General features: G+C 41.9%; 3 protein-coding genes and 1 long non-coding RNA gene across 5 annotated transcripts in view; 2 read left to right on the top strand and 2 right to left on the bottom strand.

Annotated features, from left to right (window-relative positions):
- LOC139757271 (uncharacterized) overlaps nucleotides 1–3770 on the bottom strand; it is a 13746-nt gene extending 9976 nt beyond the window's left edge. Inside the window, exons 1-2 of the long non-coding RNA XR_011714559.1 lie at nucleotides 3661–3770; nucleotides 1267–1473 (exon numbers count right to left, since the gene is read on the bottom strand). This is a non-coding gene — a long non-coding RNA (uncharacterized lncRNA). The remainder of the gene's footprint in view (nucleotides 1–1266; nucleotides 1474–3660) is intronic.
- LOC139757326 (uncharacterized) overlaps nucleotides 1–7928 on the top strand; it is a 35976-nt gene extending 28048 nt beyond the window's left edge. The window contains exon 3 of the mRNA XM_071677750.1: nucleotides 7009–7928. Within this exon, the coding sequence (XP_071533851.1) occupies nucleotides 7009–7904 (896 nt within the window). The 3' untranslated portion in view covers nucleotides 7905–7928. The remainder of the gene's footprint in view (nucleotides 1–7008) is intronic.
- A 25300-nt stretch (nucleotides 7929–33228) lies between these two features.
- On the top strand, nucleotides 33229–64918 carry LOC139757270 (uncharacterized). 2 transcript variants are annotated; one of them, XM_071677609.1, is made up of 5 exons: nucleotides 33229–34361; nucleotides 38717–38755; nucleotides 50566–50607; nucleotides 60880–61025; nucleotides 61916–64918. In XM_071677609.1, the coding sequence occupies exons 1-5, from the start codon at nucleotides 33617–33619 to the stop codon at nucleotides 62132–62134; spliced, it is 1191 nt and encodes a 396-aa protein (XP_071533710.1). In that variant the 5' UTR covers nucleotides 33229–33616; the 3' UTR covers nucleotides 62135–64918. The 2 variants fall into 2 exon arrangements, with proteins under 2 accessions (XP_071533710.1, XP_071533711.1); XM_071677610.1 differs by lacking the exon at nucleotides 50566–50607 and having other exon boundaries at nucleotides 33230–34361.
- Nucleotides 64919–66995: 2077 nt separating this feature from the next.
- Nucleotides 66996–69535, bottom strand: LOC139757144 (uncharacterized). The gene is made up of 3 exons (XM_071677243.1): nucleotides 69109–69535; nucleotides 67870–68044; nucleotides 66996–67708 (listed from the first exon to the last, which is right to left on the bottom strand). The coding sequence occupies exons 1-3, from the start codon at nucleotides 69251–69253 to the stop codon at nucleotides 67261–67263; spliced, it is 768 nt and encodes a 255-aa protein (XP_071533344.1). The 5' UTR covers nucleotides 69254–69535; the 3' UTR covers nucleotides 66996–67260.
- Nucleotides 69536–72089: the final 2554 nt, after the last annotated feature.

Genomic DNA, 72089 nt, shown 5'->3' with positions numbered 1-72089 from the left:
TGGAATAAAACTGACTCAATGATATGTGTTCAGGATAGGAATAAGATGTGGATATAAGAAATTTACTATAAGCAGTGTTAGGGTATATGCAAATTACACTTCCTGACACAAGCACAGGCAGCAACTGGTATGATAACTCCCATCATCTAAAACTTGTCATTAACTTAACAAAATACTCAAAAATGATGAAAGACTATAATAGTGAGGAGCATGATATTTTAACAGACAAATGAACATTATTGGTTCAATGTTCACCAGTTTTCAAAAATATCCCAAACACATAACTGATCTCAAAAATATAACCAATTTCAACCAATCGAAAAGTAAAAAAAAAAACAGGCAGCTTACAAGACCCTTGTCATATAATCAAGCTAATACCATGCACTTTTTCTAAAAGCCCAGCATGAAAACTGGGGAGGTTAAGATCGGACATGTGACTTTCTGCTTGTAATGCAGGAAAAGGAGACATTATACAGATTACTAGACATAAAGATGAAGATGTAACTTAAACAGTAGCCTGAAATATACATATGTCAAAACAATGGCTAAAAATCTCCAAATACCTAAAATGATATCCACAACAATAAAATTAAACAGTACTTCATATCACAAAAAACAGAAAAGATCATATGGCTGTTGAGTACTATCTAAATGCAGGGTAGCAAGTGATGGTTGACGGAATCCTCCTGATATTTCCAAAAGGCTGTTATGGTAATAGGTAAATACTATCTATCTATCTATATCTCTGATGCCTGTTCCCTTCAGGAACTCCTTTTAAAGGGTGACCAAGGGAAAAGTCTCCATAACTTGTTAACTCCAGTGCTACTTTTTAGCTGTAGTGCCTTACCATTAACAGACCACTGGCAGAAGGCAACCCTAGCACAGTGATTTCAGAGGCTTCTTCTTAACATTCCTACTGACTACTTCTACCTAATGTTCCAACCTATTACTTATATACCTAAAGCTCCCACGTAATATTCCTACTTACAATTTCTACCTCATGCTCTTCTCTAATGTTTCTACGTATTACTTCTATCTATTCCTCCTATCATTTTGCAAAAAGGTAGGGCTAATTGCATATCAGGCAAATGATGCAACTACTACTTATTCCCGCATAAATATAAGAATCTGAAAGCAAAATGAGGGTTGCCTTAGCAAATATACATGCCATATAGGGAAAGCCAGTATGATGCGGGTAAAAGCAAACTGAAAATTTTTATACCAGGTTAAGTGGATATATGAACAGTGTTTGTGATGAAATACAACCTGTGATGGCTGTGGTTGAGATTCATCATCATCAAACAAAAATTTCTGGCAGTCTTCCCTTGGTGGTGCTTGACTGCACTTTGTTAAGGTGTGAAGATGGTCAAAGCTGCAAGTTCTAATAAGCAAAGTGGCAGCTCTCATGTAATTCAGGTTGATTTCACTTCTCATGAAGCTCAAGTTTAGGCTGCATAACATTTCTTCCTCAACCTGAAATATTTCAAATATAATTTCTTACGACTATTATATCTTATATCTAAGTATTCAGAGAGGTATTCCCATTTAAGCTTATGAAGCTTCTTTCTACCTCTTCTATAATCAAATTTCCTCATCTTACATTTATTCACACAAGTACCTAACAGTAAAAAAATATGAAATACCACTTATACAATGAAAAACTAATATGTTTAGGTGTGGAATTTTCCACTTGTAATGTCAAGTTTCAGATTTTGGAGCATTATGGATCTTTGGGTTAGAAATGCTCGATACAGTAATGCCAATATTACCAAAGAGACGATATGGACTAAAATTTACAGGTCACCAAGTCAATCTGGACTGTAAGAAATACTTCTTTATCAATGACATTATGAATGCATGGAATAAGCTTTCAGAAAATGTTGTTCAGAGTAACATCCTTGATATTTTCAAAATTAGGCTTGATGATAACTTGTTACTCTCCATTATCGAATATTCATCTAAGCAATCATCATAACTCAAGAGGTATACCATGATATCTTCTCTTCCACTGATCTCTCCCTATCCATGCTACAGTAACATACCAACATTGATTAAACATTGATTACCCTTTCACCTGCTTTGAAAGGTTAAGAATTACTGTATCATTCTTCAACAACAGGAATAATATAGGCATGTTAAGTCGAGAGGCTGGAGCTCAAGTTTATCCTTACTATTGTCTTTGTAACAAAAAGTGAAGGGATGCATGACATACTCATGTTCATTCTACCTTATGACTTTCTTTAAAAATTTCCTTCAGGCATATTAATCTTGCAAGATATTTTTTCCAACCTGTTTTCCATCCAGATTGCTGCTGGAGGGAGGAGACAGAACCTTTGCTTTAATATCCTCTTCTACTACTGCTTTTAAGGGGACTGCCCTCTCTCTTTATTTTTCTTTTCGAGCAGTATCGAGGCCAGACCATCTCACTTGAACCTTGCATCTGTGTATCTATGCAACAAACCCTATCTGTTACTGCTGCCTCATACCCTTGTTCCATTGCTTCTGAAGTTGTATTTAAAGCTTTACCATGACATTTACTGGGTGGTTTCTAGTGGTATTCATTGGTATCTAATGGTACTGTACAGGGTGACCCTGTAAGCAATTCTTCCCTTTACAGTTTCCATTCCTTGTCTATCTCTCACTTTTTCTCATACCTCACTCAATCTCTCTAGTCATTTCTTTTCCAAGCTCAATTACTTTCACCAGCCTCTTCCCAAACACAGAAAATGTTGATATATTTCTACTGTAAGTACCAGCTGGTAAGATATTCATAGATTCTGTTGATTTTTACTTTTACATTCATTTACCTCATTTTTCATTACCTCTATAGTTTTCACCAGTACCACATTACTTTTGCAGATAAGTATACAAGTCTCCAAATCACACACTATCAGTCTATATAATTTCAACTTCGTAAAAAGAATGCTTTGGCACCAGTTACATATGATTCTATTACGAAACAGAGTAGGAATAGGAGAGCTAAATTGAAACGTGTACTTTTCAGGCAACAATATCTCTTCCACACCACAAAAGTAAATTTGATTAGGTCACATAAAGTATAACTTAGTCATGTTAGTCTTTGACATATTAAGCAAAATGGCATAATCACATACTTGTAACATAAATCTAAGTATAATTAAGTTTGGTTTGGTTTGGTTTGGGTAGGTCGGATGATAAGGTTGGGTAAGATGAGGCTGGGTATGGTTGGGTAAGGTTGCTTTTGAGCTGGGTAAGGTTAGTTAGACTAGTTCAGTTATGCGTGATCTTGCTGGAATAAGTAATATAAAATTAAGTTAAGCTGAATTTAGATTATGTTGGTCTTGTAGTTTGTGTTGAACTGGTTGGTTTGCTCTGAATGTACAGTTTGGTTAGCTGAAGTTCTTCCAGAACAACTATGTTATACAGTTATGTGAAATTCCTATGTTGTTTAAGGGTACCGAAATCCAAAGCACACATCATATCATATGTTGCTCGAGGATACTAAATATCCAAAGCTGCTGTATTCCCTGTAACACCGGCAAACGATACAAAAGATTTAAGCTTCTGAACACATATCGAAATTACTGCCCAACATTAAGAAAGGTTACCTACTTTAAACAACTTATTCAAACACCCTCATTATCCTTCTCCTCACTAATAGGTAATAATTATGCACATTACCTTTCCAGGGGTTACAAGCTGCTACACTCTCCCTTTATTTTATGTTTCTTTTCTGCTGAGCTTAAGATGCTTAAAGACGTTCTCCAGCAAATAACGCTAACAAGGAAAGCAGAAAATTGGCGCACACTAAAGCCAGCGCACACGCACCTGGATATGTTATTTTTGTAAGAAAATTTCTTACAGTGTGACAATAGTCAGTTTGATAAAAATAGAATGCATATATTGAATTTCTCTATTATCAATGATGTTATAAAAGAATGCATAAGATGAAAATATCGATCAGAATATATTATTCATGGTTGCAGTGAATAGAAAAATGTCTATCAGACAAGGAGCTTGAACTGCTTTATGAGCATTAATCATGTAATCTTTAATATCTTTAACATGACTTTGTCTCTGACCAATGATTTCTGGCTTATGAGAATCAGATCCTAATACAAAGTTGCACCCGTGAATGCGATATCTTTCTTGAAGAAAAGTCTGTAATTTTCCTTTCTAAAACTACATAGAAGGATGCACTGCTATGACTATTTTTTCCACTGTTAAAGTCAGTAATGCTCTGATTATGCTTGAAGTTCAAACAAAAATTATGGTAATAGGGTTTCTGAAAGCCATATATTTCATGCCTGAAAAAGCAATGTTTGTAAATAACATAATTTTAATCATAACTTTTATATCACTCATGCAGATCTCTTGGAATCCTATATAAAAGGATAACAAATGATTCATTGAATAATTTCGAAGTCATAAACAATGGAAATATCAAGTCCCTGTTTCCTGTTGCACCTAACTGACCATGTCTGTGATAGTAACATAATGTTTTGCAAAATTTCGTTGTGTTAGCTTTATAGATTCATTAACACCATGTGTCATATATTTCATTTGAATGTTAGTTACCCTTGATTCATAGTTCTTGGATCTGCACACTAGCAAACAATAGGCTGTTTCAGCTCATGTCTCAAATATCTGATCTCATGTTGTAGTGGACGTATCATCACACAGCACCACAGATAACACAACCATCTGAATATACAAACTAGATAGAAATCCTCCATCACAAGTACTCTATCATTCAGTGACATTGTATATGTTATTGTATAATTCGCATAGACAGAACTGATATTTCAAAGAACTCTTCATCAAAGTGTGTTTCAGGGAAATATAATAAAACAGAAAGGAAAACTAAAGCTGAGCTAGATTGACCTCGGAATGTTTGGAAAAAAATAATGTTGCGTGTTCGCTAATAATTCTGATTGCTCAATTTTTCTTATACGTTGTATTGACTGTTAGCTGGAAATGTTCCTTGGCTTAACTCTAACCTTGACTGCATCGAGCTACAAATGTATGCAATATCGTGAAAGGGGGTTAGGATAGATAGTTGCGTTTAATTTGGTGACATTAGTTAGTTAAATATGGTTATTTGTAAGGAATAAATAATGATAATGATATATCATGCGTATTATGCCATGTCCTTTCACAATATTCCAAAAGAAAGTCTTACCCTGCTCTCTCTCATGTAAACAAACAGTAGCTCCAGCCATAACAACAATTAACCTGTCTACTCATTTGCCTCAAGTCTTAATATATGACCACAGCTGATTCCCACCCTACGTTCGACGACATAATAGAGTTGCATTTTACATAGATTATTAAATTTTGGTATGAGACTATGTCTCCTGTGGCACATCTTTTCCCCGAAATTTCTTAGTTTAGATTTAATGGCTTATCATAAACTTACCTGCTTTAGGCTTTACAGTCGGTGACCTAACTGGCCTGGACATTATAGACGTCAACCAAACTGACTTGTATCTTATAATTGTTGAATGAGGTGATCAGCAATTACTGTGCATAAAAAAATGTCATTGATCCACATTTCATTCTTATGATTTTCACAATGATTACAATTCAGAGTTGAACATGATGACATTGACTGATTCTGATGATATAGTTTTGGTCATGCTATTTTTGATGGGACAGGAACTGCTGAAAATGATGAATGTATCATTGCTTTCCTTCCAATATATACATGAGCCTAAATACCAATGAGATGTATTTTCATTTGGTGGCATTTTGTTAATGGATGGTAAATTTCATCATTATGTTTTTTCCCTCTCCAGGATATACTGGATTCATCCTGGCAACAGCCACTGAAGACTCAAGCGTCTGCTTATGTTAGATTTATGGAATTTTGTAATTAGAAATGTGAAACGACCAAGTATGCCTACAGTAGAATATGGGTAATCTGAAATAAGGTGAGATATTGGAAGATACTGATATGAAGATGGGAATGAAATTAGAGTTTTACTGCCTGCAAAAATTTATCCATATGAATATATTAACTAATATCGGTTCATTTTAATTTACCCAAATATTATTGTTTTTGGCTCAACATGAACTAAACATCTGATGAATGATTAGATTTTTTTTCCAGTTATCAGGACTTTACAAAGATGTGAAATTGGTAAAGATTTTATAGAATATAGTCAGTGGACTCCTGTGAAGTGACAGTTCATTAAGTTTAATTTCTAATTGCCAAAATGTTTTGATGAAATATCATGTAGAGAGGATTTGTTTGTGATGTATTAGGTGTGTAAAACTTTTACAAGGCATGTAAGTCACTTGTATTTTTAGCTACCCTATGTTTCTAAGGAATGAGTCTCAAATGTTTGGAGATGCATTGGTTAATAATGAAAAGTTGAAGGATTAACTGGGCATTGTCACTCATTTGGATGCATTAGCTATTTTTACATAGTATCAGTAAGTACCAAGAATGACACATTTTAAGGTTCAACTCATTTGCAGATAAAGAACAAAAACCACACTATTACAAGGCCATAAGAGAAGCAGAATCATTGGATATTTGATTTTCAAGACATGGATAGGATCTGAAAGGAAAAATGAGACACTATTTTGTTTGATTGTTGTGTTCGTGAACTTCTCATGTTTGCATACTCTGCAGGCACCGCCTTGCATCCAGAGATGTGTTTCTGTAAAGTGAAAACAGTTAATGTAAGAACACTTGAATGATGCTTAATCTTTTCTGGGATCACTCTTGGAGCAAGTTATGAAACATACTTTTGATATTCACTGTGTTTTGGGCACACTTAAGATATTTTGAGTTTAAAGATTTATTTTTTCATTTTTTGAAGAACATAGTGTACTGGTGGAAAACAGAAATACAAATATTTTTGTACATTGAGGAAAAGTTTAATAATGTTTTGCCATGTACTCTAATACCCTGCTTAGTTAGCAGTGATATGTATCATAAAATATGCAAGATTAGGTGTTAGTTATATCAGTTAGCAGTACTTGATTTAATTTTGTTTGAGGTATGTGGTGTCTCCTGAGGTAATCAGAAAATGAATATAATTGTACTAAGCCGGGCAAGAAAGTTTGAATGTTTGGAATGTGGGAAAAACTTCATGAGAAAATTCATTTTCAACAGACACCATCTTGTTCATACAGGAGAAAAAAAGTTTGAATGTGAAGAATGTAGAAAACTGTTCACCGAAAAAAGCAAGCTCTCCAGGCATATGCTAATACATACTGGTGAGAAAAAGTTTGAATGTGAAGATTGCAGGAAACTATTCACTGATAAGAGTACTTTTACCAAGCATAAAATTACTCACACAGGAGAAAGAAAGCATGAATGTGAGGGATGTGGGAAATCATTTACCTGCAAAAGTCATCTCAACTCACACATGCATATTCACACTGGTGAGAAAATGTTTGAATGTGAGGAATGTGGAAAGCTGTTTACCCATAAGAGCACCCTCACTAATCATAGTCTTACTCATACTGAGAAAAAATATGAATGTGAGGAATGTGGCCACTTATTCACTTGCAAAAGTCACCTCAACTCCCATAAGCTTATTCACACAGGTGAAAAAAGGTTTGAATGTGATGAATGTAAAAAGCTGTTCACTTTTAAAAGTGACCTCACCAAGCATAAACTGATTCATTCTGGTGAGAAAAACTATGAATGTGAGGAATGTGGAAAACTTTTCACTCATAAAAGTCATCTAATTTCCCATATGCTCATTCACACAGGTGAGAAAAAGTATGAATGTAAGAAACTATTTATTCATAACAGCCACCTTGTTGTGCATAAGCTTATTCACAGTGGTGAGAAGAACTATGAATGTAAGGACTGTGGGAAGTTGTTCACTCAAAAGAGCACCCTTAACAGACACAAGCTCATTCACACTGGTGAGAAAAAGTTAGAATGTGAAGAATGTGGGTGAATGTGGGAGTGGATCTGGCAGCGGATGGAAACATGGATGCGGAGGTGGATCATAGGGTGGGGGAGGGGGCGAAAATTCTGGGAGCCTTGAAGAATGTGTGGAAGTCGAGAACATTATCTCGGAAAGCAAAAATGGGTATGTTTGAAGGAATAGTGGTTCCAACAATGTTGTATGGTTGCGAGGTGTGGGCTATGGATAGAGTTGTGCGCAGGAGGATGGATGTGCTGGAAATGAGATGTTTGAGGACAATGTGTGGTGTGAGGTGGTTTGATCGAGTAAGTAACGTAAGGGTAAGAGAGATGTGTGGAAATAAAAAGAGCGTGGTTGAGAGAGCAGAAGAGGGTGTTTTGAAATGGTTTGGGCACATGGAGAGAATGAGTGAGGAAAGATTGACCAAGAGGATATATGTGTCGGAGGTGGAGGGAACGAGGAGAAGAGGGAGACCAAATTGGAGGTGGAAAGATGGAGTGAAAAAGATTTTGTGTGATCGGGGCCTGAACATGCAGGAGGGTGAAAGGAGGGCAAGGAATAGAGTGAATTGGAGCGATGTGGTATACCGGGGTTGACGTGCTGTCAGTGGATTGAATGGGGGCATGTGAAGCGTCTGGGGTAAACCATGGAAAGCTGTGTAGGTATGTATATTTTGCGTGTGTGGACGTATGTATATACATGTGTATGGGGGGGGTTGGGCCATTTCTTTCGTCTGTTTCCTTGCGCTACCTCGCAAACGCGGGAGACAGCGAAAAAAAAAAAAAAAAGTATCGGTAACTGAGAGCATTATGATATATTTTCCATGATTATTTCAAGTATAGATGTGTTTGAATATCTTATCTTTCAGTTTTAAAACAAAAGTATTTTGAGCTAAAAAAAATACCCCTAACTATTCAGGGGGGTATATAGGGGAAACAGCGCCTATGGCAAGCACTGAAATTGCGCCCCTGGCTTGATTAATAATTTACATACAGTGGATGTATATAAAAATATAAATAAAGTGTAATCATAAACTGTTAAGGTGTTATGCTAAACTTAAACTTATATTAACTCTTAAAGACTTCAAGTCTTATTACGTAATATTGAAACATTTTCTTGAACGAGTGAATTCTTTAAAAAGAGGAGGCACCAGTGCCCTTATTTTGGGACGCCCAAGTCCCTTATATAAAATGACCAGTTCCTAACCCAGGCACATGCCAGTGCTTTATGTATAGATCTACCAGTACCTTATGCAAGGCTCTATCATTGTTTGTTTAAAGGAGCCTATAATGTTTTACATAATGAACCTCTGCTGCTTTAAATTAGGATAATTTACACCCTCAGACCACGATTCACCATTGCCCAAAACACGGGGCCGCAAGAGCACTACGCATGAGTTTTATGCTACCCAACATACAGAACCTCTATGGATGGCACATGGGCCATGAGTATGTAGTCTACAGTGCTCCACATATGAAGTTCCCTTCACCATATTGATGATGCCACATGACCTCTGACAAGATGCCTTCAATAGTCCGCAAATGAAACCTTCGGTGTCCCGATCCTGGAGACCCAACAGCCCGGAAGAAGGAGTCCCCAGAGTCCGATATATCTCTGGTGCTCCACATAAGGAGCTTCCGGAGCCTCACACTCAGAGCTCCCAGTGGCTACAATAAGAACATCGAGTCTTCCACGAATGACCCCCCACCGTCTCAGGGTTGTAGTGAATATCGTCTATATTTTGTATTTCGTCGACTGACATTTTTGTGGTCACATTTATGGTTAGGGGTAAACCGCTGCCTTAAAAATGACAAGTTGATTCCCAGATCAGTCGACCTGGAGGTTCAGTGATGCTTTCTACGTCCAGAAAGGAAGACAGTTATAAACGTAAATGCACTATCTCCTTTACTCTCGAGGCTATAGTTACTTCTTTTATCTTCATTAATGTTTATGTCATGATTTTTCGAGTCGGCGGCGCTTCCTTATGGTAGAAACCTTTTAATTTTGTTTGCATTTGTGTTTGATGCTGTTTTTTGCAGTTTCAAGATACCTCAGACTTCATAGTTCTTCCTCTGCCTTAGGCTGCCAAGTTAGAGAAGGATTATCTCTGGAGATAAAGATGTGAATATCAATGAGTGTAACGCTCGTCTAAATTGAAACGTGGTCAGAGATGATGAAGTAATTACCAAAACAAGTTTGACAGCATCTTAAGGAAACTTTAATGGACGAGGTAATGGCGTCATTAACTATGATGATTACAATGGTAGTAAGAATAGTAGTGTCGGGCCGCCATAGCTTGGGTTCGAAGCTGAAAACCCTCCCCTCTGCATCAATAACCCTGACCAACTCGGGGCTTTACATTTCCCAACCCTACCACACAAGGTCCTGGGTGGATCCTATTGGGCACAGCAGGAATGTGCAAGGATGACCAGGCGCGTCCGGCCGCCCTAGTGGTTGTTGGACTCCTACAGGACGTACCCCCTGCCGAGCGCCGATTCTTATCGTTCCCGAAGAAGACATTCAAGATTCAGAAGCCATTTTTCACCTGGACGCCTTGACAGCTGTTTCACAACATGACAAAACCGACCAGTTTTTCTTCGGGTTTTTGCGGTGTCGTAAGGCCGAGGGCTGACCAAACCTGTGGCCGAGGGCTGACCAAATCTGTGGCCAAGGGCTGACCAGACCTGCGGCCAAGGGATGGCCAGGGCTGCGGCCGAGGGATGGTCGGGACTGCGGCCTGTGGGATGAAAAAGGTGTTGACATGTACTTCTTCATGGTGAGTTCTGGTGTTGACCCATGGTAGTGACTCTGGTGGTGGTAGTGGCAGATCTCAGTAGTCAACTGTGGTGGTAGTCGCACCATGTATTCGAGGTGCGAATGGGGAAGTTGGTGATGATAGTGGTGGTGGCGGGGGGTGGGGGGGTGCTCTTTCTTATTCAACCACAGAGGGAGTGGTAGTAGTGGTGGTGATGGGATGTGGTTGCTATTGAGATAATGGTGGCGATCGTGGAGGGTTCTGGTGGACTACTATTGGTGGTTATAGTAATGATTCCTGGTCGTTCCTCAAGGTGGTATTTCATCACAGAGCCTTGGCCGTTTGGTAGGTGAGTCTCCCTGTGGGTTAAGGTACGTTAGGTATGTCTCCGCCACCACTACCACACTAGGAGGCCGTCAATACTACCTCCACCACCACAGCGGGTAACACGTATCTGCTGGAACACCATACCTAAACCATCACCAGTAAAATGGGTTCCTTCCAGCTAAATAGCTGAACAACCAACTAACCAATGAACAACCAGCGTAAAACTAAGGAACTATTAGCCAAGCAATTAAGTATTTAGCTAACTGACCAGGCAGAGAGCCTCGGTTAGTGTATTAGATAGGAATCTTGAAAGCGTTTGACTAATAAGGATGAATCATTATGTCAACCAATCAAACGCAGCCACTGAGGTAACCAATCAACCAGGAACGATCTTGCGATCAATCAGTCACAGTCACTCAGCCAGTTATCCAGTCAACTGACAGGAACGCCAACCATGCACTCAGTGTGCCACCCAAGTGTTGAAGAAAGCGATCCATATGCCCAGTCAGCCATCTATATAGCCAGGAAGCCCTGCCTCATTGCTCTCTCTCTCTCTCTCTCTCTCTCTCTCTCTCTCTCTCTCTCTCTCTCTCTCTCTCTCTCTCTCTCTCTCTCTCTCTCTCTCTCTCTCTCAGGACTCTGCTCTTCGCGTATTCCCCCTCCTCCTCTCCCACAAGAGAAATCATACCCTCACGTTTTCTCAGGAGTCCTGCGGTACCTTGCGACCCCCTACTCTTCACTCACCAGCATCCTATTGGTGTCACCATCACTAAACCTTCCACGTCCCTTCAACTGGCTGGAACATCTTCTGCCATTGGCTGACGCTCTATATGTGGCCAGAAATGCTGGAAAGAACCTTTTCTACCATTGGATGTCGCCCGGAAAGCAGGCTAGAACTCCTTCCATTGGCTGACGTCTTCCTAAGCCATAACCCTTTCTCCTATTGGTTGAAACCCTTATAGATCGATAAAACCTCTTCTTGCATTTGTCGACGTCCCCCTTCTCTGGCTAGAACCTCTTCAGTTAGTCACTATTGCCCCCTTTCTGTTTCTAAACCCCTTCTTCCTGCCCCTACATCTAACCAGACACCTTTCTCCCACACAGGGACGTCCTCCTTGCCACCCAGTGGCGTATCTAGGGTATGGTAGGTAGCTCAAAAAACTTTTTGTTTTAAAATTGAAAGATAAGATATTCAAACACTTCTATACTTGAATAACTCATGGAAAATATATCATAATGCTCACATTTACCGATACATACCCAGTAAATACGATGCAAAGGAGCAGAAAATATTTCAAAATTGACTTCATTTAACAGTTTAAATAAATGTCATAAAGACGACTAAACGACATCTTAATACCAGATTTGTACTCAGCATGAAAAATACTTCTTATGATGAGTTTTTAAAGGAAATCAATTTTCTGAGAAGAATGCCAAAAATTGTAGGCAATAGTTACAGTGGCGTATCTAGGGTATGGTAGGTAGGGCAGGTGCCCTGGGCGCCGCTTGAAGAGGGCGCTACTCAACAGGTTTTTTTTCTGACATATGCTGCTCGAGTGACATCTTTAACGGTTTCGTTTTGTGAGATAAAAACAAAACTCGCCTGCTTTTCAACTGCAGTAATATTTTGCTACTATCAGTTGCATTACCACTTCTACGTTACAATTTTGATCAAATAAGTCATTAAGTCCTTAAGAGTTTATATAGATTAAAGTTTGGCCTAACTCTTCAACAGTTTATAATTACATTGTGTATATTTCTATATACATCCACTGTATGTGCATTTTTAATCAAGCCAGGGGCGCAATTTCAGAGCTTGCCATAGGCACTACTTTTCCCTAGATACGCCCCTGTTGTCACCATCAGTACCCTTGTCGTGTCTCCCGTCGCTTCCTGGTCAGGTAGGCTGACCACCGCGACGACAACGGAACTAATTGTTGACTTGTGTGCGAGGCAGCCCCTGGGATCCCTGCCTCACCACAACCGACCCACTCACAGCCAATCTTTTAAGGGGATTTTCATGGGATGCGACAGAAAGGTGGGGGTCCTGCTGACACGTACAGACAGACGGACGAGATGTCCTTGTTCACACGTACAGAAAGAGAAGGATCAGGGAGCTTTGTGGACACCAACAAAGATGGCTGCAATGTCTGAGTTCACACGTAAAGATAGAGAAGGATCAGAAACAGAGGACGCTCAGAGGGGGTGGCCGGAGTGGACCAATAAGAAATGGAAAAATGAAAGAGTTCTGACAAGTGGAGCAGAGTTGGGAACGAGGAGAGGGTGACAGCTAATGGCAGGTTGGAAAAGAAGCGCTGTCGAGGGATGGACAGTTTATAGAAGTAGAAGTGACAGAGAAAGCAACAGGGAGCATAAAGTGTAGCATCTCTTGCGTCACTATCACTATAGCTGTATCACCAACTACAACATTGCCTTATCAGGGGCAACAATGGTATATATAATATATATATATATATATATATATATATATATATATATATATATATATATATATATATATATATATATATATATAAACAAGACGTAGGTCAAAGCAAAATAAGATTTAGCGGATCTGACAAGGAGAGAAATGAAGTGTTGAGTGGTAAGCGTACGCGCGCATCTGGCCATCTGTTGAAGACAGGAAATCGTTGATAAACGGCAGGAAAAACGTAGGAGACAGGATAGTACCTTGAGGAACACCGCTGTTGACAGCAGAAGAAGGAGAGGTTGATCCATCCACAATTACGGAGATATACGTACATATACACATAGAAATATATACACACGTATGTATACTGATCACTTTACATATAGACAGAGAGGGATATCCGTCACTCGGTGTTCCAATCATCTTAATTGTTTTATTGTGTACCTCAGGCGGAGGTTCGCCAGGTGTTCCCTGGTCTCAGAGGGCGCACTACAAGCTCCTTGCTCTCTTACAGGCGAACAAATTTCAGTAGGAAGAGCTAATATGCATCCCAAGAAAATTACGTAGACAAAGCTCCGTTTCGAAGGAGTTTAAACGGATATATACATCTCCAGTAAGACAAAGATCTAAAAGCTTATTTGCATAAGAATGTTTGGAATTTGCATAACAAAAGAGTAACAAGAAGATTATATATGTACAAAAAAGCTCAGGTGTACAAAAGATGCCCTAAACCCAAAGGAAACTCATACATATACATTATCATTAGATAAGGGAGAGACGGAGCAGCTTAGGAAATGAATTCAACATACTTACATTAATTGCCTCTAATAAACACCAGTTCTTGTGGCTACAGAAATACATTCATATGAACAAATAATATCAGAATTGAATTAGTCGCCTCTTAAGACTGTCACTCATATTATAGTTTAAATATACAAGAAACCACCATCGGATATCATAGGGAAGTTAACTATGAAGAAAACAAATCACTTAACTACACATCTCACACAACACACACGTCAACATACTGAACCTCAATACATTAACAGTCACACATACCCCCACCCTCACCAGTAATGGCACCCAGAGAACAGGGTGTAATTGACAAGAGCCCGTGCTAGAATTGACCAGGCAAATCGTTACACACACACACACACACACACACACACACACACACACACACACACACACACACACACAGCCTACTGACCTTACTATTCCCCGTATAATCATAATGTTTGGTTATAATAGGATATCGTTTCATAAGGTATTCTGTCAGCAGGCTGTACTGAAAATCCTTAACTATCGTAGCGTATTAGTGAACCATCTTTCTCACACAACTAAATGTGTCGTTGGATGATCATTGTCCCAATGGGAAAGATTATTGTGTACTGTCTTACTGCTGGATCACAGCCTGAATCGAGTCCCTCGATGCCTGTGAAGAAGCATGAACGACTTCCTCGTGCCATCTGGTTTGCCAAATGAGACTAAAAAAAAAAGCTGTTGACACGAATCACACACATCTTGACCTATGACATCGGATTCCCAAAATCCTGGGGTATCTTCCACTGTCTCGTCCATTATATCTTAAACTAACGTAGATTAATCATTCCAGTCAATTTAGACCAAACGTATGATATACTTCCTTCACCTTAGAATAATTGAATTAAATGCAGACATCACCATGAGCAAAAAAAGTGTCCAAAAACCCATAAAAAGGCGGCATTAATAGACCACTGCCAATTAATTGTGATTTCATGATCAACAAGTAATGCACCGTAACAACTGATAAATTGTGAAAACAATAATAAGCAACAGCAACTGATAGCATCAAGAACACAACATAACTACGGTCGATAATGACTATACCGGCAGTGTGTAACGATAAAATATGACCATAATTACCACGGCAGCATTATTAGACATCAATGAATGTTAACGAAGGTTGTCTTCATGATTGTTATGAGTGAACTACAACAGATTCTTGCTCGAAACCGAGACTAAAGCAAGAAAAGGACTCTAAACTTTGGTCTTGGTTTCAAGCAACAAAATAAGTTTTCAGTTTTCGATTCCTCAGGCAAGATCTTTATGTGCCGGGTAGCTTCGAGGAAAATGCTTTTCTTGTTAATGGTATTAGAAGAAATCTTGAACTCAGGAGAGAATGAACCAATACGTGATGAAGCATTGAGATGTAGAGGAGCGCCATGCAAGAAGACCAACAACAAAGAGAAGCAGTGGCACTTTAAACATACATGGGCCCTAAGGTGAGCCGTGAGCAAGTCAATTTGGCGGGAAACTGCAGGTGACGACCGTCAAAACCACGCGGGTAAAAAGTTTGTTCATATGTGGCAGAAGATATCGTTCTTGCTGGAACCTGTGTACTGCGGCCATCCTCGGCTCACCTTCATTGTTCCGAGGCAGATGAGCTGTAAAACTCCTGCCACAACTTCGCCATCTTGGCGACCTTTCCCAAGCGCCGGCGCGAGAGAATGTCTCCATGTTTCGCCTTGTTCTTTGGCGGGAAGGTGGTCTCTGAGGCATTAGGCCAGGTTTTCCCATGCCAAGCCGCATTATGATGAAACCAGTTGCTTCTCGCTGGAGTTTCCGCTCTTAAGGATCACGTCACCAAGGACGTTGGGGCAATAGGGACAGGAAAACTCTCCTAAAAAATAGTGTGGAAGATTAATTTTTCTTTTAAGTTCACGGTCGCCATTTTGTCACCGGCTTGTGGTGAGAGGAATGCTTCTGGTATTCCTCCTTGACTCGGTGGTCCGTCGGTTATCCCACGACAGCTCCGCATGTCCGTTTCTCTACGGTCCAGCCATTCCCTGAACGTGTCTTCTTCCTCCCATGTCCAGGAACCATCCGGTCTTCTTGGTCCAGCCACCAGTCTGCTCTTTGCCTCCAACCGGCCGACGCGTCGTACCGTCACGGGTCCAGGGTTCTCCTGGCCCAGCGGTCCACCACAATCTGCCCACAGACCCCCCTCTACCTGGTCCTGGGGCAGCAGGTGCTAGATGGTACCTCCGCCGCAGCTGCTGCTTCTGCTGTTGCTCATAGAAAGATTGAGGTCACCTACTGGACGAAGACCATCGACAGCCTTGCCCCAGGGGGTCTCTGGCTTACGTCCTTCTCTTATGACTTCTGCTTACACAGTTCACGTGGGATCCCAGCCAACCCGGTATGTTGAGGGCCAAGGGCGGCAGGTCCTGAGCAGGGGGATGGTGGTGATGGTGGCGGGGTAGGAGGGAGGATGCGTGTCCCTTGTAGGCCGAGGAGGGTCGGCACAGCGCCCCGGGCATTTTATGGCTCCATTACGGCCACCAGCGGCCCCGCCTGGGTCCTCACACGTATACCTACACATTCGTACACATACACAGCACTTCCATCCCTTCCCCAACACACACACACACACACACACACACACATACACCCTTGGAAGCCCTGGATCTCCTGCTCAGTTGACTCCTATGCACAAAAGTTAAAACAAAAACCAGGATTAAAAGACTTCGAGAGAAAATTGAAATTAATCTTCATTTCTGCCGTAACAGTGGCGAGGTTATAGTGCACCCTTGACCATCCTATGGGAGGTGACTCAAAAGGGGATGCCAGGAACACCTTAGATGAGACTATGGGGTGGAATTTCAAGATGATCTCCCTTATGTAAGGGGTACGATGGAATTAGTTGATTTCCTTCCCAAATATATGAGATATCAAACTCATTTATCACAAATCGGATATGCTATATTGCGGAGGGGAAGACAAAGTTTGATAACTCAGTTCTTGCTAAGGTAATTTCAATGACACTAAAAAGTAAGCTCAGCTAGTTTATATCGTCAAAGAAGCAAGTTTATCTAACCAAATCAATTCGTCCATCTCACTTGAATATCTAGATCCTCTCGCTAGAAGGACTAGTTCACGTCAGTAGTACTGCTAGTTGATCTCACTAGGGCAACTAGTTTTCTTCAGTAATGCATCAATTTTCTCAAACTAAAGGACCTGGTTCAGACTGTTAATCATCTCACTGATTAGTCTCACCGATTCAGAGAAGGAAGGTTTGAATTACTGATACACGGATAAGAAGAATCATGGGAAACTTCGAAGCTCCTCACCTTCCCATGAATGACGTGCTCGATGGGAAATGCTATGAACCATTGGGTACAAAGAACCTCTCTGGTAGGGATAGCAAGTGAAGGAGTTCCGAACTACTGTTTCGTGCAGTAAGTGAATCATGGTAAGCCAAAGAGCTAACACTTACTAACTCATGGAAAAAATTACTCCATGAAGAATCTGAAAACAGTCTTTTTGATACCATAAACTACCGGTAATTTCTAATCATTGTGCACCGGAAGTCATGAATTATAGAGAACCTAAAACTTCTGTCTCATGGATGAAATAAACCAATGGGAAGTTCGAACCGTTGTCACATGAATGATTAAATCCGTGACGAGTTTTGTATCACTATCTCGATACCATGGATCATAGAAAGTCTCGAGCTATAATCTCACGAATGCCTCGAACCATGGTGAGTCTCGAACCAATGTCCTGAATATAAACGACTGAAAAAGTATAAGAAAATCCCGTAGAGTTGTCTTGTGATGACACGCTTGAGCAATGTATCATCAACCTATTTCCACCGGTCCTAAGATAGCAAAGCTTCCATAGCGTCATTATGATATCTAAGTTTATATCAAAATCATATCAACATTACCATCTTGGATACACGATAGCATGATATCACACAAGAATGGGAAGCTATACAAGACAAATGTAGAGATTTATAATTCTGTTCCATTTTATCACTTATATTTTCATGACGATAGTGATAAAAGCATTATCCTGAAGGAAATAAACTTTCCTACTTTTTTAACAAATAGATAACACACAAATAGATAAATGATACGTAAATTGTCGCTCGATTAGCACTTTTATGACTCATTTCCACCAGGGTGTAATTGAAATTATACAATCGTTGTCTGGGTAATACTGTGTGTGTGTGTGTGTGTGTGTGTGTGTGTGTGTGTGTGTGTGTGCTGCCACACTAACATGCATCCAAGCGCATCACCCTGTAATTACAGTAATAAAACCCTAGTGTAGTACGCTTAATGATTTCACTGGTCTACCGTGCACTAGGAAAGGGAAACCTTCATTCTATGGTCTGTCTGTCCTGAGTCGTCATCTGGGGCCTGTCTGTAGAGAGTCGTCACCTAAGGTCTCTTTGATGAGGGTAGGGTCGTCATTCTGTGGCCCGTCTGTTGGGGGTCGTCATTCTGGGGCAAGTCTGTTAGGGCTCTTCATTCACTGACCTGTTTGTTGGGGGTCCTCATTCTTTGGTTTCTCTGGTGGGATTTGCGTCTGGGAGCTTGTCTCCCAGGGTCCTCGTTCTGGGGCCCGTCAGTTGACAGACCTCATTCTAGGGCATGTCGGTTAGGGGTCTTCATACTGGTGGGGCCTGTCTGCTGGGAGTCCAAATCTTGGAGGCTATTTGATGAAAGATCCACTCTCTGGTGTCGTCTGGAACAGAAAAGTTCACATTAGAACCTCATTGTCAGGAGGGTTTTAGATGAGCGCCTCACAATGAGCAGACTCCTGGAGCAGTATGACGAGCCAAATGGGAAATATTTACCAATATCATTCAAGAGCTGTGATGGTCTTCAATGGGATTTTACGAGGGATGATAGCCAATATTTCATTGGTAATTTAAAGCATTGTGTGTGAAACAAATTCACATAATTACAGGCTCAATATACGATCTAGAAAGGGGAAGAGGGAACTTAAGCCAATGGAACAGACATGGAAAACTATATCCATACAAGTTAACTAGGTCCCTCTGTACATAACTTACTAGACACGTAGGAAAATATATAACTTAAATCTAGATTAATAAAAAATTGGAAACAACTTTACAGCGTATTTATCACTAAACCTGAAGATAACTGTTCGAAGCATGAAGCACAAATTGCTAAAAGAGGATAAGGTTACAAGAAATGAATGACCTCTGTGTCCATAAAACAATTTGTGTCAATCAAGCACTGTTAGTTCCCTCTATTACAATTTTCGTATAAATCATTCAATTTCTGTTAAAAAATTTAAACACGAGCTAAAATATACATTGACACAGCAACTTACATACAAAACTATATACAAAAATATATTTTGAAACCAATTAATGCCGTTCATATTTACATTTGCTCTGCCTGAATACCACCTGAAATAGTTATTTTACCCGCTACAGATTATCACTCGAAGGGGAAGGTGAATAATTTCCTCAGAATATATTATACTCCGCTATAAAATCCGGCTATAAATGGTCTTGGTCCCGTTCATCAGTGGATGATCTAACCACGCGCACTTTCTAAAACTTACATCCTTCGTACATGACTAATTCCTGGCTGGCTTCCTGAGCGCTGCGAGAGCTCCACAGAAGTCCTGGAGCAGGAAGGTAAAGGAAATATAAAGGAGAAAATGAAACTAAGGGACCATAGCTGTAGAGAAAATAATAAGATTTCAATCTGAAGAAAAGAAAAATATAAGTTTTTCGAAGACTATATTTCGTTTCATTAACCTTATTATACGAAAGAAAGAAAACAGGAAAAAAGACTAATATAGACAAAAAGAAAGGGAGACAACACGAAGGAGAAATTGATGATGGATGAATGATAATAAACACGATGAAAGACCTGAAGATTTCCCGCCAATAAGCTAAACATGAGGGAAGGAAGGTTTAGATAGAGATGGTCACTTTGATGGAGAGGTCAAGCTGGAGAGCCAAGCCAACTTGCTGGCAAGATAGAATAGCATTTGAAACATAGATATTCTTTTCATTGAAAACCTGAACCTCCTCCAGTCAAGATCGTCTATCCAGGATTGACTCATTTTACTCGTGAGATAAACAATTTTGTTCAAAAGGGAAGTGAATGTGTGCAATCCTCCCATCATTAAGAGCAATACTATTTCCCTCTCGTATCACTGCATACTTCGATGTCTGAGTACTGTCATATAGTGAGTTTCACTGCTCTCTGGTCACTGGGCCATATATGTAATCATGCAGTTCAAGGAACCATAAAAGAACTTTGAATATTTTACTTTTGACTTTATTTTCACTATCATGTTCATCCCTTGTTCCTTGACCGTAACAGCACAACTCTAGACCATAGCACTTTAATATCTTGAGAAGGGACCTTATTGTCACAGGCTGAAACTGGAATCCTTTCCATACGAGAAGAATTCAAAATGTCGAATGAAAGAAACTGTGAAGTCAAGATTACATCTGCCGTGTTGTGTATTTGAGTTTTCGCATCTACATGCAAATGAATCGTCCTGCTAAGTGCAGAATCCAGTTTCCGCTGGTTAGCAGACGCGCAGCTTTAGGAAAACCTACGCTTGAGCTAGACGGGCCACGGCTCCATGCTATGCGTTACAACGTTACTTCTCTGTGTATCGAACCCTCGACCATCTTTGCCGTCGACGACTGTTTGCTATGTGCACTACAGAGTGATGCTTCCTCAGGGATGTGCGCCTGTGACTGGTGTATGAGCACTTAACTACCCCGCAATCTCGTATTATCGAAGGTTTCTGGCCGTGAGCAGCGAGCGGGAGAGAGCAATACAACAAGGCTGCCATACATACGGGAGGTGATCGGCAGTGACGGCAGTAAGGGACAGGTAAAGATATTAATTCCTACACAAGATACCGTGTTGGTCTAGCGAACTGAGACTTTTCTCATGTACCTGTTGAAGTCTCAAGGATTGTGTGGTGTGTACACTCGCCTGAAGGTTACACTCTATGTACATAAATGACAAACATCTATCTGGTATGTTCATTGCTTTCACACAATGTTTATCATAGCATTCTCTCTTACTGTACATCCCTGTCTGAACAAAATGTACAGTCTGTGCATCATGATACATCATAACTTCTGTACAAGACTGTGCTCTATGTTCCCGTCTCGTAGACTTCCTCAAGGAGAACATACATGTACGCGAGAGAGTTTTCGAACTATGCCTCCACCCCTCCCAACAATGAAGGCTCTGCATGCCCACAGTGGCCATAGCTTATGCCTTGACTGTCTTGTTATGGGTTTCAGCAGTGAACAAATGTCCGTTGGCTAAAAAGTACACGTTTGGTAGAAAGGAAAACTATAAATAGATGTTTGCCAGTGAGGAAAAGTTCAAAATACACGTTCAGTAGAGTTAGAAACTTCTTGACAGACTTTTGTTAGAATGAACAACTATAGATAGATGTATGGCAGAGTCAAAAGCATGGAAATAAAGATTTGATAAAACCAAAAATGAAATAGATGTTTGGCAGAAATTGCACATAAACACGGACATGTGGTTGAGTTGAAACTGTGAAAATGAATATTTGGTGGAAAGGAAAACTTCAGAACTTTTGACTACGACAGTGGCACAGAGTAGAATATTCTCGTTCCCTTAGGTCGAAGACCAATTTTCGTATTGTGTCGTAACCAGCGTAAGGGAGTTGCTGACAGTTGATGGATGGGGTAGGGAGAGGGTGGGTTTGTCCCAGCTATCAACGGGGACAATGTACAGTCAATTCCAACACATTCCCACCCGCCGCATATCTGGGACTTAATTAGGCAAACGGGAATAGAGCGAGGCGATCAGGGCGTGATGCTGTGTTGACGAGTCCCATGGGTGTCTTGTGTGATGGGCGGTCTGAGGCTGCTGCCCTGTGTGGTGGGGCGTGGTGGGGCTTCTGCCCTGTGTGTTGGGGCTGGGTGAGGCTGCTGCCCTGTGTGTTGGGGCGTGGTGGGGCTCCTGCCCTGTGTGTTGGGGCGTGGTGGGGCTCCTGCCCTGTGTGTTGGGGCGTGGTGAGGCTGCTGCCCTGTGTGCTGGGGCGTGGTGGGGCTCCTGCCCTGTGTGGTGGGGCGTGGTGGGGCTCCTGCCCTGTGTGGTGGGGCGTGGTGGGCGTGGTGGGGCGTGGTGGGGCTTCTGATTTGTGTGTTGGGGCGTGGTGGGGCATTGTGACAGTGTGATGGGCGGAACATTGGAGATCTAAGACTGAAAAGTCATCCAGAAGGAATTTAGACATCTCTTCAATCACCGTTTACTAACTTTAGATATTGATTATCTTTCGACTACTAATTGCACAATCGAATCGGCTTTTAAGTTACATTCACACATGCGCGCGCGCACCCCTCACTGGATGTAGTTATGGCTTAAAGAACAACCCCTCGTATGTATTCTAGAGGGTCGTGGGTTCGAATAGCATAGATTCCCGGTCTGGGACTCGAACTTGGGTCCGGCACATTGAAGGGTCGGAACGCTGAACACCGCACAACGGCAGCTCGTGTGTGTGTGTGTGTGTGTGTGTGTGTGTGTCACTGATCTACTTCTATGTGTAACAGTTTCCTTGATCATTACTGTCTAGTTCTAGTTCGGTCTAGTTATACAGCGTAATGATGATCATCCCATATTTAATGGGTACTTCAATCGTCAACGAAAGGTGAAGCCCAATTTACTGTGTAAATAGTCAGGCATAATAAAGCTAAACTTGAATGCTTTACTCACCATAAACATATAATAATATTTACAACCACTCCATCAAAATGATTATAAGTAACAGTTACTAACCTCTCATGTGGATGTCAGATATAACATGACCATAATTTTGCCTTTACTCCAACACTATTCCATTTTTATCTATTCTGCCTTATATTCGACAGCGGGTACTCACCATTTGTCGAAGCTCCACAGAGGCAGGACAGCACTCACACACAACACTGTTAGCAAAGACAGGGACACTAGCCTTAACAGAGGCAACACATCAAATCGAGAGTGAATTACGAACTGAACGGCGTTTCATTTTCGACTGACAAACAAGTGAAACCCGGTCATTTCCTCAACAGATCCGTTGCATCATTGACAGCAATTATTAAATCAACGTTGATCATTCCTTCAGTAACCGACAATTTATTCTAATTCTTCAGTATCAAAAACACACTTTATTATGATAATGTAGTTTGTATGTCATGATTACATAACTGTCTCTAAGTGATCGTGCTGGCTCAAACGGTCTAGTGAGTCGAGCGGTGCGAAACAGCGAATCAAGCAAAAGTATTCAAGATTGGCTGACCTCCTACAGAGAACAATGTTACTGCTTTTCTCTCGTCTTCTCATTTCTGGGTAAAGATGATATCTGGCTCGGTTCATTTACAAGGTCCTCTGACTAGGTTCTTTTACAAGCGTCTTTTACAAGGGTCTTTATCTTGGCGTTTTATTTTGGTATGCGCTTTTCAGTCACCGTGAACTGTTTCATTGTAATGAGTCATGAGAAATAAGACCTTGGCTTCGAGGATCTCTGTACCCACTCATGACACTACTGCTATCCCTTTGGTACCTAGTATATGTTGCCTGTACCCCCCCCTTAGCCACCAAAGGGACCTTCCCTTACCGCTTAGACTCCCTCCACATCCTCCCTTAACCCATTGCGCCACGCTAACTTGCTCCTTCTGTCGCCTGGTACCTGGGATGAGTTTTCTTCCGGCTGCTGACGTTGGTGAAGAATTTTATGGCTATATTCGGCTTATCAGGAGATCGGTCGAGCCGAAGCTGGGCAGAGCGGCCGGTGTGTGCTGCTGGGCCCACACGCTCACATACGCACAAAGTTAGAGACACGCATATATATATATATATATATATATATATATATATATATATATTTTTCTTTCTTTCTTTTAAACTATTCGCCATTTCCCGCGTTAGCGAGGTAGCGCTAAGAACAGAGGACTGGGCCTTTTTTGGAATATCCTCAACTGGCCCCCTCTGTTCCTTCTTTTGGAAAATTAAAAAAAAAAAAAAAAAAAAACGAGAGGGGAGGATTTCCAGCCCCCCGCTCCATATATATATATATATATATATATATATATATATATATATATATATCCCCGAAACCTTCTTAGAGTGAAGTCCTCACCAACAGTGCGCTCCTTTCTGTCTGCTGCTGAAGATTGCTTCTCACTCGTGTGAAGAGTCACTTCCGGCGAGGTTGTGTCATCATCAGATGACGAAAAGGAAATTTTCAGTCCAAGGGAGCATATTTACTTGCTGCTGATTGTAGCGCAGCTTTGATACCGCTAGAGCACCGGAAAAGGAGTCCTAGGGCTATATATATATATATATATATATATATATATATATATATATATATATATATATATATATATATATATAATTCAGCGAAATAACTATAGCCTACAATTCCTTCGTCGTCAACAAAATAATGGTTATTGCAAGCAGTCAACAAGTAAGATTACACAGCTTTTCATCAAGATCATAACAGTAACTAGTCTGAGAAATCAACAAATTTATTCATAAACAAATATTTTCCACGAAAGACAAAGCCACGTGAGAAATTCCTGAGAAACAAGCACAAGACATGGGTACCGCCAGCCATTTGTCTTGTCCTAAGCCGTACGTAACCAGTGGGACCTGATACACTGGTGTGGCAGAAGACCTGCCCTCAAGCACTCAGGATCCGAGTAAATATTGACCGTCTCTTTCCCTCCCTGCCACCCCAGCCCGTCTGTCTCTCCCCTGGTACACTACCACAATAACTCCCCTTGTTTCCCAATACACCATATGGTCTCGCCATTATAAACTCGGCCAATTTTCCCATATGTAACAAACTGTCGCGAAAACAAGAGCTCCATTTTCTATATTTGACATTCACTTGTCTCATAAACCTTTACAAATGACCCTTTCCACGAAGGTCAAGAGGCAATGACACGGTATAACGACCTGTATGCATATAAGGTCAATTATCATTATCAACTGTCTTTGTTATCTTTACCTATCTTGTTGCACCTGCTAATTGATAACATAATTCAACATTATCTATCTTTTGTTGATTTGTCTTTTAGTTTTGTCGATTACTGAGGAAATGAATGTTTGCATTAATGTCAGCATCATGAGAAAGGTGTAAGTAATTGTAATAGATTCATCACATTAATCTAAAACCAGTTTAGACTCTGCATAAGCTGTCTTTCAGGTTGATTATATACATTCTATCAGTTGCATGATACCGTACTTCTGTCATTGGCGGTCGAAAACTGTCCCAGCAGGACAGGGCTAGGACACTATTGGCTGGGACTGTCCCAAGAACTATTAGGTAAAGCTTAGGACACCAATGAAGGGGTTATCCCAGCAGCAACCTAGCATGGGATACCAGTGGCCGGGATTGTCCCATCAGCTTGACTCCCAACATGAAAAGTATGCCACAAACAGCCTTTACCTCGTCCCACATTCACTCCTCCTTTGTGCCAATACCCCCTACACTATCTATCCCTGCTCCCCGGCTGACGCTACCTCACCGGGCGGTGCCCTGACAGAGCTAACGGAGGCATCAAACTCGTGCCGCTGGTAATAACGGGAGGCGCTGCAGGAGGTGTGAAGCCCATGGGCTCAACGGGACGTCGTCGGCTTCTTCTGTTCACGAGAACCATAGCTCTCCGAACTCCCGTCTTTGGTCTTCGTTCGCTCGAAGAACCTTCCCAAATGCCCTCCTTTCCGGTTGTGATAGGTATTTCAGCTTCATCTATTAAGAACTCTGTCGTTTTCTTATGATATGTTGATGATGAGGTGCCTGTCGGGTTCTCGCAAGGACGAACATGTCTCTCGAGAACCCAGGAAGATCCATAGTGGCTACAGCTCCATGAACGAACCTCTAGGTTGGGAAGATAAGAGATAAGAGACGTGTTTCCCCAAGAGCTACAATATCTCTTTAATGAGACTGGCTCAAGGTGTGATTACATACGGTTTTCGGGGATACTTCAGCGTGGCGGAGGTGCCAAGCTCACCTTACGATTACTTTCATTTATTTTTTTAATATCTGGACTCTTGGGGTTAATGGGAACAGATAACTTGAATATTTCCTCCCATGTAACACCGCCTTATTCTTCTTGATCTTCAACCGTAATATCATGGTTCACGGGAAGGTAAAGGTCTGATGTTCGTTCTAAGAACCAATGCGTTGTGGATCTAAAGCACCTGTTGTGCAGTGAGACCACACACGTCCTTCCCAAGTACGTGAACCCGTTGGTAGCCCGTTATGTTTTAGTTACACGAGTCAATTTTTCAGAAGTTTTCCATTACACGTCCAAGAGCTTTCATAGATTCCTATATATATATATATATAGTTCAGTCACTAAGTCATTCTGTCTTGAAGTGCGTACGATCGTTAAAATTGTATCTAGGGACACACGTTCAGCCAGCTGCCGTCCTACTCTTTGTCCAAGATGGATATTATCTTTGTCTTGATGAAACTTCTAATGTATACATAAACAAACAGTACTGGCTATGATTACAACGCTCACACACACACACACACACACACACACACACACACACACACACGAGGATTGAGGGAGAGAGTAAAAGACCTTCATGCGTCTTAAGCTTATCTTACCAGTATCGAAGTCAAGCACTGAGCGTTTTTAAAAGACTAAGGATTGCACTGAGCCCATGAATGATGCTACAGTAGAAACAACAACATTCTTGACAATCAGCCTTTCCTGCATACCGTTGCCCTGGGTAGTCATCACTACATTCTTCATACAAAGGACCAGATACATATAGTTCCGAGTCAATGTTCCGAGTATCCCGTGATTATCCTATCAACATATCCTTCAGGTCAGCGGGACATGGGAAGGACAAGTGGCCGAGCGAGGCCGTCAGGATAGAGAGCGGAGCTCCTTCTTTTCCTCCTGAACGAGTAGCACAAGTAAGGGTGACTGGTGGTGGCCTTGTACATACTCTCCTACCACTCCTCTCCCTTTCCCTCAAGAGCCCAACTCCTCCATCCACGTCATCAAGCCACCAATAACATGAATGATCTAATGCTAATTCTTCCCGGCAGTATACCCATAAAACTTTATACACACTCTAGTTGTACCTGTCATATTCTATCCGCCATGAAGGGGGCCGGGTTTTTTTTTTACACGACCATCTCTGGCCGTCAGCTGCTCCGACGTCCTGACGCTTTCGCTGATCCAAGTTCGCAATCACCTCATTCACAGAGTTGCTTATTAAGATATTCATGTCATGAATTACCTAGTGGTGAAACATACTTAACAAGCGCGCCAACTGTGCCTGTAAAATCGTCGTCTATTGACCTCCAATTTGTGAGGGTAAAAGCCATAACCTGATGTTCCTCTCGCTTACTGGAACCCAGGAAGCAACATCTCTTGGGTTTGTTTACACTGGTGTTCACAAGGTGACCATTCGTATTATTCTGACGACTTCTCAGTCAAATGCAAGTCAGAATTTGTGTCTTATCAATTCTCTTAATTATTCTTCATAGTCATATGATTTGCATACATAATGGAGGTTGTGCAAATGGGCCTTCCTGAAATGTTCATCAAAACGAAGATTCACATCATCGACTCATTTTCAAGCCAATAATTCTTATGTAAACTGTACCTTCATCGACACCTTCCACCACTTCATTCCATCATTTAACTTGTAACAACGTAAACACACTTGTAGGAAGTGGCAGTACACTCGCACTCACAAGCGAACTCGTATGTGAATTTTCAAGGATGTTAAAAACATATCATATAACGAGTCGCTCGGAGGCCAAAGTGTTACCAGTCTATTGTGTAAGATGGAACAGGAGTGAAAGACTGATTTTTTTGCTTTAAAGCGAAACCCATTTTCTGGTAGATGGCAAGTTTGGTAAGTTCAAAATGCGAGTATAAGACTCTAAGGGACAGCAACATCAAAATTTATCCAACACTAAGTTTCTAGTTTTTCCACGTTAACGCTTAGAAAAATGGATCTTTTTTTTTTTCTTTTATAGAAAAGTTAACATTATTAATTGTAGGAGTGGTTGCAAATAAACAAAAAACATAATCATAGTTCAGAATGCGAAACACTAACGCAACTGTCAACATGATGTGGCGTCCGGCGTAACTGTACATCAATGACATGACAAATGCCACCCACCTCTCCCTACCCCACAATTGGCTCGCATTACAGAAGTTAATAACAAGATCACAGAAGCATGAAGAAAATATTCTGGAAGGAGGTAAAGCTTACGCGCGGTCAGATGGAGGCTAGAATCTCAAAGACTTGTGTTGGTTAAAAACGAAATGGGTCTGCGAGGCAGAAATGGGGGAGCTCGTGGAAATGGAAAATGGGGTACGACGTAAGTGGGGAAGCAGATGGGGAGCGAGTAGGAGAGGGTTTGTAAGGTTTATGGAAGGGGAGACCCACGAACCAGCTGGGGGCAGCCTGGCCATACTTTATGATACCAAACCTGTTTTGGTCTGACCAACAGCGAACCACTAAAGGTATGTAAGGGGGAAATGCCGAGCCAGAGTGAGAGAGTAAGCAACAGACAATTGGTCAAGTGAGATGAGGTGGTGATATTAGCAAGTAAATATTATCAGAAAAGAAAAAATGTACAGCAATATACTGTAATACATATGACACCATCATACACCCTTATCATTCGTTGCTGTTTTCTATGATTTACAATGAATTTGGCTGAAGAACTTTGTGAATCTAGGTAAGACATACAAGTTAGATATGCACTTGATATTAAAAAGATGTAAGCATCCCACATTTGTCAAGGTTCATAGGTAATCAAGTCCTAAAAAATTTAATGTCAAGATCAAAATCAAATTCAATCAGAGACACGTAGCCATGTGCACCATACATTGATCGTCATGCGAATATCCAGTAACTTTTTTTTCACTTCATCTTTTCGTGGCCCCTGGTTTATGGGCGCCCACTATCCTACCACACTACCACACTCAGCACCCTTTACACCTCCAATCGCACTACCACACTCTGCCACCTCCACGCCTACCATCACACTACCATACTTGGCCTCCTCCAGGTCATAACACCAGGCCCTCATCATACTCCCTCCCGACAATTCGCTAGTTTGCCATGTTATCGTACTGTCTCGTCACAAGGGAGGCAGACATTCACGGTTGATTAGAGTAAACACGTTAGTATCCAAAGATTCATCCTGGTACGATTTATGGCAATACCGATTTCCATTGAAGGTAGAAGTATTGGCATATCTTTTGTTCAATCTCCAGGACCAGAGAATATATAAAGAAGTTTAACTTGTATTACTTTCATTCGTCGCTTGTAAACAGACAGGATCCTGTATGTGGCGTTTTACACGACTTGTTTTGCAACTAGTGACCATTAGCTATGGACCGGTCAGTAAACTACGGTCACAGATATCATAAAGAACTTGAATCTGTATAGAACAGTATCATTTTTCTCTTTCAAGACTGCAAAACCCTTTTTTTTTATCTTTTGCAATACACAACACAAATTGAGCTGAATTGTAATGTTTATGCAAGTTACACCGAAGAACCACACAAAAGACTGTGCAAGTTCGCAATTTGTGCACATTAGGTCATTATGCAAATGCCCTCTAACCTTTCACGTACTTCCATACAATTTCATTTCTATTAAAGTTAAAAGTAGTTATCACATACGAAGAACTGTAATTTGTGGGACACATCATCACACATGAAGAAGGATCGTCCTTAATCTCTCGTATTATTGGTTCTAATTCAAATGATTTGTTTAGAATTGTCATTACACAAAGGAGCTTTAAACTCCTTGGATGCTGATGCAACATCAGTCAACACTGCAATTCTATTGTCGGGGTATGACTGTGTTTAACCCATTGCGCACGACGATACGATCCTTGAATACGACTGTACGATCCTTGTACACAAGAGTACGAGCCTTGAGCACGACGTTACGATCCTTGAACACGACGGTACGATCCTCGAGCACGAAGGTACGATCCTTGAGCACAGTGGTGTGAGCCACGAGCATGACGGTACGATCCTTTGGGTATGATGACTTGGCCTCTGACCTGACCCGTAAGGGTAAGGTGAGAGGCCAAGTCATCATAACTTAGGGTCAAACCGTCGTGCTCAACGGTCGTACCGCCGTGCTATATATATATATATATATATATATATATATATATATATATATATATATATATATATATATATATATATATGAGAGCAAATGTGTGAACAAAATTCTATGTACATCTGTATCTACAACTGGAATTTGCATAGACAAACACGTCCTCCCTCCTTCCATAACCACACACACACACACACACACACACACACACACACACACACATCAGGACAAGCACTCATTAGCACTCACACTTACACTTAACCAACCACGTACAAGTAATGGCTGAGTAAATTACCCAAATATATAATAGATAAACCCATTAAAAGTCTGACCAGTCTAATAAAAGCTCCATTACGACAATAGAACCGTGATCACTTGAGTAATAGCGACCACTGAGATGGACGTTAACTTAAATAGTCATTATTTCCACTCATAATTACCTCCATCTTCAGGGTGGTTTCTATTCTCTTTTCTTTCTTTACTTCTTACTTCTTCATTGCTGTAGCCTTCATTTTTCCATTACTTTACGCTTCAACCATTCCAAAACGGTGATGGCACTACTACTATTACTACTACTGCTAGTAGCAGTAATAGTAATATTAATAGTAGTAATGTACACATCACTGTACTATACCCGCTGGAAGACACTGTTGGGTTGGCTGTCAATCGTTTGTCTGTCACTAAACTCGAACGTGAGTCCGTTAGATTTGTAGACTGCGCCTTAACCACTGCACCACGGAGGTTCGTAGATGCATGTAGATGGTTGTGTCATTCAGTTACATAGAACAGTTCTGAATGAATGGAACACCGGAAAAATCATATGTCTTTTATTCTTGGGTTTTGCCGGGAATTCCTACTTTGCCGTCCGGCTGCTGCGAAAGCCTCTTATACAGACGAGTCTAACAACACACTCACAAAGCACTTAGCTCATGCACTACACTCTCATGCGGGTGCTTGATACCCAATAAAGGCACGGTAGGAGTAAACAGAAGCCGCTGATGGTGATGTAAAACAATCACATAGTAAGTGAATACAGTGCGGGTGATACATCTGAAGGAAATTGCAAAAAAGAAATGTAAAATGAGAGTTTGAATGAAATTGAGAATTCGTGGAGAGAGAGAGAGATAAATAGATAGATAGATAGATAGATAGAGATAGAGAGAGAGAGAGAGAGAGAGAGAGAGAGAGAGAGAGAGAGAGAGAGAGAGAGAGAGAGAGAGAGAGAGAGAGAGAGAGAGAGAGAGAGAGGAGGCCAAGTGACGGGGGAGACATGCTGTCAATAGACCTTTGGTTTATGGCTGCTTGGAACTCTTGTCGACTTACATGACAGGTTCTGAAGCTGTTGGTAGGTGATGTGGGGTCTAACTCTATACCCATTTACGTCTTATGTTGTTGTAGGTCTTCTGACCTAACACCTCCTTGTATGTACAGTGGAATCTAAATGAATACTTTCTTCTGTATACGTTCAAATGTGTAAATATTTATGTTAAAATTTTCTTAGGCCATGATTCCCATGGCTTTAGATTCATGTAAAGAAACTTTCTTGTCCAACAACCACTGAGTTATTACACCAACTCTTATCCTTAAAGTCCCTAAGGTTGGAATCTTAAGAGTAACTTTCTTTCATCTAGAAATTTCTTGGAGAAGTACCTCAGAAGGCTCAAAGGTCCTTACGTTTAGATATCCACTGAGAGTTCCCAGGACCAAAGGTTCTCAAGCCCAGAGTGTCTCTGGGTATAGAGCTCTCTAACTCTAGATGTCTCTGCAATTATTCTTTCTGTTCTCCAGATTCTCTTGGAGTATATTCGTGGAGTCTTTAAAATTCTCAGGAATTAGCAGCGTTTACTGAGTTTATGATTTCATAAGTCCGGAACTCAGAATTATTGGAGTTCCTTTGGTCTAGAATTCATTGTGGCCAGAATTCTCTCGGGTTAGAGCTTACTGGATCCTGATTGCTCTGATGTAGAACATTCTTGGTTCAGACTGCCATAGATTTAGTGATCTGTGGGTCTAAACTTGAAGTCGGACTCGCCGGAACTTTGAACTTCCCGAGTCCAAAAACTGCCCAGTTCAGAGCTTGGTTTCAGGCTAGCTCTCTCAGAGCTCCCTGACACTAGACCTATCAAGGCCTAAAGCATCCTGAGTCTAAAGACTGAGAGTTACATAAGGCTATGCTTCTGTTGGTCTAGGACTCTCGTAGGGCATACTTTTCCAGGCCACGAACTTCCCCTCTGGTCCGCCTCACGCTATAGTTAATGGAAGACAGAAAAACATGGAGCACTCGCCACTTGCAGGCCCAGGCTCCAGTCTTCACTTAGCTTGGAGAAAAATACCACATTGATTCTAGCGATAAAACTCTCTTCTTCCCTCTCCTCCCAAGTTGGAAAGGCAGCCAAAAAACGTGTGTATCTCGGAACTTTAAGAAATCCCAAGAATGAACTGGGCCACACTTCTCGGATCGGTGGGAGGAAATGTAAGGCAGGTGCGATAGTAGCTCGGTTTTATCATTTTAATCTCTTCGGTCGATCTTCAAGAGGAATAATTAATGGCATCTGTGAGAGATATTGTAATTTCTAAATCAAATATATGGGATGATGTAGGGTTAATTCCTTTTTCTCATTTGTAGTCCAAACAGCATTCTCATAAGATTATTATTCCCAGTAAAATTCAAATATCTGACTGTTATCGAAGCCCTTTTGTTACAAGATTTAACATAAGGATTTCTTGCAAGACGACCTACCACGTTATCCAGGCTCCTGGTGATGACGCTAGAAGAACGTCAGCTATTGGACAAGACGGCCCCAGTTAGGGTCGTCCTATTGGCCAGGGATAGTGAGAGGGCGGAGCTCCAGTGGTTTTGGGCGTGGCGAGGGCGGGGCTAGCGAGAGAAGCCCTCCAGATCGACTCGGTGACATTAACCGATGGTGGCTGATGCAGTATAGCACGTCCGTCAGTCTGAAAGCTTTCTCTCTCTCCGTCTGTCCCGTTCGCATCGTGCTGACAAACATCCTGGGCCGCGTCTGACTCAGCTTCTGGAACAGCGCTATTATTCTGGAGTGTGAATATCCACGAAGTTCACAGATGCAAAGTGATGTGTGAAGTGTGTGGAACATAGTGAAGACATCGAGCGTGTCCCTGAAAGGTGGTCGTCCACCAGTGTTTTAGGGAGACTGTGTTGTGTGTAGCGGGCGTGGGGAGGCGTGACACAGGTGGCTCTGGCTGGTAGCGGAGGAGTTCTGGTCTCGCGGGCAGGAGGTGCTAGCCAGTGATGGGCATCAGGCCGCTCTAGAGTACCATGGTGTTGGTGGTCGGCGCCTCAGAAGTCGCCATGTTCCCCGCAGCGAACAGGCCGCATCCGCCGCCGCACTCTGTGATGACCCAGCAGAGCCATGCTGGCTACTTTGGTTACTACCCTTCGCAGCAGGCAGCTCACCACCACCACCACCACCACCATCCTCACCACCACCATCAGTACGCCCCGCCAGACCTCAACTGCAATCTCCAGCCCTTCATGACGGGCCAGTTCGGAGATGGCCTCCAAGGGGCCGCATGGCACAACCCTGCTATGTACATGTCTGCGCCACACCCCTCGGCCGCCCACTGTCAACAAAGGTCTCCCACTGGGTATGAGGACTGGGTAGCGCCGCTACATCATAATGGAGCTCCAGGGGGCGCGTCCCCCCTGCCACAGCCCCCTGCGTTGTCGTCGTCGAACCCTGGGGGCGTCCAGCAGCCCCCACACACCCCATCTCCATGCGCCCCAAGTAACACCACACAGCAAGGACCCGCTTCCCCGACTTTCGCTCATTATCAAAAGTTGGCCCCCGTGCCCGGGCCCCCGGAGTTCGGCAGCGACGGGGGCGTCTCAGGGGGCGGCGGTGGGGCCCAATCGCCGCACGAGGGTATTCTACCCTTGGGGGAGGGCGCGGCTGACGCTGGCTCCCCGCCCACGACACACGCCCAGCCACCACGCCCACAACAAATCCGATCACCGTTCGAGTGGATGAAGAAGCCTTCGTACCAGGCGCAGCCCAGCTCAGGTGAGCGTCGCATGTAGGATACTGTTACTGTCCTACATCAGGTCTCCTCTAATCTGTCCCTACCAAGTATTGTTCTCCAGCAGATAACCTCGTCTTAGACCATCAGGCTTTCTATTATCTGTACTCCCAAAGGTGGGTGCCCTCCGAGGGAGGGATTACAGAAAACTTAATATAAGGAGGAGAAAGAGAGAGACCGCCAACAGAGGAACGAGAAAAACAAACTAGTGACTAAGAACAGTAATAAGCGCGAATGGCAATCAATTAAATAATATACACAGACCAAAGAGCGAGTAGACGATTATCAAGAGAGAAGCGACCGAGAGAAAACCAAGACGTCGCTGCTGAAGGCGTCATGATGATCTGTTTTGTATCACTTGAGTATCTGATCACGTCTTACCTGTAGGCTGACGGAGACGACAGTTTCAAACCCTGTCATGCAACAGAATCGCTGAGGTTCACCGTGTAACACTACAGATAACTGATTGTATTAGTCATTATCATCAGCCACACGATGGGATATTTTCTTGAAGAAATTTTCACTTATCTATCTCAGTGTAGAGCAAATCCTGATGTGTGTCACGGTTCTGAGAAGGCCTCTTGGTGTGCGGGATGTCCCAGTGTTCTTGATGGTTGGGATGTCCCAGTGTTCTTGATGGCTGGAGTGTCACAGTAATTTTGATATCTGGGAAAACCCAGTGATCTCCTTCTGGTGACGCCGATGATAACCTTCCATAGAGTAAATCTCTTTATTATAGATAACAAGAAAAGCCTCGGCTTTGTCAGGTTAAATCCATCTTGCTCGACCGAAAAAAGAAATAGTTTCATTCATATTTCCGTATTGCAGAGTGATTAGATCATTACCTGTACGTTATTCTAATACATATTAATTACTCATTACCTAACTGTGTTTATCAGTAAGGAAGACATGGATGGGAATGGATACAATCGCATGTCGCTTCGGTAGACATAAAAACGATTTTGTTATCAACGTCAACAAGCCACCATTACGGTTTGTAATGCGTACTTAACTATACCACTAGTGAGTTTTATGTCCACGCAAGGAAATAAAAAGTGTATAATATCCTATGATTTACTTTCCCATTATACCTGAGTGTCTGCCGCATCTTGGGTGTATGATATATAACCGGCAGCTAGAGAGAACGGGCTGAGTGCTACTGAGAGTGCGTATAAACGCTGAGACATGTCTGAGTTAAACTTTATTATTCTTGTATAAGGAAACATGAAGGCAAGAGTACTTGATGCTGAACCTTCTTCCGGCACAAAGGAATCAGCGGAACTAAGAATACGAAGCCAGGATCTTAGATCTCAGCATATCTGCTAATCTATCATACAAGTTATCTCATTCTATTCACACTTTTATCATACTTATCACTACGAGAGACTTAAATGGTTCTATATCTTGGGAAACCCATAGAAATCTAATCATAAGTCACGACTTAGTCGCTAGTAAAAGCTTTCTGTACCTCACCCATTCACAACGGCGGGGAAGGTGATCTATGTTTGCGACGGATCCCAGAACTGACTTACATTTTGTTGTTGTAAATATGTTGTAAATAACTGTTATCATAAGGCGCTTGGAAATGACCCAGGAAGAAGGGTACGTCAGAGACCAGGGGTAGGTAGCTATAGTACATAAAAGATTACTTTTCTTATACAAAAGCGGGAAGTTTGTAGAGATGTTAGTCTTGGATGATACCGTCCAGACAGTAAATCGCTGAGCATATAACGTAACAAAGGAGTATGCTGATTGGCTGGATGCATTAGCGTAATTCTTAACGACTCCAGTTATTTAGCCGGTTATTCCCCAACGTCTACTGTCTTCGTGTGGCTTTTTATTTTGCCGGATGGTTCGCGATGTCGTCTTCAGCGGTCGTTACGTTTCGCTGCGGTGGGTCAGGTGATTGGAGACGGTCGGAAGTGTAGGAGCACGACTCGGAAATGGAAACTGCATTCTGAAATTGTAGTTTATAACGTTGACAGTACCACTGAGATTTCTTCATAACATGGGAGTTGAGATAGCGGCGACAGCTCGACTTGCCGGTATGAGTAAGCGACGAAGACTTGGGTAATTCCTTTATGCAAATACTCAAATGTACACAACTGTAGAGGTGTTCATTTTTGTGCACATCTTTCCCAGATTTCGCTCTAGTGAATAGGACTTATTAGGCAGGTCTACTGATGTTCTATATTTTCATCAACTTTTAGCAAGTTGTTTTGGTGAAATTTCGCATATATATATATATATATATATATATATATATATATATATATATATATATATATATATATATAAGACGCCTAACACGTCCTAATTTCTTCATTTTCGTAACATATTCTGTGCATTTAGAAATCAGTTTAACCAAACCAAATAATGGATAGAGGCCCCACTACCTCTCTCTGTTGAAGAAAACTTTTAAGAAAAGAAACCAGAGACCGAAGCTTAAAGTGGCGGGGAGAAGGTTAATGTTACCCAGAATGCTGGAAGCTTTAAATGAAAGTAAGACACTGCGAAAACATCTTACATACGAGAAGCCAAATTTCCATTTATTACGCGAAAAACAAGTTCTGTAGCCTGTGAGGCTGGAGTTGGTTAAGTGCCGCGCTTATTGCAACGCTGGAGAAGTAGACAAACTGATTTTTGAGAGGAGAAAATAAACGCCATATATTCGACGTTACTGGTTTTTTGAATAGGACAGTACGACCCTTGTGTACGACAGCACGACCTTTGGGTATGATGATCTGGCCATTAACCTTACTCTGAAAGGTCAGATGAAAGGCCAGGAAATAATACCCCTATTATATATATATATATATATATATATATATATATATATATATATATATATATATATATATATATATATATACTTATACTTTTTTTTGGATATTCTTTACTTAACCAATAATTCAAAATTTTACCTTATTGAAAACTGGCAAAACTCTGGAGTCCTCAATCTGAATATCTTGGTCCTCCCTCCCCATCTGCTATGTGATTACTATGTATTTGTGATTACTATTTGCATGTTTGCGGGGAGAGAGTTTTACAGTTGTGTTGCCTCATTTCTTTACCTTCTGTAAAAGTGCCATGATTTTACTCTTATGTGAGTACAAACATACAACCCCCCCTCCCCAAGGCAAAGTCGGGTACTAGCCATTTATCAAGCAGCTCCGAGAGAAGGATGAAAAGGTGGGTTGGCTGAGAGCCGACTACCGTACCTAGAATTCGAGCTGGGGCAGGCCCGTGCGTGAATCTCGGTCAGGAACCCTGTATGTGATATCATATTTGTTTCACTGGAAGGAGGAGCTATTAAACTTTCTCCAATATATAACTTTTATAACTTCTGTATGTTGTTCCCATTCGCACGGTTTCATCATACAGATTATTCCAATTCATCCATCCACCTATAGAAGTACACCTTTACATCTCTTCTATCAGGTCACTTCCTAAATTTCGTGTTATGGCCTTTGGTTGGTCTGCTCTTACACGTGCCGAATTACTGTCTACTGATGACATCATAAAACAAGCTTGAAAATTTAAAGGTTGTGGTCCCGTCACTCATTACTCTTCCTTCTTCTACTCCCCGTAACTCAGCTCTCTTACTTCTGGTACCGTCTTATTGACCTCCTCCGGATCTTATCTTAGTTCGGCGACCAAACCTGATAAACAAATTCAAGTTTTGGTGTCATGTAGGATGTGATCAGCTAGTTAGATATCCATAGGCTTGAATGCTCCTCATTTTTTATCAACTCACAGTTTGTCTCTTTACTGTTCTCCTGATATGGAACTCTGGCGACAGGTTAAGAACAATGTAATCTTCCAAGTCCCTCTCATGGAGATTCCTGCGGCTTACCTCCTGTGTGTGTGTGTGTGTGTGTGTGTGTGTGTGTGTGTGTGTGTGTGTGTGTGTGTGTGTATGAGTGTGTGTGTGTGTACTATTATGGTCATTCTTCCATAAACACTCGTCTTTACCTCTAATTTTTCCGCATATCCTTATCATTAGTGGTCTCAGTTTTGGTGCTTGCGTTCATGCACACCTGACTGGGTGGATTTATATTCTTGTCCTCACTCTGCCAGAACATATATGTGCCTACGTGTGTTTGAGGAAGAATCATTTAATTATCTCTATGAGTTTCATTTTCCCGGTGTCATGTACCTTTATGAGTGTCTTGTTGTGAGTGTGTGTGTGTGTGTGTGTGTGTGTGTGTGTGTGTGTGTGTGTGTGTGTGTGTGTGTGTGTGTGTGGTGCCGTTCTGGAGAATGTTAATTACGAGTTTCTTCATTCGATGTTAGTGAGGAACCATAGCGTCACTCACATTCCAATTTCTCTTTCTAGATGGCGCCTACCTGGACATGGATGGAATAGCGATGAAAGGTCAGTAAGTACTACATACGTAGTGGTTAGTGGTAGTAGCAGCAGCAGCAGCATTAGTAGTAGTAGTAGCAGTAGTAATAGTAGTAGGTAGTACTATTAGTAGTAGTAGTAGGTAGTACTAGTAGTAGTAGTAGTAGGAAACATTCTGGAGTCGCTTGCTAAAGGCATCTAGATTCCAGTCATTTTCCAGTACACGTCACAGGTCGTCGTCCTGAGGCTTCTGGTACGACCTCGTCCCACCATAAATACACGTCAGGACCCTGTCTCTCCTCCACCCAGCCATAACAACCTCCGCTAACTACCTACTGCCAGTAAATGCTCGTAACGTTCGACAAATTGCCTGTTAAGTTTGACCAAGGGAGCGGACGTGCTCTGTTACCACAGCGCCGACGACCCTTTTTAGCTGTTGTGTCTCGACAGCCTCCCTGATGCTATAGCTATAGAATTCTATCTAAGTGTATGAAGACAGCCAAGACCTCAGTCTTGGTCTAAGATCTGGGGACAATATGCTTCCCTCAGGATCAAGACCCTGCCAGTCTCCTCCACCTTGCTCAGAATAAAACTTATTTTTGTCATCGATTCGGCTGAGTTAGCATGCAAGTTGGGCGATTTACCAATGGCCTGGGTGTACAGCTCCCAGTGGGGCTGTTCCAAGAGCTGGGGGCAGAGCGGCCGTGTGTGTGTGTGTGCGTGTGTGTGTGTGTGTGTGTGTGTGTGTGTGTGTGTGTGTGTGTTTAACATGTATTTTTTTTAGTGGAGGTGGGTGTATTCACAGGCCTATCAATCAATGCTTATATTTCTCATGTACAAATCTACCCTCAGCTTTCAAAATAGCGATCAATACAAACATACTACAGTTCAGTTACGTCTACATCAGTATCTAGGTGTATACATACGTCTATGAATACATACATACACAATTGTATGCATACAGATACATACCTGTCATGTATGAGATCTAAATTTGATTATGTATGATTACACATTTGACCTGGAGTATACTTATTCCTTAAACTGACTTGTGGGTTTTGCGTGAGAGTCTGTGTGTGTATGCGTGTACTTGAGGCGTTCATGTGTAGAGTATGGCGAGTATGTATGGGTCTTGGCGTCCGGCAGGGAGTTATACATCCTATTCCATTCTTCTCAAAGTACGAGGCCATTATTTTGCTTCAACATCAGAACTGAAACTTTATGCTTATAGCCATAACGCACTGCCAGATGTCCTCATGTTATGGAAGATGGAGTGTGGTAGTATTTCTTAGCTATGATCTTGCTTATCAAAGTTCCTTGCAACGAACATCATGGAAAATATGTATTGTTTTTCTAAGATGAAGTTTTATCATTCAAGTGTCGATTGCTGTGATGCTGTGTGCTTCTCTATGCTGCTTGCATCAGTCGCATACAGGAAAATTTACAAGGAACAGGTATACAAGGAGGAGTACTTAGTATAAAGAAAATACAAGTACGGTTGATCCTTTAATGGTGTGTGTGTGTGTGTGTGTGTGTGTGTGTGTGTGTGTGTGTGTGTGTGTGTGCGTGTGTGTGTGTGTACAGAGAGGGTGAGAATCAAGGAGATTTAGGAAAAAGAGTAAAGAAAGACATGGGGATTAGAGAGACAGATGATTAGTGACGGGAAAAAAGATAGGAAGACCTGGACAGAATATGGTTAATAGAGACAGGGGGATATCTGTGAAATTGAGGTGGTTAGAGGAGCAGAAAGATAGACATTTACGACGGTGGTGGTGGCTTAGACGGGGAGGGAGGGGACGGGAAGAGTAGACAGGAGGTGGGAATGTAGGAAGGGGCCATAAATCAAGTGTGAGGCACATTACGTGAATATAAAAATGTGTATCCAAGACATTACCTTATACGAGGCCTAAGAGACGTTCACCAAAGGGGAAACCATATATATATATATATATATATATATATATATATATATATATATATATATATATATATATATAGATATATTGGATAGAGAGAGAAAGAGAGAGAGAGAGGTGTCACCTACTACGAATACCCATGACTAGATGTAGATATAAAGGCAAGGATATATAGTGGGGAGTAATCTATTAAAGGCGATGACTGCTGAGTAATAAGTGGCGGGTAATTGATAGTGTTAGGTAGTAGGTGGCAGGCAAATCGCCGATCAGGGAGGTACTCCCGCCTGGCTATCAGGAGGATTAGTCGTGGCGACTCTATCATTTATCACGATTTATCATGATCTGTCACGTTCCCCTCCCTGGTCCAGGTTGATGTTTTTATCCTGCTTCACCTACAAGTCAGTCGCTGGCATCCTCAGACTCACACCCCATCCCATACATAACACTTTACGACACATAACTCAGACAACTTTTTACTCACGCCTCTAGATTTTCCTCACTTCACACCATCAAGATCCAGACAGCGCACCAACTTAATGTTTTTCCGGATATGAATGTGAGAGACGCCGATCGAGGGGAGCCAGGTGGTTTCCAAGGCCACCTTTGACCAACAGCATCAATCTAAAGGAGCTCACCTACTCTCCTCCAGCACTGCTCCCACACCTGGCTGTTGCTGTAATCATTTCTGCAACATTCGGGGTCTCAACCAGCATCCCTCTGTAGAACCCCATTAATCTGATTCTTCGTATGTTCCCTCTGACGCCCTCCGTCCAAACCTCCGACCATAATCCCTACAATCATCTCTGCTCCAAAGAGGGTGGTCGTGGTTTAATGTTTCTCCCTCGATTCCAGCCCGACCCAGCCTACATCTGAAACTTCAGCGGGTAGAACAGCTTTATTTGGTACCTTACTCTCCTCTGATTCTAATCTGGATGATCCCGCATCCTCCCCATCTCCTCCAACTGGAACTATGACTCAAAACGACCAAAGTCGCTTTTTCCAGATGACTATGAACCAATGTTAATCACAGTAGGTCAAGCGAACAACCACGTGGGCGAGGGGTTGTGACGACCCGCCCATTTTCAAGGTCGTATGACTACCACTTGAGTCGTTCCAGCCCTAAAGGAACGATCGCACTTCATACAATGAGAGAGAAGCAAACATCCAGTAATCATTTTAATGGAGCACCTCCATAAATATAGAGGCATGAACGTTGGTGAAAAATGTGGTGGTGATGAATTGCATGACACGCAGTCTACCACACACACACACACACACACACACACACACACACACACACACACACACACACACACACACACACACACACACTAGCCGAGACCATCAACAAGACGTACGACCCTTGGGGTCCCACAACAATTACTTTGGCGATGTTGGGACACGTTCACACTTCACACTCGCGACGCTTCGGTTATTGGCGTCTGTCATACTGACTGCTGGGGGCTGGAGACGGGAGGGGTTCTGGGGTAGGACTACGGTGCCAGTTGTGTGGGGTTAGTGGCAAAACGAGACATTGACAGACGAAGAAGGTATTAGCAGATCACGTCGGCACGGAGCGATATCAGGTCTTGTGTTATCTGTGTTTCCAATGTTCTCCAGTACATCATCGAGCGGACGACCCGGATATCGAACTGGCCAGATCCATGTGCTTAGGACGCTTGATAAAGGGTTCGGTCCTCTTACCCCAGGGGCTTATGAAGGATCAGAAGATAACAGGTGGATCTCAGCTTACCTCTGCACTGATCATTTATTGCTAGATCGTAACAGACCTATACGATTATGGAGTTAGAATCATATATATATATATATATATATATATATATATATATATATATATATATATATATATATATATATATATATATATATATATATGTTGACGCAAGTGGATAGAGACGGTTGGGAGAACATCCCTATCTTCCTTGGGCCACCAGTTGGTGTGGGATGGTCACTGGTCAGGTTGCTGGAGGAGTGAGAGGTGAGGGAGGGGTTGTGTGGGGTGATGGGGTGGGCTGGGCCTGGGATGGGCTTCGCGGCTGTTAGGGACCAACTGGTCACGGGGTTACGACGGTGTTAATGGTCGTTGCGGTGACGTAATGGCTCTGTTTGTGTCTACCAAAGGTGGTCGTCGGCTGAGGGAAAATCTGCCAAGATGGCGGTCATGGTTAGACCTATTTGTCGAGCACGCGGCGTGGCCACACAGGCCCGGGACCCGTGGGGGAAAGAAGATGAAAAAAAAGAGAGATAACGCTACGTTTGGTCGCTGGGCTCCTGCGCCCCTTCAGCCACGGCCAAAACCAAGCTTTATTGGTCAGTTGTCCCCAGGTCCGCGCGGTGGCTACTTTTAGAGGCGGTAGTGGGTGCTTCTAGTAGATCCCTGGTGTAGTCTTCCAGTAGACCCGTAGCTTAGTCTGGAGTCTTCCAGTACATCCTTAGCGGGTCTGGAGTCTTCCAGTAGATCCCAAGCGTAGTTCAGGATCTTCCAGTAGATCCCTGGCGTAATCGAGAGTCTTCCAGTAGATCTGGCGTAGTCTGGCGTCTTCCAGTAATTATCTGGCGTAGTCTGGCGTATTCCAATAAATCTAAAGTTTTGTAGGGATCTCTTGCTGGGTTTGGATTCTTCTTATGATTATCAACATTATCTGATAATGATAATGATCATGATAGAAAAACAAATGATAATAATAATAATAATAATAACAATAACAATGAGAATCATGATAATAATGATTATGATAATAACCTCCCCCAGCCAGCATGGGAGAAGGTCCTGGTTTCTTAAAAATCCTGAATCGTTTGTGACCAATATTAATGACCTGACTACCATGAGTAAGTGCCTCATCATCTGATGTGATTCATCCTCATCTGACCCCAATGACGTCAGTGTGATGAGGCATATTAGCAGAGATCAGTTGTATAGATTAGGAGCCACGCCTGCGCGCGCAGTCCACGTACTTGAGGACCAATCGATTGATTAGAAGGATTAATTCCTTCGTTTTTAGATGATTAATGATATATTGATTAATCCCCAGTGATATGTAGGTAACAGGTTATACAACAATCACAGGTTGTATGCCATCTGTTATGAGTTTGTACCGGTTCTGGTTAACAATATTGTATCTTGCAACTGAAAGGAATCAAAATGACTTTCATCTCTCCTAATTCTTATCATAGTGTCATTATTCACTGAGTATTTCAACCTGATTGCAGAATACTCTCTCTCTCTCTCTCTCTCTCTCTCTCTCTCTCTCTCTCTCTCTCTCTCTCTCTCTCTCTCTCTCTCACACACACACACACACACAAACTGGATTAGAGAAAGATTACCTTTAGATAGTTTTCGTTAATGCAATGTGACGTGGAGTGATTAACTACCAGAGACTACTTCTTATGTACTCATCACTGACCTGCGCCTACTGTGAGTAAACTCCCCCTTGATTCGGTGAATACATGATCTCACTGAGTTAATCATTCGAAATCCTAATCAGTAAGAGTCAGTGCTGGCCGGGAGTGGAACCGATGGATTGATTCGTTTTATTGATTCTCTTGAAGTCCAAATTATTTGATGATATAATCGTTCCAAACAGCGATAAAGAATCGTTTAGATTTAACCAACCGTGATTCATATAAGTTCATCTATATATATATATATATATATATATATATATATATATATATATATATATATATATATATATATATATATATATATATATATATATATACTGCAGGTGTTACCCTACGCCCTTCCCCATCTCAGGTCAGTGGGTAATTACTGGCCTAATTGCCACGGGTGGTCGTTAAAGACGTTCCCTGAGGGAAGCTGTTGGTGGGGTGTAATGTCTCCCCCAGGCTGGGGAGCCAGCATCTCTGACATTCCCTAGCATCATTGATGTCTTCTAGCACCAACGACGTCTCCCTAGCACCACTGACGTCTTTCCAGGACGACTGACATCTTTCCAGCACCTTAACCGTAATGACCTATGGTCAACTACAAGGAAATTGCAGTTCTTCGGTGAGCCAGATAATACCACATATAACTAGATATATCACATACATAACTAGATATGACTAGATATAACCAGATATATCATAGGTATAGCAAGACGATATAACCAGATAGAACAACGAAGACTTGAGTACCGTCTCTTCAGTTGCTTCGAATCCTCTAATTCAGTCGCCAAATTTCGAACGATGTTTATCTCATGGGGACTCGAGTGCTGTGGATATTTGTTTTATCTTTATAAGATTAAACAAATAAACCCTTTATAATTAGATAGATTGAATTGATCCATAACTGGAAAGACGTCAATTTCTAGTGTTGTGGATCTTTTAAAAGATAATTGAATTGCCGTGACGAAGATTCAAGAAAGGCAAAATCAGACAGGTGGGCCCGAGTGGGTATCGCTCCCGTCGGAGGGTAAGGTTTAGGACGCTTCAAAATACAAGACATATGATCGCGGGACAGTAGATGGTGCTGACAGCAACATAGGTAATAACATATGTGCAACACAAAGCAAGTTCGCAATGTGTCATACAGACACAGTGTTGCGTACAGTCGTTAGCACTGATGGCAATAAGAAAGGTCAGATATAGAATAGTGTTTATCTCTCATAAGATTCATATGCTTCGCTCAGATTGAAGCCTCGACTCCAGTGAATCTTGAGTTCAAGTTGTGGTCTTTTATATGACTTGAAACCACTAAGGGAAATATAGAGAGTATGTTAAGCGGCTTGAGGAGTGTGGTATACGAGTCCTGGGGCACAGAACCATTTTCTGGGAAGAGTGCGGGTGTAGTGTGCGGTGTGGTGTGCGGGGAAAGTGCGGTGTGAGGTGCAGGGGGAGTGCGGTGTGGTGTGAGGTGCGGGGAGAGTGCGGGTGTGGCAGGTGTGTGTCAGAGACTTCGCTTCTCACCTCCCTGGTAATGGCGGCTCCTCCCACAAAGCTCCACGCGCGGCCTTTGTTCCCGCCGCCACCGCCGCCATCTTACCGCTCCTACACTCCCGCTCTACCTGCCTCCCTTGTTTACTCGGAACATTTTGCCATTATTGTTGTTTATTTGTCGTGGTATCTGCCGCAAAAAGTGGCGTGAATCTGACATCCCTGGAGAGGTCAGTCCTGGTGGCACTTTGAAAGACGAGGTCCGTGAAGGCGATGTGATATTGCCGTCTGTCGTCGAAAAGACCCACTGTTGCAACTTATGACTGGGGTTTTGCTGGGTTTGATTGTCAAAAATAAATGGAAGAATGTATCAGACAAACCACAGTGGCAGTCACGAATCTTAGTGGCCTCTGGTCCCTGTCGCATCACCGACCTCTGTGGATTTGTTCGTATCACCGACGATTCCGGAATTAGTCGCATCCCCGATGTCTACGAGCGCTGTCGCATCCCCGACGTCTTCGGGATTTTCGCTTCCGCGACGTCGGCGGACTCTGTCGCATCCCGACGTGTCTGTCCTCTGTAACATCCCCGACATCTGTTTATCTGCTGTATCCTCGTGTCCCACAACTTCTGCCTAGCTAGGCATATCCTCAGTTCTCAGCATCAACGTAATGATAAAGATAACGGGTAAGATAACGGGTCAACCATAAAACAAATCATGTTGGGCGTGGAGGACCAGGACTCGCGCGGAGGTGTCGACCTGCCGCCTCTGTTAACCAAGCCTCACTCAGTACTGATAACTCGACAGGTGCTTCGCAATGACTCGAACCACACCTCACTAACTAGTATTTCTAACAACCTCCACGTGATACACAAGAGACACAGTAAGGAAATGTCATCCAGTTGGTTGATTTGAATATGGAAAGTTCACGGTGAGGGCAGCAGCAGTATCGGCTACCTGAGATTAGGTCACGTAGGCAATTGACCTGGGTCAGGTAGGGTTAAGCGACACATTCTTGGTAAACACGCGTACTTTACTACCCATTAACAACCAAGAGCCAAATATCTCAAGTACCTCAGTAATGGGGAAAGCAATTTTCCTTTATGATAATGATGTGTCAAACACCTTAATGTTCTTCATTCGTTCATAGCAAGGATTGAAATGTGTACATGTATGTGTGCGTCTGCAGATGTATGTCTTGGGTACACGTCAATAAAAATGCTGAGAAACTTCACAATAAGTCTCCATTAAACAACTGCAGTACACAGAGGCTGGCTTAACTGGCTAGCGCTCCCAGACTAACATGACTCTTCTGACGTTCAGTTAGACTGTTTACTAACATGAATTAGGAAGCCCCAGCGAATATTGTTTTATGTCTTCATCTTTACCGGCCAGGAATGCACTCAGAATTCATGCACAGCAAACTGGGAGACGTATGAAGTATCTTGTACCAAACACTTTCCATGAGAAGTGTGATAAAAGACTTGTGTTTCAGAGGTACCCCCAAGCCAGACCTCTTATACATTCCTTTTGCCGTGAGAATTTATGATATATATTCAGTAAATGAAGGGCTGTTTTCAATTCCGCTTTATCAACACCAATCACACGTGTATGGGTTCATGCTGGTTCATCTGTCTCACTTGATGATCCAGTCTTAAGATTCGGATGACAAATGATTGAGGTCAATAGGCAAAGGTCGGAGGATCAGTATGTGAAATTTGTCAACGTGTGGCCAGCCCCCCACACACCAGGTCACACATACATGAGAAAGTGACCCAAGGTCACGACCTACAAGCTTAACACCTCAGTATTTGCTTTTTTGCATTTTCTCCACAGGTTTACTGTCTCTCTGTGTTTCGAACCATTTATAGGTTCACTGTCTCTGTGTCTCGTACCATTTATAGGTTTGCTGTCTCTCTGTGTCTCGTATCATTTATAGGTTTACTGTCTCTCTGTGTCTCGTATCATTTATAGTTGCATAAATGGATAAGAAGAAATTCAAGCAACAAACCCATGGCTTCCTTCCGAGGATTCCCGGTATTCTGTTGTTGTTTGAATTCCTTGTTATGAACGGTTTACATGGTCTCTGGCGGACTCCTCCCCAAAAGGACGTAAAAATTGAAAAATAGTTGTATTTTCCAGTAATATATATATATATATATATATATATATATATATATATATATATATATATATATATATATATATATATATATATATATATATATATATATAACCAATGAATTATAAGTTCTTATATTTGAATCATTATATAAATTCTCTGACTCAAAGGGCAATTACAAATACGTTTGTACTACGTAGTTACAACACTAGACCATTGTTAAAGCTTGATATGCGGGTGATTTAATGAAGTCGATAGAGGGTTTGGGAATGGTCTGGCAGCCGATGTCTTGCCTATACCCGGCCACAGTCCGATGTAGAACTGACCAGCCAATACCGAGCTTCAGGTAACCCAACGTACCCTGCTTCGTTTTCCCTCACGGAGATGAAGAATATCGGGATTTGCTAAGTTACTGATACGGTTGCGCGCCGACCCGGTGCCGCCGAAATAGACGCCGCCGATACAGATACCGCTGTATCGGGTGTCGCCGATAGAAATGTCACTGATACATGCGCCGCTGAAAGGGGGCTACCCATACGGGTGTCACCGATAAAAGTCCTACAAATACGAGTGATGCCGATGAGGATGTCGCCGATATGAATTTCTCCGATATGGATGCCACCGATACAGGTGTCGCCCATATAAATGCTACAAGTTCGGTCATCTCCGATACGGACACTGCCGATACCGGTGTCGCTAATTTAGGCGTCGCCGATACAGGTTCTGCGGATACGAGTTTTGCCGAGCGTCATCACCGATGTAAATGTAATTGATGGGGTTCGGCCGATATAGATGTTACCAATAAGGATTTTGCTCAAAGGAACCACTGGTACAGATGCAGCCGACGCAAATTTCACCGATTAGGGTACATCCGATATAGATTTCGACGATAAAGTGGCCGCCGATAAGATATCTCCGACGTGGATACCGATGTTGTAGGTCTCGCCGATGCTAACGCTGCAACCAGGAACGTCGCCGATGCGGGTCCCGCCGATGGTGCTGCCGCCGATATGCTTATCGGAAAACCTACGCAATACAGAGATTTTATCGGTATTCTGGTCCTTGTTCCAGCAATACGGTAGTGTTCTTCATAACACCAAGAACAATTAACAAATGTCTGATCGACAGAGACGTAATTAAAGAGATATAGTAATTAATATTTTTGTTGATGGAATGATGAAAGAGGAATCAAAAGAATGTGTATATATAAATAAATACATAATTTCGAGTTGTGTCTTCCTCACATCAGTCTAGTGCCTTATATGTTTCCCTTCGTAAATTCATATCATCTACTAAAACTGCTGTATTAAACCACTTCTTTCTCTCCACCTTCCGCGGGTAAGGTCGGTTTCTGTACTCTATCATTGGTCATCAGTTTTGTCATTGTTCTTTTTGTACCTTCTATGCATTCTATACTCATTCTTTAATTTCGGAACCATCTGTACTGTAAGGGTCCAAGGGAAGTATTTATAGATGTAGAGAGAATTGTAGAATGACATGCAAATGATTGTATTATGTCTACGTAAGAGTATGTAGGAAGGTAACGCGACGATATCTAAGCGTGTAGGTGGAGAGGGAGGGTGTCTGAGTGTGTAGATAAGGATAGGGAGGGTATCTGAGTGTGTAGGGAGAAGAGATGGTACCTGGGTGGCAGGAGATGCTCCCGATGGATGGTGATAGGCAGGCCCGGAGCGTGGACAGCCTATGGCTTCCCTACTGACCCACACCGAACACACCAATTTGTTGTGACAACCCGCCAGCCACCGTCTCCAGACCCCCTGTGTTCCTTACCCAAACACCCCGACCTCAACTCTGTCTCAGCGAACATCTCCGTCGCATAAACTCCCATCTCGAACCTTCCCGTCCTGAACCTTCCTCCTCATAATGTAGCTCCTCAGCGCCTCTTCTTGTCCCTAACACTCGATCAGAAGTGGATGTCCAGCTCTTCAGGCATCAATTCTCTAGTAGGATCACCGGAGGAAGTCGAGGCCAGGGTCCGACACAGAGCCCCAGATCTCCCGACTACCTGTAGATACCTATCTGCCGTCTAATCCTCCTTGGGTTTGACTGAGACAATTTTTCACCTCAGATCTGTTGTGAGACAGGAGTGAGACGTCAGAGACACGCCTGGAGACACGGGGAAGCTGAGCTAATCCGTCTATGTTGGTGTAATGTGCGCGAGTCGCGACAGGCATTAGCCAGAGGCTTTGACGAGTTAAGGAAATTGTTGGTACAACGGAGAGGAGAAGGACCACCTCCGTACCGTTATTGTGGCTCGCAGCCAAGCACGGCCAAGGCTGAGGCTACTGGCAAAGCCTGGCCGGCCAAATTTTGACACCTCACAGAGAGACTCTTAGCATGCAAGAGGAGTCTCTTGGCTGGTTATCTTACTAACTCGGTCAGTGATTTCGACGTACTCAAAACTCAAGACAGAGGATGAAATATTCTACCTTTTACCCTAATCAGACAGGGAAGTATAGCTGGGTTCTGATGCTAAGCTTCATTCAGATTCTTAGCTCTTGAACACGACTGTACGACCCTCGAACACGACGGTACAATCCTTAAACACGACGTTGCTGAGCCGTAGGTATGATAGCCTGGGTTTTGCCTTGACTCTAAAGGGTCAAGTCAAAGGCTGGGTCATCATACTGAAAAGATCATACCATCATGTGTAAGGGTCATACCGTCTTGCTCAATGGGTTGGTACCAGTTTCCTTTGATGATATGAGACAAGAGGTGAAGAGTGATGAGTTAGTGCGTGCATGAGAGTTCTGTAACTAATCATTGATGTAGAAAAGTAATGAAGTAAGATAGAAATAAGAAAGAAGTAAGATAACAGTAAGAAAGAAGTAAGATAGGAGTAAGAAAGATATGTGACGGAAGTGAACTGTTGTCCCAACAGGTACGATGAAGGAGGAGACTGAGAGAGGCACTTGGAGAGCTGGTAAGTACCCGAGCTCACCTCCCTGTGTAGTACCATCACGGAATGGGGACCCAATGACTTGGTCAGATTCAACAACATCAAAACTACATCCTCTCCTGTATCATCTAAATCTAATTCGTTTCCTACTGTTCAATATCAAACCATTCATTTCCATCCTACAGCAACATACCCATGCTAAGCATATGCTAATCCTCCTTTATGTTCCGGAAACCCAACAATATTAACGTCGCAAAATCTGCCTCCCAGAAGCTGGGTTACCTCCTTGTTCTACAAGTACCATTTCAACCTCTGTTCTCGTGGGCTGTCTGCATGCATGTCTGAGCCCTTCTGACATAGACCCGTGACACGCGAGAGAGTAAAAATCACAATCATGAATCCATATAGAAAACAAACACAATCTGTCATAGTACACTTTCATCCAACGAACCAACATAGCTGACGTGAAATCTGAACTAACCAATCAGCCAACGTTAGCACGTGGCTAGACACCCAGGGTTTGGCGAGTACAATCCTACCATTTAGTACACTGGGTACTTGAGCCCTTACCAAGATACCATCACACAGAAAGATACCAGGACACGCGCTGCTTGCCCAGGAGAGAGGTAGAAACAAAGTCAATGGTATCTAAGCTGGTACCTTGAGGGACGCCTTTCGGAGGGAGGTAGATGGGTAGATTAGCAGATGGAAGCAGGGAGATTGGGTGGATGGCTGATTAGGATAATGATAAGGAAGGAGAGGCAGAATTAAGTAAAGAGATTACAGGTGTGTAAGGAGACTACAAGTGTGTAGAGGTGCCACAAATGTGTAGAAAGATCACATGTGTGTAAACAGGCCAAACATGTGTAAGGAAGCCACAACTGGATAGAAACCATCAGGTGGGAAGGGAGACCATTTTGGTGTGTAAGGAAACCGCAGGTGTGTAAAGAAGCCACAGGTGTGTAAAGTGACCGCAGGTGTGTGGAGAGAAACCATTGGGTATATCTGCCCATGGTTGTTGGCTTAGCTGGTTGTTGGGATTGTGGTTGTAGTTATGGCTGTTGAAGTCTTCGTATGGTTGTTTAGGAGAGGCAGGCTGTGGTTGAGGATGTTGTATTTTAAGGCCTTAAAGAAGAATTCGTCTTAACTTGTAGCCGTAGTTGTGATTGTAGACGTTGGTTTCACCAAGACTGTCATTGTTGGATTGTTTAAAGTTGTAGCTCTGACTGTTGAAATTGCTACGTCATCTAGTTGTGATGGAGACGTTGTAGGAAGCTTATGGATCTGATGGCTTCTAATCATTACAACATTTGGGGTGCTTTTAAGGTCTATTTGTATGAGAGAGTTATAAAACCTTTCAGCGGATGAGGTTATTGGGACGTTTCTGATTGTAGGGTTTGAAGCGATGTTTATATGTCAGGTTTGAGTAATACAGAGAATATTACGGTAAACTTGAATATTATTTAGCATTCCATCATTAATGTCAACATGTTCACTATGATAGTAGTGTTACGTTTTTACTGAAACAACTGTGCTCGATAATGAGAGGAAGATTACGTGTATATGACAGCAGATTTATTTCTCTATGATAGTGAATGTACATATAATGAAAGCAATTGGGATCTTCTTTGATAGCAGGTGTTTTTTCTAGTGATGGCAGATGTGCTTCTGTGCAATCAGGAACAAATATGAATGAGTAAAGAATTGGTACACTGTCTTTCAGTCTATACAACTACGAGGGGAAAACTGTAAGTAAATATGTGAACATTTATTGATGTTTTTGTGGTTATCCAGAAAACATATCAAATGAAGTTTTGAACGTTTAAGCAGAATTAGCGAATGGTGAAAGATTATACATGGTTTTATTCAATTTCCGACCACAATCTAGTCTTAGTTACAATATTTTTTGCTTAAAAAATGAGAATCCATCCTTGCTCTGCTACTTACTGGAGCGCAGCCTTGAAGCCGCAGAAAACTCTAATGATTGAGTCCTTAGGGGTTATATAATAATGATATTCATTAGATAATTCCTACGCTTCTTTACGCATGAAAAAAATCACCCATTTTTTGCTGTTGCGAAAACAGTTAAGAGTGAAAAGAAAGGAAATATATCAGGAAATTTGTAGGACTATTCAAAATTGCCTCGTTCATCTTTCATGAAATACCTGCTCTCACATTCCTCGCCTAATAGCTACACAGACTGGAATATTACGAACGTCGCGTTGGGAAATACTCGTCCAAATTATTGGCATGTAAAATACCCATTCAAAAATATTTGCATGTACAATACTTGCTCAACATATTTGCATGGAAATTTGGCATAGTTGCTCGTCTTCTATGCATAAATTTACTAATATTTGGATTATGTTTTTTCGTGTGTTGCTTTACGAAACAATAAGTACAAAGACTTGTGACTCTATAATATTTCTCACGTTTATGAACCTCTTGTATTACCTGATTTATCACACCCTCCCCCTTGGGACTGGTCGATGAATGGGGACCTGGCTCAGGCTGGGGTGAGTGTTACCAGTATGTACAATACAACACACACCTAGGCGTGAGGATATGGTACATATATACAAGGTTAAGAGACGCGGGCAAAACGTGTATAAAACTCCCTCCACGTAACACACAAACAGTAATCATAAAAAGTAACGAAATATTCACATCCAAACTTAGAAACACCACAGACTGTAGGATCATACCAGAGTTCTTTCACCTGTGTTTCATCGCTGGAAACAATCAAAAGAACAACTGTAAAGTCCCACTCTAGACGTAACAATTCTGAGTGACCCAAATATCAAATATTCAATGTTTACGAGTACTTGAGATTTTGCTTAAAGGTGAAGCTTGAGGGAATCACTCATGGCACGAAGATCTAGAGTTACGAAGAATGGGTCGTGTGAGTTATATAAAAAATATTCTAGAATTATCAATAGTTTGGATGCTCGTGTTACTTTGACGATGCGCTACATAAGGGATCAGGGTTAGGTGGGCTATATTGGGTAGGGAAGGTCCTCGACAAAGCTGTATTCCTATCCATTCACTGGCGATGGTTCAGCCGAGAAGTGACTTCGCTTGTGGTGTTACTACTTGCATGTGGTCTCCAAACACAGACACGTAGATTGATAGAGTATTTATGAACATTAATTCCTCTTCATATCAATACGTTTCTTATCAGTTCCTCTATGTTGATGCCAGTGCATATGCGTATATCTACAATACAATAGTCTACACATCTATGCACGTTAGAGAAGAATGCAACTCTCTGGGTGAGCTTTGATGCTAGAGTTTCCTGTATGGAGATACCTAGACCGACTCGATCTAAAGATGCCTGAATAATAGGCTGAGGTTTGCTGATGATGACCTTTGGTCGCAGATATATTAGTGATTGCTGATGATGGCCTTTGGTGCTTGAAATTTTACAGTCTACTGGTGATGACCTCTGGTGCCTGAACATTAATGTTTGCTGATGATGACCTTTGTTGCCGTTCTTATCGTTCTTTATCATAGACTATGATTATTTCAGTCTTAGTTCCAAACTGTATTTTGATTTATGAAAACAAATCAGTTTGTCTTGAAATCAATAGCATGGAAATGTGTCAATATACATGTATCTTATGGACGTTGATCTGGAGTTTCTTTTTCTGTAAATCATATGGAATAGACATGACCTATAAGGCTATACATATAGAACATATTTCTTTTTCAGTTTAGGAAATGAGGCATTTTTTCCAGCCAAGTGTTGAAACTGAAAATGGAATGAGTATGATCCCACAGAGTGGTCCTGGAAACTCCAACCAACTCCTAACAACACGAGTCTTCAGGCTGCACGATGTTTACAGTCTACCAGCAATGACTATACGATCTTGTGTACCAATCGAAGTGTGCATCTATCTATGTCCTTATTCGAATAGACTGAACTATCGTTATCTGAGGAATAAAAGCAACGGAAGATTTTTCAGGCATTGATTTATGAACCTTAGATGCAACTGATCAGTTCAGGTTGAAGGTTCGAAACCGAATAAATCAACTTGACATCGGGTTAGATAACATAAATCTTCTGGATCCACCCTATTAACGACGGGAGATTCATTCTATCTCGAGCCACAATATATTTTCTCAGAGTTTCATGATCAAGAATGAATTAAAAGCGAAATGGTTGGAGGAATATTGTACAAGAGGGCGCCCGACAGCCTTCCTGTCGTGTCTGGCAATTCACATAGCTTGGCAGACCATGCACGCGAGTCTTTGGCCATTCCCGCTTGTTCTAAGCTCGTCCCCTGCTGCTAATGACATGCTTCATTAGTAATCAGATACTCGAGAATGTAATTAGAGACATCTCGGGTACGTTAAACGGGTAGACGATGGAAGCCGAAGCGTTTTGGAGTTTATTGAGGAAAAATGTGTACGCGGCAACTGTGATCAGCTAGCTTTATTGCCCTAACCTCTCCCTCCCTCTCTCCCCACTCTCACTCCTTCTCCCCCACCCTCTCCTCTCCCTCGCGCCTGTCATAAAAGCGGCGTCCGACGCCGTTCAAATTGACCAATAGCGGGAACACCTGAGCCACTTGTGACCAATCCACGCCCACCTGGCTACCGTTTAACCAATCGTCTCTTATTATGAACCCTTTTGACCAATCAGCGTCCTGGTAGCTCCCTCGTGGACCAATGGGAACATTGTGCTGAGTCTGTTACTGCCCTAGGCCGCAACATTCCTTCTTTTTTTCTCCTTTTTTTTCCGGTGAATCGAAGACACCGAGCGAGAAATGCTTTTTGCTGAATTGTTCAGCCTGGAATAAATTCCTCCATGACAATAGCTCGGCAACATAGGGACTGTAGAATACACTGAAATTAACTACCTTTTTTTTTAATTGTTGTTTCGAAGCAAGATGCAGAAGTCCCCGCCGCTCCTACGCTCGATCTAGGCTTGATAACGCCGTCTGTCCTGTTTTTATTATGGCTACCCTAACTAGCATTGATTAATTGTTAGTCTGCACGACAATGACCCCCTAACACGGTATTTCAACATGTTACATAATTGATTTTGTGGCGCAGCGTAGTACCTCACACTGAAACCGCAACAGCAGAATTGTAAAAAGAATGTATAGAACTTTGTATAAAATGAGGGAGCGATAGTCTTCACCATTACTCACTCATTTCATAAAAGCCCCAAGGAAATATACTTCACTGACTCTCTTCCTATACCCTGACTGCAGCCCGACCTATAATATATATATATATATATATATATATATATATATATATATGTCAGAGGAAAGACAGCTCCCATTCATTACAGGTCAAAGTCATTATAAGTCTTAGGCGTCATAGTCATTATATGCTAAGATGAATAACAGTTTCTGGCCACAGCATATTTGGTCAGCAGCAATTATAGGACAATCGTTAGAGACATGGATTATCAACGTAACCTAACTCTATGATGGTTTACCTTACCTTGCCTATAACTACTTACATTACTCATACTTAGATGGTTTACCTTACCTTGCGTACACCCCACGAGTGTTTCGAAGGTCCTGTACGTCCAAAGCTGGGTCTGGGATCTTGCTTACGTATACCTTACAATGTTGCTGGAGGTCTTCTGCTTCAACAGAAAGGTCAGGGACCAAGCTATTGTGTTCTGTTCCGCCAGGCTGATGGAGTCGGTCAGGAATGGGTGAGTTCCTGTGAGAAGAATCAGTTACTGTTTGCTGATGACACAGTGCTGATGGCAGATTCGAGCGAGAAACTGCAGAGGATTTCATAAGCTTAAACTTAGGTCAGGATAAATCCATATTTACTTTAAGGCAATTACCAAATCATGCAAGCGATATCATCACGTAATAGTGCAGTAAATACTGATTAATTCCTAATGTAGCTTAAAATAGAACCTTCCGTCGTTATCAAGTAAAATGTTTTATGGAAGGCAGAAGAAAATTGTTTTTATACAGATATTCAACTATTTTTGGTAAAATCGCATATTCACTTTACCTCTCTCTCTCTCTCTCTCTCTCTCTCTCTCTCTCTCTCTCTCTCTCTCTCTCTCTCTCTCTCCTTTCATTACTCTTATCATATTGCAGGGCCTAGCCCGTAAACGCAAACTAATGCGAAAAAGGGGAGATTAATTTGGGGGGTTCGAACCAATATACGCAGGATCTGGATATCGTTTGTGCCATCCCACTCCCCCCCTCATCCGGGGACCCACAGCAAGATATTTTGTTTATCATAGGATGATCTTGATTGACAGCACTCCAATGGCACAAAAAATATCAGTGAAAATACTCAACATTGCTAAAAATATACTCATGTGTGTGTATGTGTGTGTGTGTGTGTGTGTGTGTGTGTGTCTGTGAAGGACTCTTAATCACTGATAAGATATGTAGTCAGGTTTACAAAGGATATATATTAAGGACTTATCTAGGATTTATTTGGGGCTAAAAAAAGGACATCAAAATGACTTCAAGTTTCTGGACAGAACTGGGCAAAATTGATTCTTCCTTCTTGAAGTCAAAAGTTGGTGTGAATTATTTAATAGTTGACTCTGATTTTATTGGAGTATATTGTCATTCTTTTTCGCAATAGATAACAGTGCACATGGTGAAGTGGAGAATAGGTTTCGATTGGTTTAGTGGCTATCAACGCTGACCATGACTGACGCACGGACTCACTTAGATTCGAATCCTCTTCACAGGATTCGACCTACAGTCATCCCAAGTGATTATCCTTCCCTGGGGACTGATCGAAAAATGGGTTCCTGGACAAAGCTACTACTACTACTACTACTTATGATAATAATGATATAGATAATAATTGACAGTTTACTGAATTGACTACAGCCAGAGGCTGAAGATATGCAGAAAAAAATATGGCAAAACATAAACGTTTATATAGACAATATAACTTAGACACAAGGATGTTAGTCTACTGGTTATTGATATGTTCTCAGTGACAGGGATGGGGCAGCTGTTCCAGTAGTGGTCTGAAAAGCTCAGATAGACATGGTGGTGGTGTTGTGACGAACTGCGACGAGGGGTGGAGGGATCTCTGGAGGCAGGAGGTGACGGTGGTAACAATAGTGCAATAACTTCTTCCTGAACTGTAGGATAAAATCTAAACGATGGTTTGGGTGAGCTGGGAGGATGGCAGTGTTTAGCGCCTTTTGATAGGTGATGTTGAAGAGACCAAGGATGATGTTCCGTGTCTTGTATCCAGTAGCCTCTGTAGCATAGAGGATGTGGAGGAAGACCACGCGAGGGGAGGCAAAGGTGTGACTTAGAATAAAGCAAACTGTGTAGATGTTTTTCTGTTCAGGTGAAAATAAAACTCTCATACAACAAAAACGCACATGCGCACAAACGTGGACAAAAACAAGGTTACAAACACCTATACTTACAACAAACACACATGAGGACGGGTGATGAAAATGGATAGTGTACCACAACGGGTGGCTGTAGGCGAGCCAGGAGTAGGTAAACAATCTCTCCTTCCTATCTGGCAAAAGCAGACAGAACAAGTAAACGATCGCTCCTCCCTATCTACCAGGAATACAAGATAGACTAAGGCTCCTTTCTGTTCAGCAATAACCCTGGAAAGGATAAACAAAGGATCCTTCCCATCCAGCAGGCACATACGGAGAATGTAATCAAAGCGTCCATCCTATCCAGTAGGAGCGGCAGCAGTGCGGGTGGAAAGGACCGCCACACAGCTGATGGAAGTACCTCCAGGCAACCGACAATGCCTGGATTAACACCTCTTTATCTCCTTCTTATCGTCGCTATCAGCCAGTACCGCTAGGGAAATTATTTTGATAATTTCCCCCCCCCCCCCCTATGATTACGAGTGTAGAACTCATGAGCGGTTTATACAATAACATATTCTAACATCCGAAGTCTCGGGACACTGGCACGTCCATCTAACTTGTGGGGATTTCTCCCTGGGATTCATTTACCTGATCACCACATCACAGGCATACGAAGGAGTCAGTAAGAGGGGATCTACCTTATCATGGCGGCCTCGCTTTGACCCTACTGGTCATCATACCTGGTGTGGGAGTTCCAACTCCCCTTCCATCCTGCTCCCAGATTCTCTTCACTTCTCTCCTACCTCCTCCATATTCTGTATCTGTTTCCCTCCCATTATCCACACGCAGTTCCACCACTTGCTTCTCGTCCGTTACCACTTATTATATTCACTTCATTCCCTCCATCAACGATTTGATTCATCCTCTCTTCCTGTTTCTTTCTGAGTCTTTTCATTGCCTATCTTGACACACACACACACACACACACACACACACACACACACACACACACACACGCAGATCAGGCACTCATTTATCGACCAGTCCCGAGGGGAAGATTAAACCCCATATGGATCTGACCCCGGGAGGGCACATGCTAACTCACGGTCCGTAAAACTAACTGCTACACCGCGTAGTGTGTGTGTGTGTGTGTGTGTGTGTGTGTGTGTGTGTGTGAAGACATAGCACACCTGTTACAGCTTCTATGTAACGCAACCAGATAAAAGCAGATTTCTTAGTTCTCTGGAGATAAACTTCGACCTCTCGTATCAACCCATAAACTTCGAGGTCATGCGTTGCTCATTACATAATAGTTACGTTCGTCTGAGTCCGATTACGAAGATATTTAGGAATTTGTTATGAGTATCAGCGAAGGTTGGTTATAAATTATCATGAATTATAGACATAAAAAAATATACAATAGAAATATTTGTATCAAAGGTTTGCTGATGAAAATTTTCAGATCATGAAAGATTTCTTTTCGTTGTTGATTATATTTTGATAAGACTGGCTATATGTTTGAGACTGTAATTCTCAGTTTTTCTCGTTCCAAAAGAAAAAGGAGTAGAACATGATGATGAAAACGATAGAGAAGAAGAAAAAACATTTAGACATATATACATACTTATCTATCTATCTGTCTCAAATTCTGTTTCAGCCACTTTTTTATCTACGACATTTTCAGCCACACTTAACTACGACAGTCATAATCACTACCAGGACGAGAGATTATCCTCATTACGGGAGTGTTATCTTGCCCCTGTCATTACCAACGACACTTATCAGTAATTAATCCATCTTCATATGTCACAAGGTAGGAGGAGGATTGACTCCCACTGCTTTGGGAAGTTGGGCAAAGTTAGGCAGTGTTATCACAGACCAAACCACCAAGATAACAGCTGGGTTTTTCAATGAGAAGCATTACACACACACACACACACACACACACACACACACACACACACACACACACACACACTCTCTCTCTCTCTCTCTCTCTCTCTCTCTCTACTATCACTTCATTTGTCTACAAGTATGTATCTTTAACACTTTCATACACATTATATATATATTTTTTTGACAATCCTGGATGCACTGGGTGTAATGATATCTGACAGATGTATGGTGGTTGAGTTAGATTCTGGTATATACTGGTAGACCCAGATACTGGTAGAATCAAATACTGGTAGATCAAGATAATGGCAGAACCAAACACTAGTAGAGTCACAGAATGGGAGAATCAGATAATGATAAAACTATTAGTAGAACCAGATAAACGGTAAAGCCAGATACTGGCAGAAACAGATAATGGTAGAACCAGGTTATGATAATACCAGATAATGGTAGAGCCAGACTAGTTTGACCCTCCAACTGGTAAACCAACTTAGCAAACTCACACAAGAGCACACCTAAAATGAATTAATCTCAAATACTTGCAGATATAGAAAGCCCAGAGTCTTGTAACAGTAGATATTGTCATATCTTTATAACAGTAGACCAACATGACGTTATATCTCTATCCTGTTGAGGTATGTGATGACAGAGCAAGAAAATGCTATAACTAAGCAAATATGAGACTCTTATCTCATGACCTCAATAACGGGAGATCAATTTAGCACACCCATGGCTGACAACACACATGAGAACAGGAAGTCAGTCACAGGATCTTGCGTAACAATTAGCATGTTTAATCTAAAGGGTATCTAATCCCCTAGATCCTAGAGGATTGGTGGATTACGATGCAATGTGAGGATTAGGTAAATAAAGAATGTTACGAGGAAGCGTAAATGTTCGAGGCTTTCTTTATTTGGTCGTATTGATCTTCCCTCCTATGCAATATCAACTCGCCCTCTTCTAGTATTGTAAGTGTTGAATCCCTTCTCTTCTTCCCTCTTCTACGCAATATAAGCCAAACCCCTCCTTGTATTCGAGAGGTTGAATCCTGTCTAATTTTTCCCCCACTCTGTTCAATACTAACCCTTCTGTCTGTGTTGCAGGCAAGACCAGGACCAAAGACAAATATCGAGTGGTCTACAGTGACCATCAGCGACTTGAGTTGGAGAAGGAGTTCCATTACTCAAGATACATCACCATCAGGAGGAAGTCAGAGCTGGCACTGGCTCTTGGCCTCTCTGAGAGACAGGTACGTCAGAACTCAATTACTAGTTGTAATTACTGGATTATCATAGATCTACTTGCTGGGTGATAAAACCTTTAACTGCAAGACGATCAAACATCTTTCAGAGTCTCATCCCTCTTTTTTTTTTATCATTATCACAGTCTTTTTCATCAGATAATCAAAGTCCTTATCATGGAATCATCAAGATCTTCCCAACCAAATTATCATTCTCCATGAATGATACATTATTCATGAAAGTGATACATTTAGTATCACTTGAATTTACGCTCATGTTCAAAGCAACGTTTGTGTTGTAGATCGTTTACAATTAGTCTTGTGATGTTACTTTGACCTATCAGTAAGTTTGCGGATTCAAGATACCTCATGGCACCTATGATGACTTAGAATTAATCATCCTAAAACTGGTGTCATTTTTCTTCACAATGATATCAGTCTACTTGATACAGGTGTCAGTCTTCTCACTATTATCTTTAAAGTTCAGATTCACCAACATTCAACACATCTAACGTTTCACATTTAACACCGCATCTGTCCAATAGTTAGTAACACATTTTTGGTTTTCAGAATTAACCTAATTTTCTCGTAGCTGGACTAGTTGGTATCTATAACTATCCTATAATCAGCGTTTCTGTTATTTTGAATTCTGTTAATGTCAACACGTAATGTTCCTTTAGTTAAATCCGTTACATCCTTATTGTCAAATCCTCCTCCGCCATAGCTAATACACTAATCGTCCGGTTATTAACTTACTAATTGTTCTTCCGTGATTAATATCCGAGCATTCCTCACATAGTCAGCTTACCAGATCTCCCACAACTCACTCCCTAACTCGCATTGTTCTTTAACATCCCAGTTTTATTTTTCTGAAGTTAACATCTTCGTCTTTCTTTTAGGTGAAGATCTGGTTCCAGAATCGACGAGCTAAAGAAAGGAAACAAATGAAGAAACGAGACGAACTCCTACAGAAGGAGAAGTTGGAGAGCGTACAGTACCATCCTCCCGCAGTCGTCACCCAGGTGCCTCCCATGCACCCCCACGTCTCTTCCTCCCACCATATGACCGCCTCCAAACCCCTCATGATGGATGTCAAACCAGTTCTGGGGTTGGACTGACCCGAGCCTGCCTTTTATTGGAGCCAGTGACCTGCAGCTGACCTGTGATCTGCAGCTGACCTGTGATCTGAAGCTGACCTGTGACCTGAAGCTGATCTGTGAACTGCAACTGACCTGTGACCTGCAAGAACCCCCGGACAAAGTCTTCAGGTTAAAGATCCCAGTAGATGGGGTTATTGTGAGACTTGTTGCTGTGGGTCGACTTGTTACCTGATTCATCAGGCATTCCCGAGTGCTGGACCTGTAGAGGACCTGAAGCGTCCGAGTGTATGCTAGACCTGCAGTGAGCCCGAAACCTGTTTGTGCGTCCTAGACCTGTTGAAGACCTGGAAAATCCTTAGAGTTTTTGTATCTGTTGTGGATCTGTGAGTGCTTGATGAGTTTAAGCTTACCAGGTATCTTAAAGTACGTGTTGGATAAGCTATGGACTTTATATCTATAAATACGTGATGGATCCGAAGACTTAGAGTTCGCGATGGCCTTAGAATGGGCTTGATCCATGTGAATATGCGTGATAGAGCTGTCATAGACCTGAGAATATCAAGTAAGTTTCACATGAAGTGGGGACCTGATATTTCTAAGTGCGTTCTGGCCTTGTCGAGTGCGTCACACATTCAAGCGTATGATGGTACCCGGTACCAATTAATGAAGAGGCTGACAGCTTCAAGCACCTGCGAAATAGATCTGTATTACGTGCATTTGAAAGAAGCATTTCGTGATGGCTCGAATGATAGCAAAACCTGGTGGTGTCAAACGTACTTTTGAAATGTGAAAGAACTAACAAAAAAGCCAACCTGTACAGCTTGAACATATGGTGTTGCTTGAAGGACATAGTTGTTGAATGAACTCTGAAATAACAGATGGTTGTTGACTGGTGTGCAGTGAATCTGTGGATGACGTCTGTCGAAGGTTTTGTGTGGTGTCGCAGGACAAGAAGGTCGAGAGACCACAGATGTCTCTAAATAAGCAGCTCCAGGATGTTGATGTTGCCTCGTGAGTACACGTGGAATCAAATCCTCTTCTCAGGAGAGACGAAGATGTACAGAGATTCTCTCATCACTTATCAGTAGCGCGACAGCAGGTCATTGAGTGGTCCTGTCTCTCGTAGCCCACAGGACAAGGCTCCAGTTATAAGGCAGACTGGTATGACGATCTGTAAAAAAGCGTTCATTACTGTGTATCTAAGATGTTAAACAAACAATCTTACGTATTTATATATACATACGATGATAGAGAAGCGACGCCTCTACACACAAGCGTTTTCTTTTCCACATAAAGAAACCAAATGCACTTACCTAATTTGTTTTACTTAGGTATAGCAAGATATGTTGTTGTAATTTTAATATATTTGTTATAAGAACAACTTGAAACCCAGTGCAAGTTTAGAAAACGTTAAAAAAGCTGTTGAGAACCCCTACAGTTCATGTACAACTGAGGAGTTCTATGTAGAACCTCTCCAGTTCACGTACAGTCCTAGGGTTCTGTGTTTAAGCTGTTGTATTTTGCCCTCTTGAACCTGGGAAAGGGTTGTGCCTCTCATAAGAAAACACCTCGAGCCCTGATCGTCTGGTGTTGTATTAATGGTCGATAAATTCAGAACCGAGTCCAGATACTCTGCTGAATTATCTATATACAGAGAACACATAGAAGATTCTAATCTCTAGATAGAAGAAGAGGATTTATGTAAAGTCTTCTCTACCATCAACTGCAGCAGCAGCAGCAACAGAATCCTCATCCAAAGGATTAAGTTGTTAATGTGCGCAGCCAGGAAGTACTGTATTGACCTGTAAATACTGTACAGAGGGCGTGACCTTGCCTAGTTTGACTCAGGTGACATAGATTGGGTCACCCAGACTCCCAGTGACAGATGGAGGTCATCTCCAAACGTGACCTCACTGTAAGGACTAAGTAATCATTATGTGAGGTCAAAGGTTAAATCTCTCATCAGATTGATCTTAGAATGATATAATGAGTGTCATCGTTTCCATGTTTTTTATAATTTATATTTACCACATTCCTCTCTCTCTCTCTCTCTCTCTCTCTCTCTCTCTCTCTCTCTCTCTCTCTCTCTCTCTCGTCTGCGTGTTTAGTCATTGTCCAACAAGCAACTGTGTTCCAAGCACTTTACGTACAACCCCTTAGACCTCGTAAGCCCACCACAACCATTTGTACATTAGCCTAATTCTTGGTATGGAATCTCGGGATATTTACATCGAAGATGTAAGTGGACCAAAAGTCTTTAATAAGAAGATTTTTTTTAATTTTAATCTAATCTTTTAGAAAGCATTGCTTACTACTTGGCAGGTTATAACCTAATAAGTACAACGACATGACTTATGAACACGACGGTACGACCCTTGAGCACGACGGTACGATCTTTGGGTATGATGATACACGACCATTGACTTGCCAAATGAAGATCAGGACTATGGCCGGGACATTATCGCCAGGGGTCGTACCACTGTGCTCAAGGGTTGCAACGTCATACTCACGGGTTGCAAAGTCGCACCAACGTCCCTAATTTTCTTCCCGTTGTGTTCAAGCACTTAACATTATGTTGACACGTTCCATAAGCCCCGAACCTTTCCAACACGTGTTTTACAACCACTAACTATCTCTTAAAAACTTCAAGACATTACTGGAACACTTAATGCTTAGAGGGCAATGACAGAAAGCAACTAGACGGAGACTGGAAATTCAAGGTTGTAATTTTGTACGCTAAGAATCTGTACGCACGCCGATCTGCTTTTTGTGTACATGTACATCTGTTATAGTAAACATTGTAAAAAATAATGGCTATGATTTACTCCTTATTTTTGTGGCTTTTATAATCTGGCATTCATTACGATAACTTGATAGCTTCTATTTTCAAATTAATGATAACTAAACTATCTCGGTATTATCATATATGAAATGCTTGCGTTATGAACTGTGAAACTGATCGTAGCTGAAGGTTGACATTATGAAGATATATACAAACTTCAAAGCTCAGGTTGATGATGGTTTTGTTGACTGTGTGTGCTGCATTATCAAACAAAGAAGTAAAGTACAAAATGAAATACTCAAGCAGAACATAGAAGATAAAGCTACAATTATTCCACAGTAATAAGGTTCAAAATAGGCGTTTCACATAAGCAAAGTTTGTACTTCTATTACACAAAACTTGAAGATTACTTACAGTTCTAAAACGCTTCATAATATATGAACTATATAGCAACATCTTTGAAACAGTACACTTATTTCACTTTAGGTATACTAAAGAGGATAGAAAATTTTCCATAATGCAAACATGAACATAATATGCAAATGTGGCTCTGATATGTAAAGATAACAAAGTACACAATATTAATGATAACATCCCACACCTTGTACATAGAATACATGTAATATATTGGACAGATTACTTCACATGAGGTTATCCAGGACACCAGGACTCGAGAGTAACCTCCTCTAGCAATAGTAAGAGTGATCGTGACTGCAGAGGTCCTGTTTTCGGGTCACTCTTTGTTGACTCTAACATCCAGGTTATCAAGAACTAAGGGTCGTCAGCAGTATATCAGTATCTAGGGTCGAAACTGGTAGTCTAGCACTCCTACTCCATGGCATATGAGCCACCATTTATTTGTTATGAAATATTCAAGGGTTCGACGGTTTAAATGACGATCTATTTGGGTCAAAGTTCATTTTTCATAACACAAACGATTTCTAGTCAAGGACTCCTTGTTAAATGTTTCTGTGCCGCACACCACAGGTCATGATACAATGCTATACTTTGGGTTTAAAGAAATCTTAGTTTCAGACTTTAGCTAAGTCATTAAGCAATGGAATATGCTTAAAAATCAGTGTTATGTCTAAAGTGGTCCACAGACTTCCTATAACGGATTCCCTATACCACACTCGAACCTTACCTATTTTTACAACTGTCTCTCCTTAAATATTCGTTTTCTCTTAAGGAAAAATGAGGTTCATTCTCTAATTGAATGGGTAACTATAGAAAGTATGGGGTTAGTTCTATATTCTCATATTTTTCATACATTTATCCATAAATTGGAATTGATATCGCTTATCATGCGCTGATTTTCTAATCATCATAATGAATGTAAGTCGTGATGAAGACTTTGGAGGAGATAAACTAAATCTGAACAGAGAAGACGATAAAGGACGTCGATGGAAATTTCAATAATGATTTGAATTACCTATCACTCTCAAATTCCTACGGGCATACTTATTCTAAACACAAATTTAATCGCCCTGATATCAATAGAAAGCTTTACAATGAGAATTTAGGGCCTATGTCTTAAAAAAGTAACAGAGTAAAGTTGTTTCTAGTACACAGAAAAAAATCTATCAACCTTTCATTCTATATGAAGTTCGTGATAACAGACGTCAAAAAATCCAAGAACACTGTATGAATATCTTGATTTCATGTTTCATTTCTACAGTGATGTATATGCTCAGAGTTCAGCTTTATATCAAACTACAAGACGATGATAGCGACAGATCTTTTATAACTGGGATCAAGGAATTATCCAAGTGTACATTTACTTAATAACAATCAATTAACTTTGTACTCAAGTGTTAAGGTCACATAACTTGAGCGAATGATGCTAGACCCTCTTGTAATTATTCTTTAGTTTCAAGAATATGAGAAGCATTTACATATCTATACATGGACGAGCTATGTCAAGATGAAATTTCCTCAGATGAAGTACATTGTTTTTCTCACGAATTAGTTTTGATAAAGAAGGCTATCATTTGTAAAGAAAATTTCAGATTACCATTAAAGAAAAAGCTTGTTTTGAAAAAGCGTGTTTGCGGCCTTTCTGAAGCTGCAAAAACTAAATTTCATTTTCATTCCTGTTCAAAGTTGTCATGATATTTGATATCTTCTAGTGTTTTGTAACTGATGATAATAATACTATGAGTCTTTATAACCAATCTATTAATGCATTCATGTAATCCTTAAAAAGAAATCTAAACAGATGAAGTCAAGAATGAATATGAACTACCAATTTACACGACGGATGGACACACAATGAAATACAATACAAATGAAGGTTGTACAAATATATACACATCATTCATACACATTTTCTCACCATCTGAGTTCATCCTAACTGTAGGTTTCAAAATTCGACTCTTACCTGCGGGAACTCCAGATTATGCAGTACTCTCTGGATCTGTAACTTTGCCAAGCTTCTCTTCTCAGGGTCTAGGCGCTTTAACACCGGAACTAAACTGAGGCAGAATAACCTCTCCCCGTTTTCCTCGTCCTCGTTTCGAAGGGCAACCTGGTAGCTTTTGGGTAACTTTTGCTGTTGTTGTTGTTGTTGTTGTTGCTGTTGCTGCTGTTGCTGTTCGAAGTCTGTATGGTTAATCTTGAAGAGGTCGGATTCAAACAGCTGGGTTTTCATCTTCTTGGGGTTGGGTGGGGTTGGACATCGAGGTGGGGTAGGGTTGCGGATGCTGTTGGTGAGGTTGTGCTTTATATCGGCCTCTTCCTCGTCAGAAGGTTCAGCCTCTTCCTCGTCCTCCGTCGCTCCGGCATCCGAGTAGGTGTCCCTTCGGCCAGCTCTGTACGAGAGAAGAGTCAGGTGTGAAAGCGTCCTCCAGTGAGGGCTGAAGTAAGACAGCTTTCCAGTGATTTTCATCTTGTGTCAAACGTTTCAACAGTTTATTAAGAGGCTCTACCATTGGGACACGAGGGGACAAGAGTCATGATTTCAGACACTCACCTGTAGGGTCGGTGTTTGACATGAGAAGTGAGGAACATGAGCTGAGACATGAGAGGCCAACTGCCCTGGTAAACCTGCAGAGCTCCTGTCCCAGCTCTCTTTGGGTTGACATTCTTCCTCATCTCCCGGACGAACTTGTCTCGCAAGACCCGCCATCTTGCCTGGCACTCCCGGGCTGCAATAACAAAAAAGAAATATATCTTATAATCACAGCGCCTGCGTCAGTAAGCAGAGTCTTGAACTGTGGCCAAATTGGTTGTTATCCTAACTGGTTGAGGGACAAATTGACATCAACTATTCAAATCAATGAAGCTAACATTAACCACTTTGGAACAGTATCATGTTAACTTCTTGGGCCAGCTTTAACACCAGCACCAATGGTCAACATCAGCTCCAGCGGTCAGCAGTGTCACCAGTATTAGCAGTCAATACCAGCGTCAGCTCAGGAAGTCATTACCAGCATCAACCGTCTGCACCAGCGTCAGTGGCTCTCCCCAGCACTAGCGGTCATCACTAGAGCCATCGGTCAGTACCAGCACCGGCTCTATCGGTCAGGGCCGGCGTCTGCTGTCAACCGTAGCACCATACTAGTGGTCAGCACCAGTACCAGCACTTGCGGTCGTCACCCTCATCAGCTGCAGCGGTCAGCACAATCAGAAGTATGAATGTCCAGCATTAATACCAGCACCAGCGGCCAGGACCAGCTCCAGCGGCCAACGCTAGCATTACCGGTCAACACCAGCGCCAGCATCAGAGGCCAGTGAGAGAGGACGGTATCAGAGTCAGTACTAGCGAGCAGCAGCTGCCAGCACCATTAGCACCAGCGGTCAGCACTAGCTGCTGGAGCACTCTTAGCCAGCGGCAGTAGCGGTCAATACCAGCAAAAACGGTCAGCACCAGTAACTGTGGCGGCAGCAGCACCAGCAGCTAGGAGGATCACCAACGTCAAGTCCTAGCGGCAGCAGCAGCGGCCAGCAGTGGCGGCAGCAGCAGCAGCAGCAGCCTGGCCTCTCGGACCATGGCGTGCGAGGCTGCGTTTATTGACGTCGGTATTAAACCCATAGCCATCGAACACAAGTTTATGTTGCTCGTCACCTTACCGTACTATGTACTAACTTCCCTTAATATTTATTAATCTAGATAACTAAAGAAAGATACATCAGCCCACACTAACGTCACTCTAACCACGGAGGAGGGAGTCGAAACCCTGTAGCACAGGAAATATAGTGAGGAACTCACCGTGCATCCCGACACTGTCCGCCACAGATTGCCACATACTCTCTTTCTTCCTCAGGTCTCGGTAGTCGTAGCTGCTCTGGTCGTACAGCCCCGGGTACTGCTGCACTTCTATGATCAATTTTTCGTCTTGATCCAGCTGACTCATGATGAATCAACACACGTCAGTGTGAACGTATTAGTTAAAAAAAAGGAAGAAGTCGGCGACTCATCTGGTTCGCGTAGGACCGCTCGTCTCACTGCGTCTGCTCTGCGAGGGTTTGCCGGCGCCGTATGACAACTGCGGCTTTCCCGGCGTCGGTCGACGAAGACGCCGTTGACGTACGAGCAAAACAGATACTCGCAATAGAATTACGAAGTGAAAATATAGAATGAAGAAGAATAACATATCATTATGAAGGTTACGTTCTTCTATATATGTTAGCGTCAAGGAGGGAAATGTATATATGCTTGGATGGTAATCAATGATCAGCATCTGGCTGGCGAAGTTACTCTTTTTCCACCCGAGCTCTCTCTCTCTCTCTCTCTCTCTCTCTCTCTCTCTCTCTCTCTCTCTCTCTCTCTCTCTCTCTCTCTCTGTTTTTTCTTTTACTCCCTCTCTTTCTCTTACTTTGGGAGAAAGGATAGGAGTAAGGGGCAAAGACCATTGCTCAATCAAGCTCTTTTAGTGAAAAAATGTAATTGAGTTGTTTGCTATCTGGCACATTTGATCATAATGTAAATATGTCCTTTATTAGGAAGTATCCCCAGAATAACTCTGTCCACTCACCGTGTAAGGGGAGGAAGGTCAGACACGTCAGGTCACATTAGTAGACCTCAGTCCACCTTCTCTCCACGAGGAATAGTGAGCTCCCGCCTCACTGCTGTCTGTGTGCATTGAACGACTTCAGCACTTGTATCTTTCCCACTATGTCTGAGGATGTAATAAACGAAAGTACTCACCGTTCTTATTTTCTTTCCAGTGGTGATTGTGTGTGTCTGTGTGTGTGTGTATATATATATATATATATATATATATATATATATATATATATATATATATATATATATATATATATATATATATATAAACTCAAAGGTCATGAAGGCGTTACCAGGACAGTTTCCCAGATGATGGGAGAGAGGGCAGGACAGAACACAGTTGGGAGTGTGGCAACAGAAGTGTCGGGAGGGACGTGACGAGTCATTTACTCAGCAACACAGAGGTGTGGACTCCTGGAACGAGCTGAGCCATGATGATGTTTATTCTACTTTGTTTTGATTTATTCAGTTCTGAGGCAGAATGTGGACTTATAGATCGTATATGTATCAATTCTCTGGTTATCGACTGATGTCTGGCTAGTATAGCTATGAAGGGTAACATACGTGTTGAATACTATGTAATACGCAGATCTAGCCTTAGAGGTCTTCCTTGTACAGCTTTTATGCTGATTTTAGACCAGTACTACTTCTATGGCCAGAATGGCTCCAGCTATATCACCCACAAAGGAATGGTCATCATAGCTAAAATGGACTCCTACGTCCCTAATAAATCTTTTCACATCAAGTCATTGCTTGATTATTTTTGCTTTGATGCTTATCGCACCAGCGGCACGGAGTATCGTGCCAAGGAACTCTTCTTCATAATTTCATTTTTTCTGGAATCACTGCATGAGTGTTCGTCGTAGAAGCGAACACACTTTTATAAAAAGGGAACGTGCTGATACATCGTCTTAAAGTCTTTCCTTCTTTTTCCGACCTAATCAATTTATGAAAAATTTTACAACTGACATAAATGCTCTTTTCGGCACTGTATCTTCCAATATTCATGATATGGATGATTCCACTTCTTGTCCTTACCCAGCCCACCTCCTTCCATTTAGCCTATGTACTTTTTCTGCTACAGGTGGGCAAGGCATCTGTACCGGATGGCAAACCTTCTCGTGTCCCAACGAAATGTGTTCTTAAGTTGGCACTGATCCTAGTTCTCTTGATACGTCAGTGTCTAAACGCCTATACTTTCTCTCCTTGCAAACATGTCTCGATGGAATCCATCAATAAGTAAACAATTTCTAACCCTTCTAACTATCTCTTTATCGCTCTCACTTTGGTGTGGGTGGTGAAATTTATTTCTTTTGAGAAGCTATTCATATCTATAGGAAAGACATTCTTCTGAATATGGTCGCAGTTTTGAGTGGCATCTATTTCACCTCTCCCTTGACTTGAATGGAATAAAGTATTTCCGCTACATTACCTCACCAACTATTGGGCTGTTGCTCAATAACTGTTCCATGGACCACTGCTCTCGTGAGGTGTCTGCTTTCATCATGTGTTGTCGGCACTCAGTCCTAGATCTGCGGCCGATGAGCAGAGACTATACCATTTGTTAATATGTTCATAGCGTGTATTTTCATCGTGAAATATGTTCTACGATGACCGTCAAATGAAGTATTATCTTTAAGCCATCCTGAACATAGTCAAGCGTGTGGACTGACTATCTCATGTGTTCACACAAAGATTTTTTTAATGCTTTTTAGGTTTTTAATATTTCAACGGCTTAAGGTTTTACAAAATTAACTTCGTGTTTATATTATGTTATAGACTGATATCTCTATTGGGGTAGCGTATAAAGTGCTTTTGTTATATGTATTTCTACCAGCCAGCCTCTAAAAGCTAATCATGAATATTCGGCAGCACAAGATAACCAACAGCTCTTCTAATTCAAGTGTGGCAGACGTGGAAATCAAGATCTTAGTCTCTATTCTTCATCATCAGCAGCAAGGAAAGTTTACAGCAGTTAGCCCATTTTAAGAAAACCACCTAATTGCTAAGAGAAAACGAAATATTGTTTAAGGGTAACTGATGTAAAATATGGATGATAAATTCCTTTAGTTTAACCCCGCTTTATGGAATGAACGGATTATCTACTACTATCTCACTTTATATATATTCTTGGCCAGAATCTCTCAACACAAATTTTTCCAATCACTAATTTATAACCTTCT

The sequence above is a fragment of the Panulirus ornatus genome, chromosome 25 (assembly GCF_036320965.1).
Source record: "Panulirus ornatus isolate Po-2019 chromosome 25, ASM3632096v1, whole genome shotgun sequence".
NCBI classification, from domain to species: domain Eukaryota; kingdom Metazoa; phylum Arthropoda; class Malacostraca; order Decapoda; family Palinuridae; genus Panulirus; species Panulirus ornatus.
The sequence above is the reverse complement of the archived record's forward strand: the minus strand, read 5'-3'. Positions and strand labels throughout refer to the sequence as shown.

What these genes read in the sequence shown, in the direction of transcription:
- LOC139757270 (XM_071677609.1), top strand. Translation starts at nt 33,617, where the DNA reads ATGGTGTTGGTGGTCGGCGCCTCAGAAGTCGCCATGTTCCCCGCAGCG. An exon ending in GGATGGAATAGCGATGAAAG is followed by an intron (nt 38,756 to 50,565) that starts GTCAGTAAGTAC and finishes TTGTCCCAACAG; the next exon opens with GTACGATGAAGGAGGAGACT. An exon ending in GAGAGGCACTTGGAGAGCTG is followed by an intron (nt 50,608 to 60,879) that starts GTAAGTACCCGA and finishes TCTGTGTTGCAG; the next exon opens with GCAAGACCAGGACCAAAGAC.
- LOC139757144 (XM_071677243.1), bottom strand. Translation starts at nt 69,253, where the DNA reads ATGAGTCAGCTGGATCAAGACGAAAAATTGATCATAGAAGTGCAGCAG. An exon ending in GGACAGTGTCGGGATGCACG is followed by an intron (nt 68,045 to 69,108) that starts GTGAGTTCCTCA and finishes TTGTTATTGCAG; the next exon opens with CCCGGGAGTGCCAGGCAAGA. An exon ending in GTCAAACACCGACCCTACAG is followed by an intron (nt 67,709 to 67,869) that starts GTGAGTGTCTGA and finishes TCTCTCGTACAG; the next exon opens with AGCTGGCCGAAGGGACACCT.